The sequence below is a fragment of the Triticum aestivum genome, chromosome 7B, assembly GCF_018294505.1.
Source record: "Triticum aestivum cultivar Chinese Spring chromosome 7B, IWGSC CS RefSeq v2.1, whole genome shotgun sequence".
Classification (NCBI taxonomy): Eukaryota; Viridiplantae; Streptophyta; class Magnoliopsida; order Poales; family Poaceae; genus Triticum; species Triticum aestivum.
This window is the reverse complement of record NC_057813.1, coordinates 3,983,014-4,054,762: the sequence shown is the minus strand read 5'-3', so window position 1 is coordinate 4,054,762 and position 71,749 is coordinate 3,983,014. Positions and strand designations below refer to the sequence as shown.

Below are 71,749 nucleotides of genomic sequence, written 5' to 3'. Positions count from 1 at the left end.
CCAACATATGTAAGGTTTCAACAAGACTCATCATCAGTATATATAAGGAGGATCTTTGTAAACAAACAAACACTAAGAGCAGAATGTTCTTGCAACAAACATTATTGTGTGACATCGAAAGGCATCACTCTGCTTAAAGGGAAGGATGACTTAAGTGGCAGATGTATATGATTGCACCACTTGATCTGCACTTCTCTATATTATATGATGTACTGAAGAACTTGAGCAAAAAAAGATAAATAGGAACATATTTCTCACCTTGGAGGTGTTGCTGCTGCTGCACTGTCTGAACTTCACTTCCTTTACCTCCTCGGAAACCTGAAATATGCAGATGTTAGAAAGGTTAATGAACCAACAGATGCCCTAATGGAAGTAATAACAACATGACAGCAAACAACCAACAAACATGATGGGCTTAAGATTAATGAACCAACATCGACAAACCAGATGGACAGAGATGTAGTGAGAGGAAAATTCTTTTCTGAATTTTTTATTTGTCTTTGAATCTGTTCCCAAAGTCAGCCAGAACAAACACAACATTATTATATATGATGCGCTTGCTCCTTGCTGCCTTGTACACTTAGGAGCTCACTGAAAAGCAATGACATATTCATGATCTAGTTTAGCAGCAGGTTGCAATATTCCCCCTAATTGCAAGATGCATCATTTCTAATTAATTAGGAGAACCTACCTAGCGAGTCTCTGATTCGTTTATACCGTCAATAAAAAAATTCTACAAGAAAAAAAGGTAGGCCAAATATTCATGTCACTTCCATTAGGGCATCATCTTCCTACAACTACTCATCTTCAGCAGCACATGATACTACTACTGTATCTAATACAACAACATGACACTTGTTACTGTATCTAATGTTCCTACAACTACTGTATCTACAATAGTAGCACATGATACTGCTACTGTATCTACAACTACAACTACTACAACAACATAAAACTACTATGCATCATCTTCCTACTATAATTGCTACTCATCTTTAGAACCAAACACCAGCAAAAACAGAACCAAACTACTATCCATCCATCTAGCAAGCAACTAGCACAACTCATCCATCCATCCATCAAGCATCATATACCTAACTAACATCAACATACATACATCTATCTAACATCCATTGATCCGTGTAACAAGAGAGGAACAGGGAACAGTGACATGGACAAGAAGCATAGAGGCAAGGAAGAGAGGCTCACCCCAGGCCGCGGTCGAAGGAGAGCAGCCGCTGGCCACGCGCAGGAAGAGACGGCGGGAGGTGGTGGCGAGGGTCACGGCACCGTCCTTGGCTCGCCGGCTGCTGCGGAGGTGACCGGTGGTGGAGGACGGCAGGGGCAGGCAGGGTGGGCGTGTCGGGGCCGCGCTCGTCGGCTGCTGCAGGGGCCTGTACTGGAGGCGGGGCAGCGGAGGGTTCGGCCGGTTGGGCGCGCCGCGGCGGCGGGCCGGCAGCGGTGGCGGCGGCTAGGAACCCTAGCTGTCGCGCTCGGGAGGGAGGTTGACACAGGCGGGGCCGCGGGGGGAGGAGGACGTCGAGGGAGGTGGTCGACGGCGGAGGGTGGTCGGGTGCACGGCCGGGGACAGCGAGCACGGGGGAAGTGGTGGTCGGCAGGTGAGATGACGCAGGGGAGGGATTAGAGTGTGGATTGGGGATTGGGGATTTTAGTGTGGGGGAGGCTTAGCAATGGCACACCACCCAGGGGTGCGCCATAAGTACATCCATAGCAATGGCGCACCACCGAGGGGTGCGCCATAAGTAATTTAATCTAGCCCGACTTGTCAGGTTATATACCTCCTAACCCTATCTACAATAGAACCCGCCCACTAGCCCGATTGGTCAGTATGCAGCACACACACCAGGAGGTCTTGGGTTTGATTCCCAGGCTCCCCAATATTTTTTTATGCATTTTAAATCCTGTTTGATATTTATTTGTGTTTAAATATGTTCAATTTTGTTTAAATCACAACAGTAATATATTTTATAAAAACAGTAATAATTTTTAAAAAAATATAATATTTTTTTATGCATTTTAAATCCTGTTTGATATTTATTTGTGTTTAAATATGTTCAATTTTGTTTAAATCACAACAGTAATATATTTTATAAAAACAGTAATAATTTTTAAAAAAATATGTTCAAATTTGTTACTTGAAAATATCATCGGCGGCGGCGGTGGAGCGGGGGGAGGGTGCGGGGGGTGCCCGTTGGCGGCGGTGGAGCGGGGAGGGTGCGGGGGGCCGGGTGCTCGTCGGCGGCGGTGGAGCGGGGGAGGGTTGCGGTGGGTCGTCGGCGGCGGTGGAGCGGGGGGAGGGTGCGGGGGGTGCCTGTTGGCGGCGGTGGAGCGGGGGAGGGTGCGGGCCGGGGGCCGGGTGCTCGTCAGCGGCGGTGGAGCGGGGGAGGGTTGCGGTGGGTCATCGGCGGCGGTGGAGCGGGGGGAGGGTGCGGGGGGTGCCCGTTGGCGGCGGTGGAGCGGGGGGGGGGGGTGCAGGGGGCCGGGTTCTCGTTGGCGGCGGTGGAGCGAGGGAGGGTTGCGGTGGGTCGTCTGCGGCGGTGGAGCTAGCGGGGGAGGGTGCGGATGGGATCGAGATCGAGATCAAAAAGTGTCCATGAAATTTAAAAATATTCATGATATCAAAAAGTGCCCATTAGTAGTTTAAACTAGTAATGGCGCACTTTGACACGGTGCGCCATTAGCAGTTTTGCAAAAAAGTAATATATATATATATATATACTAATGGCGCACTGTTTATAAGGTGCGCCATTACTTGTTAGAACTAGTAATGGCGCACTTTGAAATCATGCGCCATTAGTATGTATGGAAAAATGAAAAAAAATCAATACTAGTGGCGCACCGTGTGTCTGGTGCGCCATTAGTGTCTTCCACACTAGTGGCGCACCTCCAACCGGTACGCCACTAGTATATAGTAGTGGCGCACTGCTTACCTGGTGCGCCATTAGTATCAATCCTATCTATAGCCCTTTTCCTAGTAGTGATAGTACAAGGTTGCTCCTTGAGCTGTATGGAGGAAGAAGGAAGGCTGGCCAGGGCTTAGCCTGCTCCTTCTTCCCTGGTGCGTTCTACTGATCGGTGGCTAGTTTCCTATGTGCTTACTGCTTCTCTCTTCTGCTTACTTGCCCGTGTATGCAAGGGCTCCTGGGGGGTTTTATAGGCCAACCCCCAGGGGTACAATGGTAATGTTACGAGTTCGTGGGTCCGGGTCATCAGCGTCTGAGGACCCGGGCTGGGAGCCGCTGGGGGCCTTTGGTTCGCCGGGTTCCCCTAGGTGCGGGCCTCGCGTGCCTAGGGGGACTATGCACCGTCTTGTCGATAGTCAGGGCGTGCCCGAGTCGGGTCGGGTGCAGTGGCGCCCGTCAGGTCGCCGCTTGCTGTCGTCAGCGGTGACGACGGGGGCACTGTTGCCACGCCGGGCCTGGTCAGCGGGTAGGTGAGGGGCACTGTTGCCACGCTCCGGCTGACCAGAGGCATGGGCGGGGCACTGTTGCCTTGGTCATCAGTGGATGAAGACTCGTCCCATCGTACGGCCTGGATGGGACGAGAGCTGACCCGTGGCTGGGTTGCGGGGCATGCTACGTGTGGAGCTGGCTTGTTGGGGAAGCCTTGGTTGTGTCGGGTTCGGCTGTCTTGTACCGGTTGTCGAGGCTGAGTAGAGGTGCCTGGCCGGGTTGGAGAGTTCGGCCGGGTAGCGGGGCCTGGCCGGGTCGAGCGACCCGGCCAAGCGCGTGCCGGCTTGAGGGGTGACGCCGGCCCCGTTGTTTTTGAAAAGGATCCTGGTTTCGTTGCCTGCTCGGAGTTCATCCCCCCGATAATTAGTCAAGTTGTCTTTAGTTTCATTTGCACGATGTTTGAGCAAGTATAATAAAAACCGCTTCCTCGACTCATACCCATCCTGCAAAAGCAAATATATGTAGTTAGCACAAATATTTCACATGGAAGATTTAAAAACATGTATAAATGCATAATACTCACTGCACAAACCGGCTTCGCAAGGTTTTTACCGTTCCACTAGAGCATAAAATGAAAGACAAAATAGCCAGGCAAATCCCTGCAATTTACTAAATTGTTATTGTATTAAATATGATGATAACAAAAATAAAAGTTTGTATTATGACCTTATTACCCGTCTGTGCTCGTTGGAATATCATTAGAAAATAAACGTTGCCATTTTGATATATCAGAATGGCATCCTGGTTGCTTTATTTCAAGTGCTTCTTTGCATTCCCTTCTAAGGCCTCCTTTGGTTTGGAGGAATTTTGTAGGAATTTCATAGGATAGGATGTCTATAGGAAAAATTTCTTTAAAGGCCTTTGGTTTATAGAAATAGAATCCTATTCTTATGGAGGAATTCTTTCTATCCTCCACATTTTATAGGAAAATAAACATTAGCCTAAACTCAATGAAAAATTCCTATGATGTGAATTAAAAGGCATTTTTTTATCCCTATCCATAGGATTTAAGGTGTATGTCATCTTGTTTCCTATGACTTTTTTATTCCTACGATTTTTCTACTCTATGAATCAAAGAAGGCCTAAAACTATAGGATTGCTGCCACCGGGAGATCTACAGGAACGAACGTTTTTCTTGCAGTGTTAACGCATGGGCGGAGCTACATCAGGGACATATGCCCACTCCTAGGCGTCCACTGCGGCCGTCCTCTTGGCGCACGCGCGCCCGATCGCCGCCGCCACCGCCACAATCAGCACTGCCGGCACGTTCGCACAGGCCTCCAAGCGCTGGAGCGTATCGCCGGGCTCGTGCACGCCCTGAGCCGTCACCTCCCGTCCCACCACAGCGCGGCCGCCATCGCGACGCGCAGCGGCATGCGCGGCGCTGCCACGGCGACCTCGGCCCGGAGCACATGCCCGGCAGCCGCGGCACACCGCCGCGCCACCTCCTCCTCGAGGCCCATCCGCCGGGCCCAGCCCTCGAGCGCCGCCTCGCAGCGCACGCGAACGACGCCCCTGGACTGCGAGACGCGCGTGCGGCGGTGGCGGGACGCGAGGGTGCTGGCGCCGTGCACCTCGGCGTCGCACGGCGCGCAGAGGAACGCCGCGTCGGCCCGGCAGTGCACGTCCGCCCCCGCGCCGCACAGCTCGCAGCGCTCGCCCGCGGCGCACATCCCCGCTGCTGGACGCACGGCCGCCGGCGGGGGAGACGTACGACGGACGACGGACGAGGCAGCCAACTGGAGTGGCGTACGTGCGTGCTCGGCTTCACTCCCTTCGTCCTGGCCGGCGCCGGCGCGTACTTAAAGGCGAGCGAGGGAGGGAACCCGGCCGGCCGTGAGAGCGAGACCTTTCTCGCTCCTCGCGTGCAAGTTTCGTGCGCTGCCAGATCCGGCCGGGCGTGCGCGCACGGATGCAAAAGGAGGCGACGTCCGGCTCGTCTTTGGGTTGGCGAGGACGTGGTGTACTAGGTAACCAGCCACGGCCATGTTGGAACAAGCGCGTGACACCTGCACGGCTGCACTTGCACGAGAGGCCAAGAGAGTGGAGTAAAGTGGCCGCGGTTCATCAATGTGAGCCGCGACTGTTTAGCTACATTTCAGTCAGCTGAATTTCAAATTCGGATCAGTCGATTTTGAATGAAGGAATAAGAAGGAAAGGCCTCGCCGGAGAGAAGGAAGGGGCTAGCCATCATCACCCCATTATCCATCTTAGGGGCGTTGGTGGGGCTTCACAGGAGAACAAAACCGGCCATTGCCGGGGCTAGAGGGATGGCCGGCGGCGGCGGCAGCACGGCGGTGGGAGGAGGTTGAGGAGAGGGCGGGGCGGCGAGGCAGCACAAGAGCGCCACCGGCCGTGGGCAGTGGTGGCCGACGGTTCGGCCTGGGTTGTATCAGGCGGGTGTGGAGGAAGAAAAGAAACAGTAGATGTGGTTTCAGGTTAAAGACGAAGCATGGTCTGTTGGATCTTGATCCAACTCTTGAGATAGGAAAAGATGAATCGATTGTCCGTTTTTCTATTTTCAGTCGACTAACGACTAGCCACTTGCGAGCCGCGAGTTGGATGGCCCGGTGGTCGCCATTGGGATGCGCCGACCGACGGAGTCATCCTTGCCCATGAAACCTTGTCCCGCTCCAACTAGTACTCCCTCTAAACTAATATAAGAGCGTTTAGATCACTATTTTAGTATTCTAAACGCTCTTATATTAGTTTACGGAGGGAGTACTACTGGAGTACATGACTGGCTCCCACTATCTGAGCTCGGTCGATCGCTCGTGGTTTCATCGGGTAGTTATTCTTCAGAAGAACTAACAGCCAGTCCCTGAAATTCTAATTTGGGCGAGTCAGTTTTGTTAGCTGCGATCAACAAGTGGTTTATTCTTTGATTAAGAAAAAGTGATTGCAAAGAAAAAAGTTCACTTTGAGTTGAAGGTCCAAATAGAGGAAGAAACAAGGGGAGCGGGTATAAAATTACTTTAACAATTTAAAAACCGTGAATTTGAGAAAAGTGAAAGTTGTGTAAAAAATTGTTACCGTATTTAAGAAAATTGCTAGCGTATTTAATTTTTTTTTGATAGCATTCAAAACAATGTTTGTGGTGTTTAAAAAATGTTCACATGTTTAAAAATAAATTTACCTGACACTTTCAGAAAATGTTTATACAATGTAAAACAAATGTTTATGTAATTCAAAAACATCTTTCATACCATTTGAAAAAATGTTCACAGATTTCAGAAAAATTGTTGGTGACATTAAATAAAAGCTATATACAATATAGAAAATGTTCGCATGGTTTCTTTTTAAAAAAATGTCATATAAAGAAATTTGACATATATTTTAAAAATATTTTAAATATATTCAAAGAATATTAGAAACTCATATTTGAAAAATAAATTGTTAATCATGTATTTTAAAAATGTTAAACATGTATAACAATGTTTTAGATGTATACAAAAATACAATGTGTATGAAAAAAGTACATATGAAAAAATATATTAAAAAAGTGACAGAAATAAAGAAAGAAATAAAATTAAAGAATATTGAAGAAATAAAAAGAGTAAACAAAGTACCCAAAAAATAAAGAAAAAGGAAAAATAAAACCCAAAGAAAACCGATGCAAATAGTGAAACCCGATAAGAAACACACAAGAGTGGAAAAAACTCAAGTTAGAGGCGCTACAACACTGGCATTGGCCCATTCCCTCTCGCATAAACAAGCCCACCTAATTAGAGTCCACGTTGTTCTGGTCTAATACTCTCTTTTTTTTGCGGGAAAGGGAGTTTCATTTATCAGGTAATATGATTACAATCAGCAGCAACAATGCTCGCAATCTCGTCAGGAGGCGTGCGCAACCAGCACGCAGTCCGCTGTTGCGTTCATCCCATTTGAGCAAGAGTATGACTAGCTATCTTTACATTACGCCTGATCTTGATTATATGAATCCTCCTTTCTTGAGCTAGTAGCGATCTGATCTCCATTACTCTATGAGTATGTGCTGATCGATCTTGCCCCGATGCTGAGATTGATTGTAGAGCTTCGACACAATCGGTCTCCACCACAATGTCCAGTTTAGTCCAATTGAGGGCCAAAATAATACCTTCATGAATTGCTGCCAACTCGGCTTCCAGTGCGTCCATGCAGTTCCCAAAACCTCTGATTGCAGCAAGCATCACAACCCCAGTGTGATCACCGAGAAGCATCCCTGCACCAGCGGTACCATCCATGAGCAAAAAGGACCCATCGACGTTGAGTTTTCCGCGGCCGGGCACTGGCGGTGTCCAACGTTCCACATGTGTATGGGCTTCTGCTTCCATATGGGCTCACCAAAATAATCCACCACCTGTTTACCTTTGGTCGGGTCTGCATCAGGGTATGTTCCAACGACAATAGCGATGACACATAGCTGGCGAGGAAGCGACGAGAGGCCTCGATTGGAACCGCTGGTTTATGGTGGGTTACTTCATTGCGAACATGCCAAGCCCGCCATAGGATCATCATAATGAAGAGTCGTTGGGATCAGTCCGTTTCTCAAGGAGACAGAAGATCCACTCCGGCTCAGTATCCTGAAGGTCGGCATCATTGGGGAGGTCCCAAACTTCTCTCATAGCATTCCAGAGGCCGGCTGCATGGGAGCAGCGGATGAAGGCATGATGAGCATCCTCCGTGTCATGACCGCATATGGTGCAAGCCTGAACAGATTGCATGTGTTTCAATTTTTTTGTAGCCTCTGTAGCTAGAGATTCATGTGCAGCTTTCCACGCAAATATACATACTTTTGGAGGCGCTTCCAAATCAAGTCCCAGACAGGGTGCCGGCCATCCGGATGAGCGCTGGACGCTCCAGGATCATTTTCAGGCATTTTCTCATGTAAACCAAGAAAGTATGCACTTTTCACGGAGAAACAGCCGCGGTTATCAGGAAACCGTGCCACAAAGTCAGACTCCAGCTGTTGTGAGGGTTTGATTTTCATGATCACATCAATGTCAACTTGATAAAAATATTGTTGTAGTAGCCCTCTGTTCCATGTTCCATCAGTTTTCAACAGTTCAGCAATCCATTTGAGACAGCAACGTCTTCTAGGGGTATGGGCCGACATGAAGTACCATGGGGAGTCCATGGGTCTCTACATATCCGGACCTTTGCACCGTTACCTATACGCCACATAATTCCTTTTTTCAACAGTTCGAGGCCGTACTCAATAGCTTTCCAAGTGGAGGATGCATTACCCGTAAAAACTATGTCTACCAGTGGCCCATTTGGGTAGTACTTAGCCCTGAGCATTTGGGCACAAAGACTATCAATTTTTCTAATAATCTCCATGCCTGCTTAGCCAATAGAGACTGATTAAAAATTTGCAAGTCTCGGAAGCCCATGCCTCCGCATGTCTTTGGTCTGATCATGCAATACCAGGAAATCCAGTGTGTGCGCCGCTGATTCTTACTAGCAGTCCACCAAAACTCTCTTATCATTTTCATAAGATCTTCATAGCCCTGCCGGTAGTTTAAAAACACCCATCAAAAAGGTTGGCAAGGATTGCGCGACCGCTTTGATGAGAATTTCTTTGCCGCCACTGCAGTACTCTCCCCACTGAACCATTCTTTTTAATAGTTTTTCTTGAATGCTCTGAAACTTCCCTCTAGTCATACGGCCCTCTGGGGTAGGGAGACCCAAGTATTTAGGCTCAAACTCAACTTGTGTGACTTGTAGCACATGCTTGATTTCCTCTTGTACCACATTTGGGCAAGCCTTCCCAAACATCAAAGAGCACTTATCAATATTGACCAACTGTCCGGTACCTTGCGCATACGTGTTGATGACATGCTGCACCCGCGGAGCTTGCTCAGTTTCTGCTTTAAAAAAGAGCATTGTATCGTCCACGAATAACAAATGTGAGATACCAGGGGCTCTACGACATATCCTCAGAGGCTCAATCTGCTTGTCATTGATCTCTTTCTGAACTAATGCTGAGAGGCCGTCTGCAACTAACAAAAACAGGAAAGGCGACAAGGGATCGCCTTGGCGGAGGCCACAGGACGGGGTAAACGAATCCAACAAGGTTCCGTTGAATTTGACAGAGTAGCTGACCGTGGTCACACATGACATGATCCAGTCGATCCACCGGTGAGAGAAACCTAAGCCTTTCATCGCCTTCTCAAGGAAACCCCAGTCCACTCGATCATAAGCTTTTGACAAGTCAATTTTGTATGCACATAAGTTCTTCCCTGGGTTTGTGTTCTGTTCAATGAAGTGAAAGCACTCAAAGGCCACGAGGGCATTGTCTGTAATTAGCCTTCCAGGGCCGAACGCACTTTGGTTCACCGAAATGATATCACCAAGAATGAGCCTTAGTCTGTTTGCTAAGCATTTTGCAATCACCTTGTAAAGTACAGTGCACAAACTGATAGGCCAGAACTCGCGCAAGTTCAATGGTCGATCCACTTTAGGATGAGAACAATTGCGGTATGATTAATATTGGCTGGCATATTACCTGTAGCAAAGAATAGCTTGACTGCTGCAATAACTTCTGTTTTTATAGTCCCCCAATTCCTTTGATAAAAACTGGCCTGGAAGCCGTCTGTACCTGGAGCCTTCAATGGCCCAATCTCAAAGAGAGCATCTGATATTTCTTTGTCAGAGAACTCCTTACATAGGGCTTCATTCATATCTTCAGAGACCTTTTTTTTCAAACAAATTGACGATGTCACTTGGGTTCAGATTGGGGTCCCGCGAGAAGAGATTCTGAAAGAATTGTGTGGCCATCCCTTCGAGCTCAGCCTGTGAGGATGCCCAGCTGCCATCATCCTTCTGAAGTTTCACGATTTTGTTCTTTTTTGCACGCCACATTGCTTTCCAATGGAAACTATTTGTATTACAGTCCCCCTCTTTTAGCCAGTTAACTCTAGAGCGATGCAACCAAAGCATTTCCTCTTTATATAAGAGTTCATTCAGCTTGTCTGAAAGCTTCCTCACCTCCTTACTGTCAGCTCCATGCATCAGCAAACTATTCAATTCAGAATGGACTGATTCAAGCTCGCGAAGTATGTTACCAAACTTGCGACTACTCCTAGGCAATCTTGGATAGCGCCCAGGTCACTCTTATCACCAGCTGAAGCCCAGGCCTGTTCAATAATTTCTGGCAAATCAGAAGCCCTTTCCCAAAAGAGTTCATACTGCCGGTATCGTCTCTTATTCTGTGGCAATTTCTCAGCTTGAAGATGGACCAGCAGTGCACAATGGTCAGAACATGAGGAAATAATGTGTTCGACCGAGGCATCAGGGAAAGTATCTCGCCAACCTGCATCAGCCACGACACGATCGAGCCTCACTTTGACATTCTTTCTACCTCCCCTTTTATTATCATAAGTGAAGGGAACTCCTTTAAAGCCCAGATCAACAAGTTTGCAATCATCAAGGGCATCACGGAAGGCCACCATTTGCCCTTCAGCTCGAGTGGTAAAGGAAAAGTGCTCAAATTGCCATAGCGCTTCGTTGAAGTTGCCCATGACGGTCCATGGCAAATCTGACTTGGATTTCAACTGCCTCAATGTGTCCCACATGAGATTTCTATTTTCTGCCTTTGGCTCTCCATACGCACAAGTTAATCTCCATGTCACAGCGTCTGGAGACGATCCCACATATGCATCAATGTACCGTTCATTGAGATCTTTTATTTCCACATACAAGTGCTCATCCTAGAAGAGGGCCAGCCCTCCACTGAACCGTGCACTGCTTATTCCTGCAAAGCCTCTCAGGCCTAGCCGATTTCTCAAACGTCTTCTCTTTATCTTATTAGTTTGACAAAGGAATATAAAGCTAGGATGATGCACTTGATTGAGGGACACCAAGTCGCGGACTGTCTTGGAGCCCCCAATTCCTCGGCAATTCCACGCCAAGCAGACTATATCTCCTGTCGTTGTTGTTCTTTGTAATAACGGCGACAGAATACAGAATAGCAGTAGGATTCCTGATACAACCACCATGGTCGAACTGTGTACCTGTATGACCAAGAGTACTACTGCGATCCCCTCCCGATTCTGCTACTTTTGCATGGCCACTCCCTATCGATTTGGAGTTCCTCCTTCCGCTCGCAATGGGTTCCTGCGAGGAGCTGCTCAATATCACAGATCTGGCGGACGGGGCCGCAACATGCCCGCTCCGGAGGTGGGTTCCCCGTGCGAGGCTATCGCCGTTCACGCCGGCGAAGGGCGTGCGTGGTAGCGGCGGCTGGGCTTCGCCCTTTTTCCGCCAGACCCTAGCGGCCATTTTTTGGGTCTAATACTCTCTTAAACCGCATTGGAGCCCAAGCCAGAATAATATAATCAACGTTGGCCAATTGCATTAGTTGGATATACACATCAATAAAGCTTCGCATGATCGTCACAAAAAAATTAGATGGATATACTCCACATTGTTTGCATAATTATAATAAATCTAATACTTGTGGTGGTGTCACTTTAAAGAATAGATGAACAAAAGTAGAAATACAGAAAAAAAATATAATGTTTCCCAAGGAAAAATGAATTTGTGGCACTGGTATTACCCTTAAAGAAGAGATAAAATAAAAATAAGAAACAATGACAAAATTGGCACACAATTTATACTAAAATTGTGATTTTTTATGATATGCAAGAATAAGCATATAGTATTGAATTTTCAAAAAATAAGAAATTTTCTAAGGAGTGAATTAGTGGCGTTGGTATTACCTTTAAACAAGAATTAAATGAAATAAAAACTAAATGAAAAAAAGAAGTTGTGTAAGGGAGAAGAATTAGTGGCATTGGTATAACCTTTAAGCAAGAATTAAATGAAATAAAAACTAAATGAAAAAAGGAAGTTGTGTAAGGGAGAAGAATTAGTGGCATTGGTATAATCCTTCACGAAGAAAAACTAGAATAAAGACTAAAATGAAATCAGAAAATGGAGCTTCCTAAAGAAGAATGAATGAGTGGCATTGTATTACCCTTGAGGAAAAATAATTTTAAAAAAACTTGCGCCAAAATTACATATTTTGTGATTTGTAAAGAATAAGCATATAATAGTGCGATTTCCGCACTCTAGTATATTTTATACGCATATAGTATAGTAGTTGCGTGTATACTTACACACACAAATACAAATTGATATTTTCTAAGAAAGAATGAAGCAGTAACACTGGTATTACCCATAAAGAAGAACACAAAATGAAAATAAAACTTAAAACAAAAACTTGCACCTAATTTGCCTAGAAAATTGCGCTTTTTAAAATGTGCAAGAATAAACCTATAATAGTGAAATTTCGCACTCTAGTATAATTTTACAAACATATTGTATAATACCTGTGTGTATACTTACACACACAAATAAAAAATGACGCTTTTCCAAGCAAGAATGAATTAGTGCAATTGGTATTGCCCTTAACGGAAATTTTTTTAATTAAAACTAAAAAATAAAAATGATATTTTCTGAGAAAGAATGAATTAGTGACATCGGTATTACCCTTCACGAAGAAACAGAATGAAATAAAAAACTAAAAAATAAAGTTTTCTATGGAGTAATGAATTAGTGGCATTAATAATACCGTTCAAGAAGTAAGAAAATGAAGAAGAAAAAACACACAAATTTGCACTAAAATTGCACTTTTTGTAACACGATCTTACACACATATTGTATTATACTTACGTGCATACATTTACACTCACCCAACATCCCAAAAATACCCATAAGAACCAAACTACTAAATAAAAAATAAAAATAAAAACAAACACACATAAAATCAGGGAAAAAAGGAAACAGGGAACAAATTACAAGCCAAATAAGAAAAATGATTGGCCTCAAAACTGGGGCAAGTTGAAACCCAATCGATCGAGGCATAAACGTACTATACATATACTTATCCCCGATCCCTGTTATTACTTTTGGTATTCTTCCATTAAGAGGCTAGGTCTCTTTTCCTAGCAGCCTACATTGTTTGGTATGTTAATGATGTGAGAATGATGGCCATGTATTCAAAAGCTAAAGTTATACCTACTCAATTAACAACAAAATCCCAATTTTTATCTTGCACCAAAATTTTGAGTGGAATTTTGGTAGCTGAATTATATCACATCAATCATTTATATTCCTGGAAATTCGACAATTATCTTTAGTTCATTTTTAAAATCCTGCTTTGTAATCTCAATTCTGCTTAGCCAATACATTGATCCTGACTTTGTTGCTTCATTATTGATGTTCTTCATCACTCCACGTATGTAGTTTTAGTTTTGCACTTGGTATGGGTATGGTTAGCCCTTTTTAAAAGTAAACCACATTTAGTATATGCAATGTTCCGAACATGTTCATGTGAATCATGCACCCCAGATCATCTTCTTTCAATTCTTGTACACTGGGATTATCCTTCTCTAAGGTAGCAGAAAGGCACGGTGCATATGTTTTTCAAAGGACTGCAGCTAAACTGTAGTGTAGGCTAGGTTATGTTTGAACATGGCGCTACGATGATGTAGTTTATGGTTTAAACTAAACTTTACCCGTTGCTCCTAGTGGAAAAATGTTTATCCAAGAATTTAACAGTTCCCTAAAAATTACAAATTTCACTATTGTTTTAGGCTTTAATAGCTTTGCTATCAGTAATATTGTGTGAAACTTTTAGTCATCTTAATGTGTTAAAAAAACCTAATGTGTTGTTCTATGCTATGTAAGAATGGTGTTCCATTATGTGAATAAGAAATGTTGGAGCATATTACTCCAAAGCCCCATGTCTATAGTACAATTTATTTGAGGTACCTTTTTTTGTTGCCTTAATAGAAGGAGTAAGCTATAATTGTTATAAAACACGGACAAGTATATATACTGACATTGATGTTTCCGGATGATGTATGCCACTGCTCACTGGCCTGGTACTTGTTACCTGCATTTAATATTGTACAGCTGACCTAGTACTTATTACATGCATTTGATATTGTACTTATCTCTTTAATTACATGAACTCATGTCTTAACAAACAACCCTTAAAACATGTAAAAATTCAGGTCATAGTTATGATGTAACATCAGTAGGGGTGCGTAGGTGTTGTTTGGGAGGGAGAAACCTAAAGGTTGGAAATATTCTCTTGCTAACTGAAAGTTGTCATAGTCAATATGGTCACATGTGGTCTTACTTAGGTCTCAAAATATTAGCGAGTATGTCCAACAAGCTTTCGCAAGAAAGACAGTAAATGAAATCTACTATTTGGTTTCTAGAAACTCCGAGCATTAATTTTGACATTCACATGTCAAGATCATTGCAATTAGTATTCTTATGTTATTATGTTGAGTGTTTGCATTACCACAAAAAGAATGTTGAGTGTTTGCACAACAAAAAATGGTGTATCATCATGCATGATGGTTTCAGGTTTGCTTACAAGAAGGTCTATATGTTGATGTTCTCCACATGTTCTAGCTCAGAGTGTGCGGATGTGCATGTTGCGCTTTATGGAAAGTATTGCAACCAGGGAAATGGTGTTGTGTACATGTTGATTTTATTTGAAATTAGTTCACCTTTATGAGGTATTGTACATATTAAAAGGAAAGATGTTGTATAGCCTGTCAAATAACTCCCTCAATTGATTTGTCAGTTCCATGATTGTTTAGTTATATAATGTTGGAAGATTATTGGATGTTGATAGATGCTATGTTGCCTACAAAAAGGAAAGAAGTCCAGATAACTGGGAGGTTGCACAAACCAGTCACTCCACCACCTAAAGTCCAAAACAAATTGCTTAACTCCTAACCTTTCCAATACCATTTAAACGACCTCCCAATCCTACCAGGATGTAATCAAGTTTGAGGGGACCGTTTAAATGGTATTTGAAAGGTCAGTGCATCAAGTAACTGGTTTTGGACTAAAAGGTGGAGTGATCGGTTTGTGCAACCTCAAGGGGTTACTTGGAGTTCTTTCTGCAAAAGATACCAAGTTTACAACCCGTCATGCAGTGCTTACAATGCTCCTTATTTAATAGATCCGCTATTTCTCATATCTATGTCGGCAATGATTGCTGTTATCGTGACAGGCGTCTGATTTTATTTCAGAAATCAGTCAGGCGTATTAAAAAAACTTCCAAAAGAAAAACTAATATATGTTTTCCCTGAAAAGGTGTCGATGGCAATGGTTCCCGGCACAACTGGCCACCTGTGTCATGCCAATCATCCTAGCCCACTAGCCCACGTGCTCGGCACATGACGGGTCGGCATGACACGTGACTAAGGGGGCCATGCTTAGGCCTTCAGGTGAGATCCGTGTGCCAGCATGACACGAGCCATTTTTCTTTCTTTAACGATACTTATAGCAAAAAATAGACCCAAAAAAAATAGACCAACTGGCCAGAAAAGTATGCACACCATTAGAGCTAAATGTGCGGCGAGCTGACCCACATAAACATACCTAGTGGGCCCTGTCATGCCTAATATGTTGAAGTGTGGTTGGGGCGTGCCGTGCTGGCCCACTTGGCCAGGTTTGGTCCCTAGTCGAGTGCACATGTCCTCGAGCATCGTCAATTGGCACCTTAGCGGCCTGCAACTCCCATTTAGCGCGTAGGTCCTGCGCTAGCAACCCAGGGCGCACCCCCGAGCGCCCGATGTAGTCTTTGAGCCGGCCCATTCGGGGTTTATTCACCACCGGTTTTGGGAAGGCGAACCTATCAAAACCGATTTTTGCCTTTTCCTCTGGTTTTTCCTTTCCTTTTCTTTTACGTTTCTTTTTTCTTTTCTTACTTTTCATATTTTATATTTCTTACTTCCTTTTATTTTATATTTTTGCGAAAACATTTCATTTTTTTGAAGACTTTTTAAAATTGTAAACATATTCTGATGTTGTGGGCATTTGTTGAATCTTGATATGTTCTACCAATTCATGACGATTTTTGAATCCGTGAACATATATTAATCTCGTGAACATTTTTTTAAATTTCCAAACATTTTCTGATATTTGGGAAAAAAATATAAATTCAGAACATTTTTTTGAAATGCATGAACACCTTTTGAATTCATGAATATTGTTTTTAAACAGCGAAAATTGTTTGAATTGAAGAAGTTTATTTGAAAAATTCAGAATCATATTTTGAAATTTGCAAACATTTTGTGTTTTTGTGAACATGTTTAAAAATTCATGAACATTATTTATATTCTAGGAATTTTATTTAAATTCATGCACATTTATCCTCAAATGATTTGAAAAACTGTGCACATTTTTTTAATATGCCAACATTTATTAAAAAACATGCACATTTTTCTAATCCGCGGGCATTTTAAGATTTCCAGAACATTTTTAAAATCCTGGGAATTATTTTTGAATTCACTATCATTTTATGAGTTCTTGAACATTTGTTTTTCAAAATTCTGGACTACTTACAAATTTGAATTTTTTGAAATCCGGAATTATTAAGAGAAAAAACAATAAAGATAAAAGCAAAAAACACCAAATAAGAAAAACAGGGGGTGCCCCCTCCCCCACGCGCATGGCTCACCAAATAAGCAAAATTCCTTTCTCTTTTTTCGTTTCTTCTTTTTTCTTTTTCCTTTTTTTTCCTTTCCTTTTCTCTTCTCTTTTCCTTTTTCTTTCGTCTTTTTCCATCATTACTTTTTCACTATAGTTGCGAATTATCTTTTCAAATTCGCAAACACTTTTTTTTCACCGAATTCGAAAAATGTTCATCATTTAAAAAAAATGTTCAACAATCCAAAAAGTGTTCACTGAATTCAATTTTTTTGTTCATCGGATTTAAGAAATGTTCGCCCAAATTCAAAAAAATTCACTGACCTAAACAAATGTACATTAAATTCAAATTTTGTTCATCATTTTCAAAAAATGTTCATCAAATTCAACTTTTTTGTTTATTGGATTTAAAAAATGTTAACCAAAAGTCAAAAATTGTTCACAGAACTAAAAAAATCATTAAATCAAATTTTGTTTAACATTTTCAAAAAATGTTCATCAAATTCAACATTCTTGTTCATCGGATTTAAAAAATGTTCACAAAAATTCAAAAAATGTTCACCGGCTAAAAATAGTTCATGAAAAATCAAAATTTGTTCATCATTTTCAAAAAAAAATGTTCGTCAAGCTAAAATCATGTTCATCAGATTTAAAAAATGTTCAGCAAATTAAATATATTTCACCGAACTAAAAAAATATTCGTTAAATTAAATTATTTTCGTCATTTTCGAAAAATGTTCATCGACTTCAACTTTTTGTTCGTCGGATTAAAAAAATGTTCATAAAAATTCCAAAATTGTTCACCGACCTAAAAAAATGTTCATTAAATTTAAATTTTGTTCATCATTTCCAAAAAATGTTCGTCAAAACTCAAAATTTTGTTCATTGATTTCAAAATGTATTCATCTATTTTTCAGGGAAAATGTTCTTGAATACGAATTTTTTTCATCGAGTTAAAGAATTTTTCATCGAATTCAAAACTTGTTCATGAAATATAAAAATTATTCATCATTACTAATAGATGTTCATTAAAATTTAGAAAATGTTCATTTTTTTGAATCAGAAACATTTTTGAATCCAGGAACTGTTTTAAAGACAATTCACTATATTTTGAATTTTGGATTCAAACCCGAATTATAGTAATATAGAATAAAAGAAAGACAGAAAATAAATGTGCATATATTCTAAAACAGTATATTTCAAAATCCACTCTACATAAGCCATCGAAAAAAATATAAATGTGCATTGGCAGAAGATTTATCACGTATACGACAGATGTATACAAAAAAGTGAAATGTTTATGAAACAATTTGATCATGTATTTTAAAAAACTTGGTCAAGAATTTGAAAAAAATGTTGAACAAGTGTTTGAAAAATGTTAACCCAACACTTGGATAATGTTAAATGTGTATAGAAAAAGTGTTGACCATATACTAAAGAAATAATAATAAAAAAAATATTAGATATATAAAAACTGTTGATTATGCATTCAATAAAAAAATATAAAATTTTTAATCAAGCATTTGAAAAATGCTAATAAAGTAAATGAAAAATGTTAATCAAGCATTGGAAAAAGTGAAATGTGTTAAAAATGTTAATATTGCTTTTAAAAGTTGTTAATCAAGCAGTTGGAAAATGTTAAATGTGGATGGACATTTTTTGACCATGTATTAGAAAATAGTAACTCCGCCTATGTTGTCTCAACATAGCCGGTCCCAAGCCCGGGTAAAGGAGGAGGGTTGTGATAGGCTTGGCGAGCCAACGTAAAAACTCAGCCACTCTTATGGAGATGAAACCCAAAAGATTTTCGTTGGGGCGTAACCCTCTCAGCGACGCGCCACATCGGAACCCGGGTGTGGTGGAAAATGGGCAAGGGCCGGGCCGTCACCCCCCAAGTGGCGCGCTGTATCTTGATCCGGATACGGTGGCAAGTGAGCGAGGATCGGGTCGTCGCATCCTTAGTGGCGCGCTACATCGGCGCTCGGATGTAGTGGAAAATGAGCAAGGGTCTTCGCATTTGACTCGACGAGTGCGAAGGGTAAGGAAGCTAGCCGAGCCTAGGAGGATTCGCTTAGGTAGCTGGAACGTAGGGTCTCTGACAGGAAAGCTTCGGGAGCTAGTTGATGCAGCAGTGAGGAGAGGTGTTGATATCCTTTGCGTCCAAGAAACCAAATGGAGAGGACAGAAGGCGAAGAAAGTGGAGGATACCGGCTTCAAGCTGTGGTACACGGGGACGGCTGCAAACAGAAATGGCGTAGGCATCTTGATCAACAAGAGCCTCAAGTATGGAGTGGTAGACGTCAGGAGACATGGGGACCGGATTATCCTGGTCAAGCTGGTAGCTGAGGACTTGGTTCTCAATGTTATCAGCGCATATGCCCCGCAAGCAGGCCACAATGAGAACACCAAGAGGGAGTTCTGGGAAGGCTTGGAAGACATGGTTAGGAGTGTACCGATTGGTGAGAAGCTCTTCATAGGAGGAGACCTCAATGGCCACATGGGTACATCTAACACAGGTTTTGAAGGGGCGCATGGGGGCTTTGGCTATGGCATCAGGAATCAAGAAGGAGAAGATGTCTTAAGCTTTGCTCTAGCCTACAACATGATTGTAGCTAACACCCTCTTTAGAAAGAGAGAATCACATCTGGTGACTTTTAGTAGTGGCCAACACTCTAGCCAGATTGATTTCATCCTCTCGAGAAGAGAAGATAGGTGTGCGTGCCTAGACTGTAAGGTGATACCTGGGAAGAGTGTTGTACCCCAGCATAAGCTGGTGGTTGCTGACTTCCGCTTTCGGATTCGTGTCCAGCGGGATAAGCGTGCCAAGGTCGCTAGAACGAAGTGGTGGAAGCTCAAGGGGGAGGTAGCTCAGGTGTTCAAGGAGAGGGTATTTAAGGAGGGCCCTTGGGAGGAAGGAGGGGATGCGGACAATGTGTGGATGAAGATGGCGACTTGCATTCGTAAGGTGGCCTCGGAGGAGTTTGGAGTGTCCAGGGGAAGGAGAAGCGAAGATAAGGATACCTGGTGGTGGAATGATGATGTCCAGAAGGCGATTAAAGAGAAGAAAGATTGTTTCAGACGCCTATACCTGGATAGGAGTGCAGACAACATAGAGAAGTACAAGATGGCGAAGAAGGCCGCAAAGCGAGCTGTTGGTGAAGCAAGGGGTCGGGCATATGAGGACCTCTACCAACGGTTAGGCACGAAGGAAGGTGAAAGGGACATCTATAAGATGGCTAAGATCCGGGAGAGGAAGACGAGGGATATTGGCCAAGTCAAATGCATCAAGGACGGAGCAGGCCAACTCTTGGTGAAGGACGAAGAGATTAAGCATAGATGGCGGGAGTACTTCGACAAGCTGTTCAATGGGGAGAATGAGAGTTCTACCATTGAACTGAATGACTCCTTTGATGAGACCAGCATGCATTTTGTGCGGCGCATCCAGGAGTCTGAGGTGAAGGAGGCTTTAAAAAGGATGAAAGGAGGCAAGGCGATGGGCCCTGATTGTATCCCCATTGAGGTGTGGAAAGGTCTCGGGGACATAGCGATAGTATGGCTAACCAAGCTTTTCAACCTCATTTTTTGGGCAAACAAGATGCCAGAAGAATGGAGACAAAGTATATTAGTACCAATCTTCAAGAACAAGAGGGATGTTCAGAGTTGTACTAATTACCGTGGAATTAAGCTGATGAGCCATACAATGAAGCTATGGGAGAGAGTCATTGAGCACCGCTTAAGAAGAATGACAAGCGTGACCAAAAATCAGTTTGGTTTCATGCCTGGGAGGTCGATCATGGAAGCCATTTTCTTGGTACGACAACTTATGGAGAGATATAGGGAGCATAAGAAGGACTTGCATATGGTGTTCATTGACTTGGAGAAGGCCTATGATAAGATACCGCGGAATGTCATGTGGTGGGCCTTGGAGAAACACAAAGTCCCAGCAAAGTACATTACCCTCATCAAGGACATGTACAATAATGTTGTGACAAGTGTTCGAATAAGTGATGTCGACGCCGATGACTTCCCGATTAAGATAGGACTGCATCAGGGGTCAGCTTTGAGCCCTTATCTTTTTGCTTTGGTGATGGATGAGGTCACAAGGGGTATACAAGGAGATATCCCATGATGTATGCTCTTTGCGGATGATGTGGTGCTAGTTGACGATAGTCGGACGGGGGTAAATAGGAAGTTAGAGTTATGGAGACGAACCTTGGAATCGAAAGGGTTTAGGCTTAGTAGAACTAAAACCGAGTACATGATGTGCGGTTTCAGTACTACTAGCTGTGAGGAGGAGGAGGTTAGCCTTGATGGCCAGGTGGTACCTCGGAAGGACACCTTTCGTTATTTGGGGTCAATGTTGCAGGAGGATGGGGGTATTGATGAAGATGTGAACCATGAAGATGTGAACCATCGAATCAAAGCCGGATGGATGAAGTGGCGCCAAGCTTCTGGCATTCTCTGTGACAAGTGAGTGCCACAAAAGCTAAAAGGCAAGTTCTACAGGACGGCGGTTCGACCCGCAATGTTGTATGGCGCGGAGTGTTGGCCGACTAAAAGGCGACATGTTCAACAGTTAGGTGTGGCGGAGATGCGTATGTTGAGATGGATGTGTGGCCACACGAGGAAGGATCGAATCCGGAATGATGATATACGAGATAGAGTTGGGGTAGCACCAATTGAGGAGAAGCTTGTCCAACATCGTTTGAGATGGTTTGGGCATATTCAGCGCAGGCCTCCAGAAGCTCCAGTGCATAGCGGACGGCTAAAGCATGCGGAGAATGTCAAGAGAGGGCGGGGTCGACCGATTTTGACATGGGAGGAGTCCATTAAGAGAGACCTGAAGGATTGGAGTATCGACAAAGAGCTAGCTATGGACAGGGGTGCGTGGAAGCTTGCTATCCATGTGCCAGAGCCATGAGTTGGTTGCGAGATCTTATGGGTTTCACCTCTAGCCTACCCCAACTTGTTTGGGACTAAAGGCTTTGTTGTTGTTGTTGTATTAGAAAATAGTATTCTATTATTTGAAAAACTTTTTGAAGCGTTTGAAAGAGTTTAAAAGTGTGTATCGGGAAAATGTTGACCATGTATTCAAGAAATGTTGACCATGTGTTAATCAAGAATATGAAATATGTTAAGAATATGTATTTAAAAAATGTTGACCATTTATGAAAAAATGTTAAACTTGCATTGGAAAAAGATATCAAAGAAAAAAAAAGAAATTAAGAAAGGAAAAAATGTATAAAAATTATGAAAGGAATAAAAAGAAACCAAAAGGAGAACGAAAGAAGAAAAAATACGATGTATAATGAAAAATAGAAAACCGAGGAAAAATCCTAAGAAAAGCGAAAAGAACAGAAGACAATAAAGAAAAGCGAAAAGAACAGAAGAAAAAAAAAGAAAAAGAAAATTCCCAGTGAAAACCGACAAAGAAAATAAAGAAAATAAAAGAAAGAAATTAAGAAAAAGAAAGAAAGAAACTAAGAAAACCAGGAAGAAACAAAGAAACCATAAAAAACAAAGAAAAAATGAAGAAAACACAAGTTTATGGAAATCGAGAGGGAAACTAAGAAAATTGGTGAAAAACTGAAGTTGTAACAAAGAAAAAACCCAAAGAAAACCGGCGAACAATAATAAGAACCGAGGAAAAAACAAAAGAAAATGTGAAATAGAAAAAAACAAAAAAAGTACCGCAGTAGGCCGGCCCATACGCTCACACGATTCAGCGAGAGCTCCTTCCTTCTTGCTTAGAGCAACTCTAGCAAACCCCCGCATCCCGTTGGCCCGCAAAATACGTTTGCACTTCGCGGAAAACGTCTTTGCTGGCCGGCACGGACGGCCGCAGAGGCAGACCCTCAAACGGACCCGTATAAAATGATATTCGCGAAATATTTTTTTTACGATAAGCTTTGTGGGGTCTGCTCTTGCGCCGCTGCATTCAGCATTCCGCCGGTCCGCAAAATATCAATACCACACCATAATTATCAATACCAACACAATACAACAATCATCCATATTACAAATAATTATTCAAATCACCGAATACAAATACAAATAATGCAATACAAAACTTGTCCCGAATAGAAATACAAATGAATGGAAAAATGAGTTTGTTACTGTCAAGCCCTTTGCCAATGGTGCTCAATAAAATCCTCCTAAAGCTGAAAGTGGGTGTTTGCATTTTCAATCTCCTCGTATGTTTGAAGAAAAGCTCTAGTGCGGTTAGGGTCTCTAGCTGGTTTGACACGGTTACTCACATTGTCGTAGAAGAATTCCAAGTTCATGCATCTCTTATCTTTGAGAATCATATTGTGAAGGATAACACAACATGTCATGATGTTCTTCAAGGTCCGCTTGTCCCAAAAATGAGTAGGACCACGAACAATGGCAAACCTAGATTGCAAAACCCTGAATGCTCTTTCAATGTCTTTTCGGGTTGCCTCTTGCATCCTTATGAAGTCACATTGTTTTTTAGTTTTGGGTTCTTTGATGCTCTTGACAAATGTTCATTAAGGACGGTATATACCATTTGTGAGATAGTACCCTTTTGTGTATTCATGCCCATTGATAGTGTAGTTACAAGGAGGAGCATCATCACTAGCAAACCTAGCAAACAAATGAGACCGTTGCAACACGGATGATCACTTTGGCAAATCTACGCACTGACTCAATTGTTATATCTTCACCAATGCGAAGATACTCATTGGCATAGTCAGCCAGAACGCCATATGCAATCACCCGCATAGCTGCCGAGATTTTTTGATATGCACTAAATCCCTTCAAGCCCGTAACATTTCTTCGTTGAGTAAAATACCGACAATTTGCCTCGCAAGCTTGAACAATTTTCACAAAGAGGGATCGACACATTCGATACCTTCTCCAGAAAAGGTGCGGTGGATATGTTGGATTCTCCGCGAAATAGTCTTACATCAACATCTCGTTCCCGAGATGGCGATTTTGAGGAATGCAAAGACGCCCGACGGTCGATCCTCGCCGCCTCTTTCGATTCTCGTCTTTGTGCTCCTTGACGGCAAGAGCCATCACCAATGTCTGCTGCCAAAAGTGTGAAAGCATCGTCTCAACATCCGAGTCTTCCGATCGGAGAGCAAAAACTTATCGCACGGGCTTAATTCCTTCTACATGAACGAGAAGCGCACGCCGCATCAACCAACTATGCGGAGCGCTCGACACGAAGCACAAACAAACACTAACCAGCGGCGACGAGGGGCGGCTCGAGGACGATCGATCCCGGGCGGCGACGAGGGCCGGCTCGAGGGCGCTCGATCCCTGGCGGCGACAACGATGAGGGGCGGCTCTTCTTGCTGGATCGGGAGGGGGGGGGGTGAGGGGCGGTGCAGCCTAGCTGTGGCGGAGGGTGAGGGACGCCCCGACGGCGCGATTTCGCCCGCAGATTTGGCCGGAATCGGCGGCGGTGGACGGGCAGAACCTATGGCGGGCGACGGCGGAAGGAGGTGGGGAAAGGGGCGCGGACTGAAATGTCCCTCCCGCCAACCGCTTCACTTCGGTATGGGGCACTGTAGGGGCGAGGCGAAAACCCGCAAATATATGGTTTGGGGCCAAGATTTTGCCGTGCCCCTCAAAAAATTTTGCGGGCTGGCCGCGTTGGCGTGGTCTGTTCGGCGGGATTTTCCGCGCCGACCCACATTTTAGCCCATATTTTGGCGGTTATTTTGCGGGTCGGAGTCTTTTGCAGGGTCTGCTAAGTTGCTCTTATGGCAGGATATAGCTGTCGCGCGTTTCCGCGTCCTGGGGCGCCCCGGTCGCCAAATAGAACCTCCCTCAGCGGCCACAGGTAGCCAGCAGCAGATAAGATTTTGATAGCACAAAGCCGAGTGCTGAGCCCTCAGCGGCCACAGGATACAAAGCCGAAACGAATATAGCAGCAGAACAGGATAAGACTCAAAAACCTTGACGACTGCGCAGCTCGCAGGCTGCGGCAATGGCGGCGACACTGCAGTTCATCAGCCTGCTCGGCACCTCCTCCGCCCATCATCCAGCTCCTTCCTGCAGCAGCAGCAACGAGAAGCAGCACCGCTCTGTCCACCTGCCGCAGCAGCAGCAGGGGAGGAGGAAGAGCGGGAGGAGCCTCCGCGCCGTCCGTGCCGTCGAGACGGGCGCCGAGCCTGCCACCGCCGACTCTGAGACGACGGTGGAGCCGCCGTCCGTCGACTTTGCGTTCGTCAGCGTGAGTCCTTCTCTTCTGCCTTGATCGGTCGGTTATTTGCTCTGCTTTTTGGTTTCCATTCGTCGGCCGGCGATGATGCTGCATGCAATTGCAGCCTCGGCTGCTGCCGGACGGGACGCCGGACGTGCACTACCGGACGGCGTGCGGCGGGCAGAAGCTCAGGGACATCATGCTCCAAGGTTACATCGACCTCTACGGGCCTTACGTGAGTGTCGGCCCTGCCCGCCGGCGATCCCTCATTCGTTGATCTCGGTGCTGTATCACCGACCAGCGCTGATGCTGCTGCTACTGCAGGATAAGTTGCTGCTCAACTGCTCGGGGGGTGGCGAGTGCGGGACTTGCATCGTGGAGGTAACCGAATTTTAAGAGTTATAATGTGCAAATCTCAAGTGCTGGATAAGCACATCTGTAGGATATCTCTAGGAACAATCCTTGCTATTAACTGCAACCGCAACTAGGAAAACTCTCAAAATATCCATTCCCCTTCACATTCTCTTTTTTCAGGTAGTGGAAGGCGGCGAAATGCTTTCTCCGAAAAACGAAGTAGAAAAGGAAAAGCTCAAAAGGGTGTGTGCACAGCTCTCTATCCCCCAAATATCAAATGTGTTTATATGAAAAAGAGAGACAGTAGTAGTAACTAGTAACTTAGTGCCAAACTCTGAACGTTGGTTGATCTTCAGAAACCCAAGTCATGGAGGCTGGCGTGCCAGGCCACGGTTGGCAACCCAGATTCAACAGGACAGGTAGGTCTCATTGTTTCAAATATATAGACTTGCATTCTGTTTTCTGGACATTCCAAACACGCGTTTTGTTTCTTTATTTTGATTGATTATTTGTTCTTCGCAGATGGTCATACAGCAGCTACCAGAGTGGAAGGTACACAAGTGGGAGAAGTGACTGGATTATAACATTATGATGATTATGCAGTAGGCCTCATGAGTCATGACCCTGGAATAATTAGACAGGGGCAACACTTGGTCAAGAGAAGAAGAACTAGAGGCTGTCTGCTTGAAACCTCAACGAGGACTATATGTAAAGGGCACAGAGACATGTTAAGGCGTCCCGTAGAACTAGAAGCAAAGGCGCACTTCCTTGCGCTCGTAAACAAATAGTACAAAATAATCCAAAGTGATCCAATGCTCAAATATAACAATCGGTTCATTTTTCTGATCCTAGGCGATCACCTATTGTATAATACTGTGCATCACCTCGGCGCCCTCTCTTACCGAGTCCACAAAAAAATCGTCACCGCTACTACACTCCACAAATATCTCGTCGAGTCATCGTCCACCGGCACAATTTTCTCAACTATTCCCTGATTTTCACAACTATCTCGCGACTAGACACTACACACATACTACCTCATCGAGTCATCGTCCATCGCAGGGGCGGATCCAGGATTGAGCCTCGCCCCGGGCCCCAAGCTTGCTACAGTGTCAGCACAATGCTAAATAGTACCAACGGTGCTACAGTATATGAAGGAACTGCTCCTCATGCCCCGGGCCCAGGCCCCCCGGCCTGGGTCCTGGATCCGCCACTGGTCCATCGTTGGAGGTTGTTCCGGACATTGTCAAACATGATTGTATTCCCTGATTGAGTAATATAAGAATTATTTCGCAAAAGAAAGAGTCAACGTCCATTGGCACAATGTTCACAATTATCTGTTTGACGTGGTGATACGGGCCAAACCGTATGGGTAGCCCGATCTTCACAAACCGAAGGTGCATTCCAGGATAAACATGGAGCAATTGTAAGGAAACACAAGTGCGTAGCCCTCAAAGACAAATTGCACATCTAAATCTTTCATAACACATGTCAATACAAGAGGAACAGTTAGAACAAACAACGAACAAAGAAATAAGACAACAAGGTGTTAGTTCATCCCCAAATTCAACAAGGGAGTGGAGGTCTTGAGAGATAGTCTTCCCCAACTTCTAAGAAGAAGAGGTCTTCAACCACAAAAAGAAGAAGAAGAAGAAGAGGTTCTGAAATCCATGGGGATTCTTATCCAGTTATGAGGTCCTGATCCTACTAAGAGGAGATAAATTGAGCAAAGTTCTCCCGGGACTTAGTTTAAACTTAGCTTGCCCTAAATTTGAGGAGGGGTATGACTTATATCGTCAAGCCACGAAGAGACATTTACATGGGGAACGATAGGCCAATTTGACCACGCGCAGGCAGGTTGACATGGTCCAAAGGGCTTTGTGTAAGTTAGACATGAGGGCGAACGTCAAGTCGAACCGTCCGATGTGTTATACTGCATGCTGATATTGATGTCGGAACATCCAACATCTTCTAGAGAGCATTTGGGTAAGTCGGGCGTTGGGTCGGATCCCAGGTCAGACTGTCCGACTTTGTAGTATTCAACAAAATAACCTCCTTGGTGATGTTCATTGCTTCTTCTTCGAGCCCCTTCTTCTACTTGCTTACGGGAGAATGCACAAGATTTGCAATGAGGTAGTAGCCACGTACCACATGAATGTATAGGAAGCTCCACTAGTAAGGAAGTCCACTTGGAGCCCCCCCCCCCCCCCCGGTAGGGTCAAGATCCTCATCGGCATGAAAAGTAGCGAGGTTTGTGACGTTGAAGGTGTCACTCACCAAGTACCTGTCCAATGGAATGTCAATCTTGTAGGCATTATCATTGATACTTTGGATGACCTTGAAGGGAGGGTCGGTTCATGGAAGTAACTTGGACTTGCGCTCTTTTGGGAAGCGATCATTGCGAAGTTGCACCCGCACGAGGTCACCGGGCTGAAGACCATTGGATTCTTGGTGAGGCTTACCTTGTCAGCGTGGCATATATTTGTCGCTCGATGGTGAGTCTTGTATCTTTGTGCATCGTCTTCATGAATTTGGTGTGTGCACTTACATCTTTGTTGACGCGCTCTTGGAGAGGTAGCGGCACGATGTCCAAAGGCGTCAAAGGGCTGTAAACAACTTCAAATAGGGACTTGAGTGTTATTGGGTGTCGTACACTCATAAGGGAGTTATACTGATTTGAGGGAGTTGATCAACATTGGTGATATCACCATGAGGATGTCAATGGGAATTTGTCGCATCCATCGGTTCAATTCTCTTGTGCCGTCAGTGTTCTCTAGCAAGATTGACCGTCTCCATGTGAGATCCTAATGATGTATTATATTCGGTCACCACTGCTACATACACTTGTGAACGAACAACCAGATCAACTATATGTATGGCCCTGTGCCAACATCCAAAAAATCAAGTACAAATTACTGGAACTGAAGTCATTCTGTAATGTTGTACAACATTAGAGATATCACCTAGAGAGGGTCAACACATTTTTGTCACCTCCATATCAAGTGTCATGGTTTGTCGGCGCTCTCAAATGAATAATAGCAAGCATAAACAGAAAATAAAATAAACTTTGAACTAATGGTCATAGTCAACAATCATTTTTACTTTACACAACGAACCAACCCGTGGTTGGATGGTTAGAGGGACAGTGATATTCCCAGCCCACCAGGGTTCAAGTCCCGGTGCTTGCATTACGACGAGGCGCCTGCGGTGACTTCGTAAATCTCAAGATATATGCCGGCTCAGTCTCTCGGAGATGCTCATAGGGGTTGGGTGTGCGTGTGTGCGTTTACAGGGGTGACGTTCCCGTCGATGACGAGACGCCTACGGTGACTTCGTAGATCTCAAGATATATGCCGGTTTAGTCTCTCGAAGGTGTTCATATATAGGGGTTGGGTGTGCGTGTGTGCGTTTATAGGGTGAGTATATGTGCGTATTTATGAGGCTTAGGTATGTACTGTGTTAAAAAAAACAAAAGCTGGGCCAAAATCATGAAGTGCCTGCTCAACCGTTCATAAATTGTGTCCCTTCTGATTCGTAGAAGGAAGGTGGTGGGAGCCTGGAGGCATTTGATGATGGATCGGTCGATTGGAATGCGTTAGAAAAAAGACCAACGAAGGAAAAATAAATCAGAAAAGGAAGATAGGGTTTGGTTGGGAAAAAAATGTTGGGAGATGAGGTGGTCGTAAAGATAAATAAATTCATAAATAGACAGATGACCATTTGTAGACATCGCCAAAACCCTGCGAGGCAGGCCAGTCCAATTAACGCCTAGTGATTAGTTAGCCACGCAAGGGATAACGAAAGCAGCAACCCAGCCGCCGCCGCCGCCACAACCACTGTCGCCGCCTCAGTCCCCCTCCTCTTTCCCATCCGGCGGCCTCGGCGGCGGCAAGAGGAGTGGGGACCCGTCCGTCTTGTTTTATTTTTTCTTAGGTTTTTGTTTCTTCGGCGGCATCGACGAGGTGGTGGCGACGATGGCGTGTTGGAATAAAGTCTCTCCGGTCTCTTCCTACCTCGATGACGTCCGATCCGGCGCCGGCGAAGGGCCTATGAGAGTTTGTGTCCCCAGATCGGTTGGTTCCCTTCAGATCTTGGCAGTTTGTGTGCCTTTCAAGGAGTACTTTTGGCTGGCGTTTGGTGTGGCGACCACGACATCTTCTTCTGTGTTATTCTGTGGCTTAACTCGGTTTCTCCAACCCTCTGATCTCGTGGTGGTGGATTGCAAGCTTGTTCTGCTTGGGGTGATGCTCCAGCCGATGCTGCTTCAACGACTTTTAGATCTCGTCTCAAGGGGCGAGTGGCTATTGCGGTCTTCAAAGCCTTGTATGGCGAGGGCATTTGCAGATTTTGCTTTTCTTTGCTGTTGGTTCAGTGCAATTTTCAATCACCGGCGGGCAGCGTACAATCAGAGGAAGAAGAAGACTAGTATGTTTTTTATTGTAATTTTATTTTTTACTGGTCGTTCTACGTCCAGTTGTCTATCCTTTATACCGTCCTTTGTTTTTTTCGATGATAATCAGATTTAAGATGTCCTTTTGGTGTCTTTATTCCAAAAAAAAACCCTGCGAGGCAAGATGCAGTTCCTGAAGCCGCGCACCGTCCGCCTCTACCCCAAACTACGGCGATGGATCTTGACGGACGCCGCGAGCTCCGGTCCTGGCCTGCAGCCGCTCGCTCTAGCCCTCAACAAGCGCCTCGCCGACGACGCTGGGAAGAGCAACAAGAACCTCGTCTTCTCGCCGTTGTCCATCTGCGCGGCGCTATCGCTGGTGGCCGCCGGCGCCCGCGAGCGCACCCTGGCGGAGATGCTCGACGTCCTCGGCGCGCGGTCCCGGGACGACCTTGCCGGGTCAGTCCGCGCGCTGGCGGAGCAGGCCCTCGCCGACCAGTCATGGGCCGGCGGACCTCACGTCAGCTTCGCTTGCGCCGTGTGGCACGACAAGACGAGGCCCCTCAAGCCCGGCTACGCCGACGCCGCCGTCAAGTCCTACAAGGCGCAGACGTGCGCCGTCGACTTCCACGAGAAGGTCGGTGTCAATCTCACCTCTCGTTTGGCCGTACGTACATGATCGACCTGTGTAGGGTTTTTAGGGCACACATGCATGCACAGATCGATCGATAAACATCACGAACATCTTTTACAATTAATGTGTGCGTACATGAATATGTGGTTGTGCAGCCCAAGGAAGCTGGGGAGCAGATCAGCGCATGGGTGGCGGCGTCGACGAACAAGCTCATCCCCTCAATCGTTGATCCAGATACACTGTCCAACCAGACCGACCTCGTCGTCGCCAACGCCATCTACTTCAAGGGCAAGTGGGACAAGCCGTTCGACGAGGAAGACACCAAGGAGGACAAGTTCCACCGCCGTGACAGCAGCACCATCGACGTGCCCTTCATGCGAGGCTGGGGCAAGCAGCGTATCGCGTGCCACGAAGGCTTCAAGGTGCTCCAGCTTCGTTACCAGAGAGGCCTGCCGTCGCCCACTCAGCCGCCGGCACACTACTCGATGTGCATCTTCCTCCCCGACGACCGTGATGGGCTGTCGCAGCTGACCGACAGGATGGCGGGCGACCCTGACTTTCTACGCGAGCACTTGCCGACGAGCACCGTCTTGGTTGGCGACTTCCGTCTACCCAAGTTCAAGCTCGCGTTCGATACCGAGTTGGCCGGTGTTTTTCACGACTTGGGACTCAAGGACGCTTTCGACCCGGAGAAGGCCGACTTCACAGACATGGCGGAGGGCGCCGGCAGGCCCTTGGCGCTGGAGGAAATGCTGCACAAGGCTGTCATCGAGGTGAACGAGGAAGGCACCGAGGCGGCCGCTGTAACGGCAGCCCTCATGTTTGGATGTGCGTCTGGCTACCCGCCGCCGTGCGTGGACTTTGTCGCTGATCATCCGTTTGCCTTCTTTGTGATGGAGGAGGCCTCGGGTGCAATCATGTTCGCAGGGCACGTCCTTGACCCATCAAGTGAGTGATGATACTCACGATCGAACATGGCCTTCGCAGGCTCAGGAAGTCAGGATATAGTAATATCTACTAGCAAGTAGTATGAATTCGTAATTAGGTGCGCTACAATTGCCATTTCGTTTCCATATACAAAGTTAAGTTAATTCCCTGGTCTATATAGATAGCTTGGTCCACATGTGGGAAAACAAAAACCGTTATAGCATATTTTGTGTTGCTCACTTGATTTTTTAGAGAACAGGCACCGGCCGATCCCGAGAAGAGCTGGAACCTAGCCCGACTTTGAATTAACGAAACCATCAAACCGGCAGGATTACAGGGGCACCACATTACAGAAAATCGAAAGTAGAGCAAAGCCGAAAGAAAGATACATGGCACAAGGTAGAACAACACAACGGCGGCGCCATAGAGCCAAAGCACTAAGCAGCGATGCCGACGACCAACACTACGTCCACACCAACTAGCCAACTAAGGACACAAAAGGCGGGCACCACTGTGCAAGCATCGAGCGTCGGCTGCATCCACATGCCAAACTTGGGCAACACTTGAGCTGTCTCTGCCGTCACAAAGGGCCACTACCCTTTCAACTAGGCTCGATGGGTGCCGCACCGGCGACCGGTAAAGTGGCTCCCACAAGAACCCAACACAAGGTGACTGAGCTGCCATAGGAGTAGCAGGAGGAGCATACCCACAAACGCAGATGACCAACCAAGCGAACACCATCACTGGCAGTGGCGGAGCGAAGCACCAGACATGAGTTGTCGAACGAAGGCGCAACGCCAGAAAGAAGACCCAAGACGGCATCGGGTGGCATCGGGCGAAGCCGAGCAGGATGCAACAGGAAGGCCAGGGCATCACGCACCGCCATCATGCCACCAACATCCCTACCACCAAGAGCAGTTCCCAGTCATGCCTTCAAGAAGGAGCACGATACCAGGGTGTCGTCGACACCCAGATCAGGGGAACATCAACTTTTGCCATAGCTCGAGGAGGAGGCCGGAGGGAGAGGGTCCACCCCAAAGCCTCCAGGAAGGGGATCGGCGCCAAAGGCATCGACTTTGGGGAGGTCGCCACGCCGGCCAGGGGTTTCCTCAGGAACCTCACCCACTCACCAGATCTGCCAGGCCGGCACCGGGGGACGACGACAACAGCTTCCAGGGGCCGAGGCCAGCACGGATCGGGGCAGATCGGAGTGGGGCGGAGCTTCTTTATGGAGTAACGGCAGACTGCGAGGAGCCACCTCAGCACCTCCGTCCGCAACCTCCACGCCGCCCACACGGTCGTGGGAGGCTGCCCACCAGCGCTCGCCGGCGCAGCCCGCCGCCCAGGCCGCACTGCGCCCACCGGCCGAGGCCGCCGCCACCTTCCTCAGGGCCGCGCACCCACACCGCGGAACACCTCAGGCAGCGACGGAGGGAAGGGAGAGGGAGGTGGGAACACGACGGGGGCGCTAGGGTTGCCCCCGAGTCGCCTCAAAGGAGGCGGCGCGGGGGAGGGAAGGGGAGCATGTATGTTTATCAAGTGTTGCCCACTTGATAAATTGGAAATAACAATATGTGCTTGCAATGCTAATGTTAGTGTTCCCTCAAAATGCTAATGCTACTGCTAAGGGGCGACTCTCGTTTGATGTTCCTTTTGTTTGTAGAACGGTACCATTAAGATGGTTGTTTTTCCTTCGGAAATGTTATAAAAAATACGTTCCCTCCTGGACCGCACAAGACAACATGGGGGCCAATTCGGCCACTTCGGTCCGATGAGCGGTCTGCGTGGGGTTGGGGCACATCTGTACAGATCGATCGATGGATGCTAATATATCTGTGCGCTCAAGTTTTCGTTTCCGTCGACTACTAGGTGTCTATGGCAATCTAAAAATGATATGCCGGTTCGGTCTCTAGAAAGTGCTCATACGGATAGGATATGTGTGTATTCATAGAGATGAGTGTATGCGTGTATATATGAGACCTGTGTAAAAAAACTAATTGTCCTGCAGCATGCATGGATGTCGGCTGCGACGAATGACCTCAACCCCTCAATCGTCGATCCACGCGATCTGTGCAAGCAGACAGACTTTGTGGTCGCAAGTGGGACGAGGAAGATTGCCTCGGCGACAACACATTCTGCATGCGGCCCATCGCCTGCCATGACAGCTTCAAGGTGCTCCAACTTTATTACTGGAGAGACCTGTCGTTGCCCGATCGAGCAGCCTCGGATGCTCTACTCGATGTGCGTCTTTGCCTTATAAGCCAAAAAGAAATATCCTATTTAGAGGCTTTAAGTATTGGCTTTTGTCTCTAAATAAGTGCGTTTTGGTTTATAAGACAAAGTGCAAAATCCAAGTAAAACCCATCCAAACATCCTTTAAAGCTTCGAGGTACCTCTACCGCAGAGCAGGCTAGCAGTGGCAGACACATGATGTGTACTAGTGGCGGGCCTTGATGTGGACGACGCCTGCCGCTTACCTGTGGCCATTGCTAACATGGCATCGGTGACGGGCGGGTCGCCCGCCACTAATAGAGCGAGAAGCAGTAGTGGTGTCTGATCATGCCCGCCACTTCTCACTTTACATGGATTAAAAAAATTATAGGTTCTAAATTACCCATCATGAGTACACGTCGGCACAAATGACATATATCATTATGGATGACACCCTGATTACTAACCGATGACTAGATTTCCTAGTCTTACAAGTCCAAACAAAATTAGAGTTCAATTATGCAAACAACATATATATAAAGAGCAAGTCCAGACCAAACAAGGGTTCAATCATATATCACTAGATTTATAACCTAATGATACTAGCCTTAGTATTGCTAGTATCACAATCATGAACAAGTTCAACATTATTTGCCACCCACCGCTCGCTGATGATACCTGCAACACAACCCGCAGACTACCTAAGCTCCAAACTTGTGGGTGTAAAAAGGAAAACAATTTTAGAAAGGAAAAACTTAAACAATGCACACACACCTAAACCCTATCCTGGTATGGGGCATATAGTTTAAGCTACTAGCTAGAGAGAGAGAGAGGAAAATCATCATCTATGGTTCTAACTTAGGAAATTAAAACTTACCTCAATATGTACTAGGTACCTGTTCAAGTGGATGGCAAGGCGGCTGCTGAAGGTGGAGCAGAGTCTGGTGGTGGTGGGGGCATTCCCGGCGGCATTTATCCCCACGACACATTCCCATCGGCTCTCTAAATCTGAATCAGGGATTGCGCCTCTTGCAACGCCTATCTGAGGACCATATCTGGTCTACTTTGAGTCGGCATCCGAGCGCGCTCTGCATTGGTGGCCTCCGAGAAGATGACGTCTGCTACTTCCTCAATTCTCTATTCACATGCATTTTACACATCTGGACGACCACCTGAAAGCCATGGTTCTCGCGTGCGATGGCCTCCATCCCCTTCAGCTCCTGCATGTACTCCATCCAGCGGAACACCACACCGTCAATCCTTTTTGCTCGCGCTAGCCACATCCTTTGTCGCTGACTCTCCAATTCGTCTGGCGCCATTGTTTGAGGAGGCTTCTGTGGATCCTCTTGTGGGCCTCGGAACGGCGAGGGCGGCGCTGGAGTGGAGGATGATGGTGCGGTACGAGAGGCCTGGCTACGACTAGGAGCCATGGAATCCCTATAAAATATTACCTTAGTACATAAAATGCCAGAAACTATTGATTAATATTGGACACCTTCTTGATACTTCATTAGTACCTAAAAACCAAACAGTGGGTCTTCTAGCCAACATTTGAGAACATGATATTTCACATACATGCTTATCCAAATTTAAAATATGATAACATCTCAGCTCACCAAAGAGAAGAGGATAATGACTTAAAAAGGTTAAAAATCATCGAAAAAATCGGCATCAACGTTTTGCCAGAAATCTGGAGAAACAAAAATTAAACAATGTTTTGCCAAAATGTTGGCTCTCGTTCTTGAATCTGCAAAATTTGAAAATGCAAGAATTGGAGGCCTCCATATTGAATTGAGTTCAATTCTAATTCAGCAAGAAAACTGTAATGAACATGAATACAAATTTGATTGTTTTGATGTTTAGTGAATCAACTCACAGAATCTTACTGAGGTTTTAGTACGTAATCGTATTTTTTGCACACAAACAAACATTTATTAGGAACTTGACAAGTTTTATTCACCATCATGCTACACAAGAAAAATCATGCATTCATCCAATCTATATCACACAACAACAATCACCATATCACATAGTGCAAGGCCCGTCATCTCACTTTACAAGAAAAAATATGCATCATTGAATCCGTGCATGGGCACTACAAAACAATAGTAATTTACCATATTAGTTGACAAAAGAAGCATTCATGGTTCACCATCATGTCACATAACTCAGAATTTGTTCTCACCTTACATTGGCCTCACGGTGATCCAGTCTTCAACCAAATCTGCAACAAGAAACAAGGAGGCTTAGCAAAAATCTGCCAAACATAATGGACTATTAGAGGAGTTGTGGAAGGGGAAGAGAGGAGGCGGTTCTGTGAGGAGGATAAGATGAAGAAGAAAAGGGGGTCTCTTAAAAGAGGAGAAAGTGGTTCGATGGGGAAGGGGTGGAGGAGGAGGTGGTTCGATGGGGAAAGGATGGAGGAGTAAGTGATCCGGTGGCATTGGGGAGCACCTGAGAAGAGAGGGCCCTAAGAATATCTCTCCAACATCAGAGGAGCAAACCCCACTCTTGAGCTATCCATCCACTTGTCAAACTTTGTGATGAACCTGTAAGTTGTTGTTTTGATCACCGCGTTACGTGTGATGTTTGAGCAACCTCAAAGCCCACCATACGGTAAGAAGTGACCACAATACTCTCATGGTCTAAGCAGCAAAATCACATATTAACACTCTGTGTTATTACAATTGAGTACAAACGATATTAATTCAATTCACAACAAACAAGTTTGGGTCAATTCAATATGATCATTCTTCCAACGTCAAAATCTCAAAGTTTTTTTAGGACTATCATTTAACACTTAAACATATCCTAAGATTTGTCAAACGTAATTACCAACAACACTTAAGCTAGCCATAGAGGCAAGACTAGGAACCTTTTATTTAACCATTTATTATTCCACGCGTGCATATGAGTTTTCCACTGAATCACATATTCCAGGATCATAGCAGTTATAGCATAGAATATAAACTCTATAATTATGAATATGAAAATATAATAATACAAATATTATTGCATCTAGAGCATATTTTCAACAATGGATGAATAATATGAGTTCTTTGTTGATGGAGGCGACAGCTAGGGTTGAGGATGATATATATGGAGCCTCCCTAGCCTCCTCTATTGATGGGCTTCATCCAATGGTTCAAGATGAGCCTTATCCTCTCCCAATCTCTTTGCAGGCTCAGGAAGTCAGGATATAGTAATATCTACTAGCAAGTAGTATGAATTCGTAATTAGGTGCGCTACAATTACCATTTCGTTTCCATATACAAAGTTAAGTTAATTCCCTGGTCTATTAGGGTGTATAGTTTCCAAATTTGCTATAAAAATCATCATAGTTTCAAAAAAAAATCTCTTCACTTACCATTTGCACAAAAATCACTAAATACTCCTGTCAACCTGTAACGCATATTCCGCTTCAGATTGGGCTAGCAAAACAAGAACAACAAAAAGCACTAAAATTTGATTCAAGACATGTAAAGTTCATGCGAATCGAATCACACAAATCCAACATTGATTTCTGATGCATCTTAATGGAATTTCAAAGCCTATATAGTACATGGTGTTGACGACGCTCCTCTTTATTTCACTATACACAAACCTGTTATCTCAGAGCTCACAACTCAATAACCATGATCTTTGGCAACAAGACCCAAAAAAGGCGTACAATTACAACATATACTTTTTGACCGACCAGCGAAGAACCCATCCATTTGAATGATTGTCTATGCGATTTGGCCCACCAAGAGACCCACAGCAAGATCCCCTGTTTGACAGATATGTCCAACGCTATATTCTTTCGGGTATTCAAAACTCTCTCCTTCGACGCTTGAAACCAGCAGATGCAGCGAAGTTGTCCTGGGAGCTCTGCAGGGAGGGTGCTTCAGGGACGAACATGGCGCCGTCGTACACAGGGTAATGCAAGTTCCCTTGCCAGCAGAGACCCGAGGCTGTTGGTGGGGAGGGAACCTCGGGCACCACCCATGGATCCTCAGCATCAAATCCAGGTACCTGGCCTAGCAGGTCTTCTGCAAACAGGCCTTCAGCTAGACGGCACTGTGGAGATCCCCCAGCACTCCCCAGCTTAGCATTGTCACCCTGTAGCACAAAGTAGAAAGAGATTAGAACTGATGTGTAGACACGCACCAGTGTGTTGTGAATAGCATTTAATACTATGCATTAAAAGCAAGTTTCCTTGCAAGTGAATTAAGATTAAGCATAAATGTAAATGACATGGAACCTGGAACCAGATTTTACAAGTGTGATTGGCCTCAAGCCATGAACTATTCTGAACCGCACAAGACTCCTGACAACTTCGTGATTGATTGTTAAAAGGTTAGTCACAGTGAGTAACTGTGTCATGACCACACTCTAGTAATTATGATGGCCAGTAACAACTAACAAGCTCACATCTTTAAGGAAAAATGAAGACTACATTACAAAATAAAATAAGAAAAAAAAAGGGCAGATATCGCTTCCACAGTTTTTGATAGCCTGAGAGTAATGTTCAACCAATTCTAGTACAGTAAACATTATGTTCAACAGTTGAAAAGCCTGAAAACTAAATCAATCAGCAGTTAGCTTGAATCTGGAACTTTCACAGTTCACCCATCAGCTATATAAATTGATAGAAGAAATAACTAGCTGAATTCCGCAAAAATGCAGACCTATATCAGGCTCGGTGCTAATTTACCCCAAATAAAGGCTGGAAAGGTTCCATACGCTTGCTTCTGGGCTCTGGGGTGAACTCATTTACAGCAACAGTCTAATCATATCACAATACTAAGGTCCTGAATTTCATCAAGAACCTAAACCATTAATATGTTTTCTAGGAAGCACAACTCTTCTGCCATGAAAGAGAAAAATTCTACTCTTCAATATATAAAGTAAAAGGAGATTCTTCAAAAAAAAATAATTGATACGCATAAGATATTACTGAGAACTAGAAAAGACATGCAACACATCTATATAAGGATTACCTTGGAAGAACCATGCTCAGTGAAGCCAAAGTTTGGGCCATATTCTAAGTTACTGAAGAATTCATCCACAGGCCACTCAGGTAAACTGTCTGACCCGTTGCCACCTGAGAATGGTAAGTTGTAAGCCCGGCCACTATCTCTGTTCATTTGGTTGGATAAAGCTGTGGTGGTCTGATTAGAGAGCAGAAGTTTTGAATTTCCATCTGACAGGTACTTAGGTGGAGGCTCTGCCAATCTGAGTGCACTGTTGTCCATAGTCCAATTGGTCATTCCTGTCTTGGTATTTGGAACAGAAATCTGCCTTGAATAATCTCCACTGATTGCATTTTGGCTGGGAATAGATGCACTGTTTTCACCTGAAAATAGGGCTGTAGGATTTTTCTTTGGCAAGTGTTTCGGCAGTGAATCCACTGACCCACCTGAAGTGTTTACGTGCTTGTCAGCAACAGGTGGAACAGGATCGGCAGGATCGAGGCCAACTTGAACTCCTGTCAGCAGGAACCTTTGATGTGCTGAAACAAAGGAATTCACTGTGTGTATAGCAACATCACAATCTCTACAAAGTAGAGCACGGTCTTCCAGGCAGAAGAAGTATCCAGAAGCCTCCTGCAATGAAAAATAGAGGTTCAGATCAGCAAGCTAAGGATACATATCAGAAATGACTCGCAACAGGAATCACAGTACAAAGAACATTATGTGAGTACAGTGTTCAGTAACTGGGGCACTAGTTGTGCCTTTGAGCTTGGGCCTTGCACTATGACCCAGTCAACTGAGTAGCAAAATACATAATTCAGCGAGACATGATCGACATCCAGGCTACCCGGCCTGGTATGAAAGCCCAAATAAATATATAACAATACAGTTAGCCCTGTATCTATGACAAAGCAATCATTGATCTTTACTTTTTTCATAGGGGGATATCAGTTTAAATGCTTAGGCGCCACAATTTAGGCAAAGATAGAAACAAACTGACACCCCATGTGCTGATGTGCATGAACATGCTCCAAATGTTAACCCAGTTATAGTGATATTCCAAACATTCTAGCCTTACAAAGCAATGATTGATCTGTATTTTCTTTCATAGGGGAACATCAGTCTAAATGCTTGGACGCCACAATTTAGGCAAAGATAGAAAACAAACTGACAATGTATGTGCATGAACATGCTCCAAATGTTAGCCCAGTTATAGTGATATATTCCAAACATTCTAGCCTTACAAAGCAATGATTGATCTGGATTTTCTTTCATAGGGGAATATCAGTTTAAAGCTTAGACGCCACAATTTAGGCAAAGATAGAAAACAAACTGACACTGCATGTGCATGAACATGCTCTAAATGTTAGACAGTTATAGTGATATTCCAAACATTCTAGCCTTACAAAGCAATGCTTGATCTGGATTTACTTTCATAGGGGAACATCAGTATAAATGCTTAAGATAAAAAACAAACTGACACTGCATGTGCATAAACATGCTCTAAATGTTAGACAGTTATAGTGATATTCCAAACATTCTAGCCTTACAAAGCAATGATTGATCGGTATTTTCTTTCATAGAGGAACATCAGATTAAATGCTTAGATGCCAGAATTTAGGCAAAGATAGAAAACGAACTGACACTGCATGTGCATGCACATGCTCAGCAACCAGCCAGCAAGATGAAGCATGCACGCATGACTGCCATACTTGAGGTCATGCCAGGATAGCATGATCAACTGTATGCAAAAAAAATAAATATTTGTGGCATTTACCATATTGGTTTGGAACAGGTGAAGCACACTTTATGAAAGTGGTGAGGTATGAACTGTAGAATAGCAAACATTGCTGCACTCGTTTTCTATACTGGTCTCGAATGAGAGGTATGAATTTAGAACCAAAAATATTGCTGTATTGCGAAGTCATTCTGTTCAAATTTGTAATTTACCAAAAGCAAGTGTGAGCACTGATCTTTTCCCCTTGAACATGGACAAAATTTGTCAGTAACTCAGTAACAAAAATTAAATCATGAGTTCATTAATCAGCATTTCCAAAGGCAACAGCATTCACCTTAGGTTCCTTTCAGAACCAGGGGTGATGCATTTGGATTTGACAAATTACTTACCCTTAGAAATAAAATTAGTGCCTTGAGAAGGAGTTAGCAGTATTCTTATAATATGTCAACATGAGGAATAACAAACCCCCTATTGCAGAACTGCAAACAACTAGCTTGAAGCACGATGTGAATATTATAGCTTCAACTTTGTTATGAATACTATCTGCTTAGCTTATGGGTTAACCAACCAAGTGAAGGTGGACCACTCGAGATAAGGAGAACACTGCACATGGGTTTTACTTAAAAACACTCCTCCCTCCTCGTGGCACCATGTGGGGCTGTGGGTGGCCATATTAAGAAACTCTACTCTGTTATATGAATAACGATGTGGAGAAATACCAAGCATGAAAGAAGGAAGGGTTCATAACTCGGAGTGCCAAGGGACCAGAGAGCAATTTGATAATACCGGTATGGTGGGACAATTTGGTAGGATGAAATGGAGTGGATAATTAATTGGTTTGCAGGGCAATCGCATGACAACCCAGGAAACGGCCGCCCTAAGGATGCTTAGACGCCACAATTTAGGCAAACATAGAAAACAAATTAACAGTGCATGTGCATGCGCATGCGCATGCTCAGCAACCAGCCAGCAAGATGAAGAATGCACGCATGACTGTCACACTGGAGGGCATGCCAAGACAGCATGATCCACTGTAAGCATTTTTTTGGAATTTATCATATTGGTTTGGAACGGGTGAAATATGCACTTTAAAACTGGTGAGGTATGAACTGTAGAACAGCAAACATTGCTACACTAATTTTCCGTACTGGTATGGAATGAGAGGTATGAATTTAGAACCAAAAATATTGCTGCGTTGCTAAGTAACTGTATTCAAATAAGTAATTTACCAAAAGCAAGTGTGGGCACTGATCTTTCCCTCTTGAACATGGAGACAACTTTTGAGTGACCCAGTAACAAAAATTAAATCATGAGTTCATTTTTAGAAGCAACAGCATCCACCTAAGGTTCCTTTCAGAACCAGGGGTGATGCATTTGGATTTGATAAACTACATATCCCTATAATAAAATTAGTGCCCTGAGAAGAAGTTAGCACTATTCTCATAATATGTCAACATTAGGAGGAATAGCAAACCCCCTTTTGCAGAAGTGCAAAGAACTAGCTTCAAGCATGATGTGAATATTATAGCTTCAATTTTTGCAGAAGTGCAGACAACTAGCTCCAATCGGGACAGGCAGGGTCGCAGGGGCGGAGGAGGGAGGGAGGGATGGGTACAGACCTGGCAGATGTCGCACTTGGGCGGCGCGGCGGCGTCGGGGAGGAGCGGCACGCGCTGGTGCTTCCCGGCGAGCCTGTTGGCGGCGTGCACCTCCTCGTCGCAGGCGGCGCAGAGCGCGGCCTCGTCGGCGCAGCAGAGCACCCGCGCCTCCGCCGCCCCGCACGCGTTGCACTGGATCTTCATCGCCCTCTGCTCTGCTCTGTTCTCCCTCTCTCGCCCGCTGCCTCGGGAAAGGGGGGAGGGGAGGGGGCGGGTGGGGGATGGGGAAGGGAGGAGGATACGGTTCGGTGGCGATGTGAGATGCGATTGGATCTCGCCTCGCACCCGCACGCGGGCGGGCCGGGTGATTAGCTGGTGGGTCTCGTTTGTTCAGCCGCGGAAATTTGTCGACGGCGGGCGGGTGGTTTTGGCGGATTAGTTAGTGAGCCGGGTGGATTTGCTTGAGTGGGAAGAGGAGTGGGGAGAGGACGAAACGGTGGTCACCGGTCAAGTAGGGGGAGGCAGCGGAGTCATTTGTAGTCGTCGCTGGGCAAGGACGGAGCCAGGATTTGAAGATAGGGGGGTGAAATATATAACTATCACACACTTATTATATATATCGTCTCATATAAAATCGCGTCGTATATTTTGTAATGGCACAAGCAATAATAATTTATGTATGAGAAAATAACGCTTTTCTTGCAATTGTTGCTGTAAATGTAGCTCTAGGATTACCTACATAATGATACGATTAGCAAGTTGAATTTGGATTTTCTGTGCAAAGTGTTCTAATTGCAAGGAAAAGGTTTGAAAAGTGCAATGCGTTATCTTCTTCCAATCTATCACCAAGTAATCACATGTAACTACATATATGCTACTACGTAAAACATTAGGGATTGCCGTATCAGACCATATCAGTAATATGTTAATATAAAAAAATCTACGTTTATACCTCAAAAAATGGTCCATTGCTGCCATGCATGGAAGATGGCGCGTGCTTATGGCAAGCCGGCAACAGAGATCAACATAGGCCACCATAGCGTCACCATTTGCTCGAGTTTGGATGCAGAGGAGATACAACGATCGCAAATAATGTGCTTCCTGGTGGTGGCTGATAGCAACAAGGGGGCGGCGGCGGCGATTGGCGATATTAGGAATCTGAGACAAGATCGTGTGAGCTAATTGGTAATGCATGTAATTCTACATTACACCTTCTACGGTTTGAAAGACAACCTAATATAATTCTAAAAATAAATACTAACCTTTTTTCGCGTTTGGTTGCTCATCCGTGCGCCCGGCCGGCAAGACTATATTGTTGGATCGACAACGACGCTTTCCTGTCCTCTTCTCTTCTCGGAGAAATTTGATAGAAGATCCAGCAGATGGCCGGCGGCAGGCTCATCACAGGAGCAGTTTTTTTAGCAGATTGGAAACCAAGCGATTAGGTCTAGAGGAGACCTGAACGGCTGAACCAGACGTGCTGCTTCCTAGCGTGGCTCGACCATCGTGGGCTACTTTTCATTTTTCTATTTCTGGGATTTGGGCCTTTAGCCTGCAATCGCATGCGACAAAAAGTATATGGGCTGGCATAGGGGGGGCGAAGCAGGTCACGGACGGTTGCCTAGCGAGAAAAATTAGCAACTAACTGATCGCTATCAAGGTGACAGGCGATCGTTAGGGGGGTCTCGCCCCCCCTCGTCCCCCCTTGAATCCGTCCCTGTTGCTGGGTGGTCTACAAATCTAGATGTATTTTTTTTTATTATTTCTAATGTTCGTTATAGTGACATTATTGAAGATGAATAGGTTAGAAGTTTTCTCGAAAGAAAAACTCCGAGGGTCCTTTTTAAGATTGATTTTGGAAAAGCCATTGCCAAAGCTAAATGGCCTTTCCTTCTCTAAATGGAATGATTGGATCATGAGAACTATTTCTGGCGGGAAAGTTGTCATAGTTAACGGTGAGATTTGCCTCTACTTTAGAACACATCAAGGCGTGAGGCATGGGGATCTGCGGTTGGATGGTTAGGAGGACAGTGGTATCCCCTGCCCGCGAGAGTTTAAGTTCTAGACTTGACACTGATGCTCGCATTTTTCTGAACTTATTTCAGTCTTCTAGCAATGCTTGTTCAATGGGAGGAGATGTTCCCGTCGACTGCGAGGCGACTGTGGTGACTTCGTAAAATCTCAAGATGTTATGCCGGCTGAGCCTCTTGGAGGTGCTCATAGGGGTAAGATGTGCATGCGTGTGTTCCTAGAGATGAGCGTATGCTCGTGTATATGACCAACTTCGATTGTATCGTGTTCAAAGAAAAAGGCTTGAGGCAGGGGATCCCCTGTCCCCTTGGCTTTTTGACCTTGCTATGGACATGTTAGCTATTTTAATTGGGAGAGTTGTGGATCAAGGTCTAGTAACTGGCCTGACTAAAGATCAAAGGGAAGGGGATGTGGCTGTCTTACAGTTTGATGATATCATTCTGCTTTTCCGGTATGATCTGGAGCAGGCTAAAAATATTAAGAGAATTCTATGGATGTTTGAAATTATTTCTGGCTTGAAAATTAATTTTCATAAGATGAGGTGGTGTGTGTAGGAATGGAGGAGGATATAATAAAATTGTTTGAGGACATTTTTACATGTGGGAGAGGTTCCTTTCCCATCAAGTTTTTAGGGATCCCTGTTGATGAAAAATGGTTTAAAAATAGTTATTGGAATCCTTCTGTCGAAAAGATGGAAAAAAGAATTGGGGTGTGGCTAGGTAGATTCCTTAATATTGCTGGGAGAACTACTCTGCTTAATTCCTCTTTTATATAGTCTACCTTTATTCATGTTGTCCTTTTATGGTCTCCCAAAAGGGATCAAGAAGAAGTATGATAGACCTAGGGCTAGTTTCCTATGGAGTGGGGAAAAGGAGAAACAAAATTATCATATGGGGCCTACAGCACTGTTTGTTGACCAAAAGAACTAGGTGGTTTGGGGGGGTTTTAGATTTATAATTAATGAATATTTCTTTGCTTGCAAAATGGCTGTGGAAATTATTTAATGTGGATGGTTTATGTTGTTGGTGTAAGTTTTATGTTGGGAATCCTAAGAAAACTAGGTTCTAAGAATATGTATGATTGGGAAAAGATTGTTTATCTCTGGCTTTTCCTAGACTACGTAACATCTCACAGAATCACCACATTTCAGTCCAAGATGTTTTGTCTTGCAACCTTTCTTCTTTAAGCTTTAGGAGAGCTTTGGTTGGGGAAAAGAAGAACATTGGGAAAATCTGGTGGATTTATGTAAAAATGTGTCAAATGAAGTTAATGATAAACTCTCTTAGTTATTAGCCAGCTCTGGGGAGTACAGTGTGAAATCATTCTGTTTTGTAATGCAGGTGGGAAAAAATCCTAACATATTTCTTTGGAAGGTTAAAATTCCACCTAGGGTTAAAACCTTCCTCTGGCTTGTTCTGAAACAAAGTATCTTGACCATGGATGTGTTGTTACATCATAGAGGGAACTGTGAGGGCCTCTTGTGTGGGAATAACGAGTCAAGTGATCATCTCTTCTTCCAATGTCCGCTAGCTAGATACATTTGGCATATTGTTAGTTTTAGTGTAGGGATCCAGTGTGATTTCTATGATGCAAAAACTTGCTTCCATGTATGGATGAAAAGTATGGACTCTGGGAAAAAGAAAGTTTTCTCTGTTGGTGTTGCTGCAATCATTTGGAGTATTTGGAAAGCGAGTAATCTTGCTTGTTTTTAGAAAAAATGGCCTTTTGAGCCGAGTGATGTTCAGTTTAGATTTTCATTTGGCTTAATGACTAGAGTGTTTTGTAGGTGAAGGAGGATGCAAAACTAGGGTTACAATGGTGCGCAAGATTTCTGGAGCGATTCGCCATTGAGATCTTTCAAGCGAAGTGTGATACGTCCATTTTGCACCATGCTTTTATATCGATATTTATTGCATTATGGGCTGTTATTACACGTTATGTCACAATACTTATGTCTTTTCTCTCTTATTTTATAAGGTTTACATGAAGAGGGAGAATGCCGGCAGCTGGAATTCTGGATCGAAAAAGGAGCAAATATTAGAGAGCTATTCTGCACAACTCCCAAAGTCTTGAAACTCCACGTAAATCAGTTTTGGAATATATTAAAATATTGGGCGAAGAAAGCACCAGAGGGGAGCCACCCACCAGCCACAAGGGTGGAGGGCGCCCCCTTGCCTCGTGGGCCACCTGGCAGGCCCCCGATGCCCATCATCTGCTATATGGTGTCTTTTGCCCTGGAAAAAATCATAAGGAAGCTTTCGGGACGAAGCGCCGCCATCTCGAGGTGGAACCTGGGCAGGACCAATCTAGGGCTCCGACGGAGCTGTTCTGTCGGGGAAACATCCCTCCAGGAGGGGGAAATCGTCGCCATCATCATCACCATCGATCCTCTCATCGAGAGGGGGTCAATCTCCATCAACATCTTCACCAGCACCATCTCCTCTCAAACCCTAGGTCATCTCTTGTATCCGATCTTTGTCCCAAAACCTCATATTGGTACCTGTGGGTTGCTAGTAGTGTTGATTACTCCATGTAGTTGATGCTAGTTGGTTTATTCGGTGGAAGATCATATGTTTAGATCTTTAATTCATATTAATACCCCTCTGATTATGAACATGAATATGATTTGTGAGTAGTTACATTTGTTCCTGAGGACATGTGACAAGTCTTGTTATAAGTAATCATGTGAATTTGGTATTCGTTCGATATTTCAATGAGATGTATGTTGTCTCTCCTCTAGTGGTGTTATGTGAACATCAACTACATGACACTTCACCATGATTTGGGCCTAGGGGAAGGCATTGGGAAGTAATAAGTAGATGATGGGTTGCCAGAGTGACAAAAGCTTAAACCTTAGCTTATGTGTTGCTTCGTAAGGGGCTGATTTGGATCCATATGTTTCATGCTATGGTTAGGTTTACCTTAATTCTTCTTTCGTAGTTGCGGATGCTTGCGAGAGGGGTTAATCATAAGTGGGATGCTTGTCCAAGGAAGGGCAGTACCCAAGCACCGGTCCACCCACATATCAAATTATCAAAGTAACGAACGTGAATCATATGAGCATGATGAAAACTAGCTTGACAGAAATTTCCATGTGTCCTCAGGAGCGCTTTGCTTTCTATAAGAGTTTGTCCAGGATTGTCCTTTGCTACAAAAAGGATTGGGCCACCTTGCTGCACCTTAGTTACTTTTGTTACTTGTTACCCGTTACAAATTATCTTATCACAAAACTATCTGTTACCGATAATTTTGGTGCTTGCAGAGAATACCTTACTGAAAACCGTTTGTCATTTCCTTCTGCTCCTCGTTGGGTTCGACACTCTTACTTATCGAAAGGACTACGATAGATCCCCTATACTTATGAGTCATCAAGACTCTTTTCTGGCGCCGTTGTCGGGGAGTGAAGCGCCTTTGGTAGGTAGAATTTGGTAAGGAAATATTTATATAGTGTGCTGAAATTTACTGTCACTTGTTACTATGGAAAATAATCCTTTGAGGGGCTTGTTCTGGGTATCTTCACCCCGACCAGAAGAGCAAAGAGTTGCTCCTCAACCTACTGAAAATACTTATTTTGAAATTCCTTTGGGTATGATAGAGAAACTGGTAGCTAATCCCTATACACACTAGTAGAAAAAAGGTCGAATGTGAAGCACATTAGTGCCGGTTTGATTTTGAGCCGGCACTAATGTGTCCATTAGTGCCGGTTCCAACGGCTAGCCGGCCGCTCTCATTAGTAACGGTTCGTGGCGAACCTTTAGCACCGGTTCGTGCCACGAACAGGTACTAAAGTGAGTGGTGGCAGGATGTTGTCAGTCTGGGGCCCCTCCAGCACCTTTAGTACCGGTTTGTGTTACGAACCGGTACTAAAGGTCGTCGTACATAAACCCTTCGTCCATCCGAGCTCGCTCTGTTCTTCCCCTTTCCCCTCTCCTCCTCTGTTCTTCCCCTCTTCCTCGAGCTCATCACACATTTTGCCCAAAATTTGTCAAGATTTGAAGGCCCCCATCCATTCAAATGATCACAAAGGTTAGCAACTTTGTCCTTTCATCTCTCATTGCTAGATTAGCTCTTGCAATGCTTTGTATAGTGATTAATTTGTGAGTTTAGTAATTTGGGAGGAATTATATGTGCTAGTATTTGATTTATATGCAATTTGAGGTCGAAAATAACACTTAGTTTGCATATGTAGGTGTGGTTTACTTAGTGCCTTCTAAATCTCCATCGTAACCACCGTCGATCGCCCGCACCGTCTCATCGCCGGCACCACCTTGTGGTGAGGCTCTTGTTCATGAATGTTTTACAATACCAAATTGATGTTTGTGTGATTTGGATGTATAGTTACTCGTATAATTATCTTACCCGTACGTTGTTTGTTATACATAGTGCCATGGTTTTGATATCCATCCCCGTCGGCCCCCGTCCTTGTTATGATTCAGATGTGGTATATTCTCTTTTAAAACTAGTTGTTGCATTTCGTGTTTATGACAAATTATGCCCATCAAGTTGACACAGATATTTTTATCTAGGAGGTATGTGAACCGGAAATTCCAACCGACCCTATTGTCGAGTGGTTAAATTTAGTTGAAGAAGAAAACAATTACTTGAAGGACAAAATAAGAAAAATTGAGGAGGAGAAGATGATATTGGAGTTGCATGTTGCGGATGTCGTCGATGATCACAAGATCAAGATGGAGAAAATGCGCTTGAAGATTAGAAAGATTAGGAAATATGCCATTGATAGTGAGGCTTGGTGTCGGTGTCAAAAACCGGCGGATCTCGGGTAGGGGGTCCCGAACTATGCGTCTAGGCGGATGGTAACAGGAGACAAGGGACACGATGTTTTACCCAGGTTCGGACCCTCTTGATGGAGGTAAAACCCTACGTCCTGCTTGATTAATATTGATGATGTGTGTTACAAGAGTGGATCTACCACGAGATCAAGGAGGCTAAACCTAGAAGCTAGCCTATGGTATGATTGTTGTTCGTCCTATGGACTAAAGCCATCCGGTTTATATAGACACCGGAGAGGGCTAGGGTTACACAGAGTCGGTTACAATGGTACGAGATCTACATATCCGTATCGCCAAGCTTGCCTTCCACGCCAAGGAAAGTCCCATCCGGACACGGGACGAAGTCTTCAATCTTGTATCTTCATAGTCTTGGAGTCCGGCCGATGATGATAGTTCGGCTATCCGGACACCCCCTAGTCCGGAACTCCCTCAGTAGCCCCTAAACCAGGCTTCAATGACGACGAGTCCGGCGCGCATATTGTCTTCGGCATTGCAAGGCGGGTTCCTCCTCCGAATAATTTATAGAAGATTGTGAACACCAGGATAGTGTCCGGCTCTGCAAAAATAAATTCCACGTACCACCATAGAGAGAATAATATTACACGAGATCAATCTGTTGACGTATTCTGTGGCGTGACGTCACACCACTTCCAAGCCTTTACTTGTTTTTATTGTTCCACCTCAGCACGTTTAGCGAAGCGGTTTTCTTTGGCACGTCTTGTCGAAGCAAAGATCGTGTCCCCCTTATTCCGGGATTCCCATCAATACGGACGTGGGTAACCCAACCACGCCCGTTGCCACGCCCCCTCCATCGAAGGCGGGTTCCAAACGGTCACGGGGACAGCTCTTGATATTCTTTCTCTTTATAATGAGACCAATGCCCGTTCTTTTTATTCAATCCTCTATCGAATCCGCCCCTCTCCCCGAGTTCCAACACCCAGGGCTCCAGATTCGGGTACCTTCGATCTTCGACAATGTCCGGTCCTGACCTACGAGGCCGGTGGATGCCCTCCTCCATCACGGAAGAGGACGTGCTTAAGCTGAGAGACGCCAGGTACTTAACCTACGAGATTTCGCATGGGCTGCCCGCCAGAGGGCAAGTTATCCCTACCCCCGAGCCTGGCGAGAGCGTCGTGTTCGTGTCTCACCTCCGTCGGGGTTTAGGCTTCCCGACGGATCCCTTCATGCGGGGGCTCATGTTTTACTATGGGATGGAATTCCACGACTTGGCTCCGGAGTCGATCCTCCATATCTCATCATTCATTGTCGTCTGCGAAGCCTTCCTCCGCACTACCCATCACTTCGGCTTGTGGCTCAAAACCTTCAACGTGGAGCCGAAGATGATCGAGGGGCGTAAGGCAGAGTGCGGAGGGGCGGTTATAAGCAAGAGGGCCGAAGCTCCATGGCCCGAGGGCTCTTTTCAGGAGGAGCTCGACTTGTGGCAACAGGAGTGGTTCTATATCACCGCTCCCCGGGGCAGCAGGCAGAAGCCGCCGTCCGTCTTTCGCTCGGGTCCTCCACAACAGCTGACGTCATGGGTCAGCAAGGGGCGTGACTGGGGGCCGCCCAAAGACGTCCCCCTGTTGCAGGATCGGATTCGAGGCCTCCAAGAAAGGGAGATCAATCTGGTCGCAGTGGTACAAGTCATGTTGATCCGGCGCCTACTGCCCTGCAAACATCGCCCCCTCCGCCTGTGGGAATTTAATCCAGAGGGGCCACGAGCTCTTCAACACTTCATGGGTTTGACACCTGTGGAGATGTATAAACCGTTCTTCGGATCGCAAGAGACGCATCCGGAATTGACCGAGGACGCTGGCCTAAGCTGCAATCGCCCGCATACTCAAGTAAGTATCCCTGTGTCCGGACACACCGTCCATTTATTCATCGTAGGTTCGCCTTTTAACCAGCTATCCCTGGACAGGAGTGGATAGCGCAAGCAAAATTGATACGGTGTCCGGCCCCCCTCCTTGAGACCACGCAGGATCCCGTGTTAATCAAAATGTTGGAGGTTGCACCTTCGAAGGAGGGCGAAGGGGGGCGTAGGGAAACTACCACCTCTGCCAAGGAGGCTTTTAGTAAGGGAGGAATCGAGAGTCCCTCCTTCCAGGGGGAGAAGAGGACCGCTTCCGAAGACCCGGAGGCCAAGGCCTCAAAGCGGGGAAAGAAATCTGTACCAGAAGGTCCTATGCCGGGAAGAGCCCCGGCCGTACTGTCTCCTCGGAGGAGTTAGCCCTCTAACGAGCCGTAAGTAAAAAAGGGGGAATTTTGTAATAGTAGACACCCCTGCTTAATGTCTAAAGGTAACCAAAGTTTTCACCTTGTAGTTCGGATCTCAGCCCATCTCAGCACAGCTCATCGTCGGGAGATCTTCGTCCAGAGATGATGGAGAGCGAAACGCCTCCATCTGCTGCCCCGTCGTGCGGGGCGGGCGACCCTGAGGTGTCGTCACGGAGGGTCTCTCCGAGTCCGGCGGGGCCGGAGAGTTCGGCACCCGTTGGAGTTCGGCCGGTGGAGCTGCAGGATTTGCTAAAGAGGGCGTATATCTCAGAATATCACCGCACATTAATGAGTAATGTGATTGAGTGGATCTCGTCCGCCGAAAGCAGGTTGTATGAGGCCGTCGGAAGTTTACTGCCGGGGTTTGAGGTACGCAAAAAATGACATACCTTTTGACAGTTTTGCACATAAAGTGCGCACTATATAGATAGTAGCCCCTGAGACTTGGTATGCTGTCGAAAGCGACATCGTGCCTAGGATCATAATCTCAGTAATTTAAGTGTCGCCTGTCCTATGCAGGTGGCGGAACGTTCGGTGGCCAGCTGGACTGATGGAGTCGCCGAGCTGAAGAGGCAACTCGACGCTGCGGATGCGGACATCTCGCTAGTCAATAAACAACTTGATGAGTCACAAGGTACGTGGTTGCTCCGTGGTCGCCTAGTAAGGGAGCTGACGCCCATTCCTTACAATTTGTATGCTTGATGCAGATGGTGCTGCTGCTGTGGAAGTCCTTCGAGCAGAACTTTCTCGGGCCAAGGAGCAAGCCAGAAAAAGCGAGGCGGCTGCCTCGAAGGCAATGGAAGAGCTAGAAGCCGAGAAGGCTGCTCACTGCCGAAGCAGGGAGGAGATGGCCGGAATGGCCGCGAAATTAAAAGTTGCTACCGATCGCCAGGAGGTTCTTGAAAGAGAACACCGAGCGGAACGAGAGGACCTGAAGAAGGCCGACGCCGAAGCCAAGGATGCCCGTAGTGCGATGCGGGCTATGAAGGAGGAACTGCGTCAGATCGGAGACATTGTGGCTGGAAAGCCCTTTATGCTGCAGAGGAAGTTCACGGATCCAAAGTATGCTCAGCTGGGCCGTTTGTACGGTGCGGAGGATCCTTATCTGGACTTAGCAGCGAGTGCGACGGACGCAGTCGTGCACTTCCAAAGCCAGAAGGATCATGAAATGGAAGAGCTGTTCTGGTCTCAATTCCATAGTCCGGAGCGTCCACTTCCGTTGAGTGATCGGTTGGTTGAGTGGGCCGAGCTGAATAGATTGTCCGGACTTGCCATGACGGACGTGGTCACTCATCTGTGGCCGAAAAGGCCCAAGCCGAAGAGTTATTTTGGCTTGTTGCAGCAATTCCTTGAGGCGGTGCCGCGTGTTGAGGCGATGAAGAGGTCGGCATGCATAGAAGGTGCACGGATGGCTCTCGCCCGTGGTAAGACATACTGGGCGGAGATGGATGCCACCGCTGTTGCATCCCGGGGTTCGGATAGAAGCCGATTCCCCACCGAGCACTATTTTGAGGAAGTCCTGTAGGGCGCTCGTTTAATAGAGTCGCAGTGCTCGAAAGATGTTATGTTTGAATGACATTTATGATTTCTGAGATCATGTTTATAATGCAATAGCTTTTTATACTTGTGCGTTCAAGTATTGGACTATCTCCTGTGCGGCCGTATATGTATAATCTGAAAGATGGCAGTCTTTGGCTTCAGCCCCCACGCACATGGTGCGGGGGTGTTTGCGAAAAGAAAAGCGCTTTTTCACACTTAATCCAATGTCTTGGTCCTTTTAAGGAGGTGATAGCGTAGCAAACTAGGCAATCGGACTATAATGCTTTATCACTTTCACTTAGCCATAGGAGCTCGAATGTGGGGCTACTATATAGCCCCTGGTGGCACCGCTCTTCGCTGAACTCGGGACGCGTATGTGCCTGACCGGGAAATGACCCTTCATCAAAGCGGAGGAATTCTAAACATTCCCATGGTCGATCGAGTGGTTGACCAGTCTCTCGCTATATCATGACAGTCAGTTTTCGGCTTTCTCTACTGAGGTGCTCGCCCGACCGAACCGGGGCACAATCGTAGTAGTTCTCCTGGTGCCGCGTTAGCCGATGATATAGAATGTAAGGCAGCAAAACACAGGAGCCGGGCAAACCCAACATTTGACCAAAGACATGATTCAGAGCTGATGCATATAAGGCCTAACTCGAGACACCGAACACTCCCTGAGGTGTTCGGTCTTTATAATACCGGGCAGAATAATGCCCTAAGCCCCTAGTGTCCAGGTACAGACGGGAACTTCTGACGCGGCTGATGCCAAAACGCCAGCCACCTCCTCGGCTATGATAGGAAACCGGGGGATGTGTGTCAACAAGAGACAGTAAGAAAGGTTTACGCAGGGTCTTAATCTTAAAAGAATCCTTGCAACGGGTCCCTGCTGCATGTCTGCGCCTGTGTCTCCGTTGTGCTGTATCCTGGACGGGTGTAGCATGTGCTTCATCTGTAAAAGAGAAGGACTTAGTTTCTAAGAAATATTGTGCAAAAAGTTGTATTAAAATGAAGTATAATTATGAGGATGAAGAAAGTTGAGCTTTATAGGCTCTCATCATTTATACGCGCGGTCCTTTATAAAAAAGGGGAAGTGCGGCTGGGAAGCCCCTTGTTAAGTTACGCCGGACTTGTCTAACCATGTCCGAGGTCTAAATGACCTGTTTTTAGGGGCTTTGACCTGCAAGGTCTGATTAGTGTGTGGCTGTCGAAGCAGTCGCACATTCTCTATGGTCGAGGGACACCCGGAGTTATGAGATTATGCCACGTGGACCGGGCATTTCTTAAGCGTAAGAGACGCGTAATGTGGTATTGCATTAAAGCGGGCGAAAGCTTCGTGCCCCAGTAGTGCTTAAGGGCTACTACTAAATTTGGCGATGGAGAGTGAGCTTTTCGCGACGAAGGTTGTCGGATGAACCGAACATAACTTCTAGTGGTACAGAGCCTGTATAATTGGCTTAAAGGCCTGGCGTCACTCTTTTGAAGGGAGTGCTGCTATAGCGAATTTTGGTAGGTTCTATCCCCTGTCTGCGAACGGTCTCCTGGTATGGCAGGTGCCGCGCTGTGTGATATCACATGAAGTGAGTTCACTGTTTTGACTTCAAGTGGGAAAGCCTTTTGTTTTCCGGAGTGCTACTTTTGGGTTTCGTCACTTTCACTTGGCATGTCGAGCCCCTTGTGTTCGGCGTTAAGTCGGCCGGACTGCTTGAAGACCCAACAGTCTCTGTGGGTATGGTTTGCAGGCTTCCCGGAGGTACCATGTATTTGACACAGTCTATCCAGAATCTTGTTTAGGTTGGACATGTCGTCACTGTTGTCCTTTAGGGGCAGTGTTTTGTTGTTCGGCCGAGAGCTTTTGAATCCGGTGTTGATCGCCGTACTATTTGGGCCATTTTCCTTATTCCGGCGCTGATCTTTTCTGCGTCGTGATTTCCCATTTCCATCCCTTATTTTGGATGTACTTGGGTCGCTGGTGCTGCATCGAGCCAGCCAGCTGTCTTCCCCCGCGCAAAAGCGGGCCTTGAGGCTTGTTAGTGCGGCCATTGTTCTTGGTTTTTCCTGGCCGAGGTGTCTAGCAAGCCATTCGTCTCGGACGTTGTGTTTAAAGGCTGCTAAGGCTTCAGCGTCCGGACAGTCGACTATTTGGTTCTTTTTAGTGAGGAACCTGTTCCAGAATTTGCGTGCTGACTCTCCGGGCTGTTGAGTTATGTGACTTAAATCGTCTGCATCCGGAGGCCGGACATAAGTCCCCTGAAAATTTGCTCGAAACGCATCCTCAAGCTCTTCCCAACTTCCAATGGTATTTTCTGGGAGGCTTTTAAGCCAATGCCGAGCCGGCCCTTTGAGCTTGAGGGGTAGGTATTTTATGGCATGGAGATCGTCTCCTCTTGCCATGTGTATGTGTAGGATATAATCCTCAATCCAGACTCCGGGGTCTGTTGTTCTGTCGTATGCCTCTATGTTTACGGGTTTGAATCCCGCTGGAAATCCATGATCCAGTACCTTGTCTGTAAAACATAGTGGGTGTGCGGCACCCCTGTATTTGGGTGTGCCATTGTCTTCGAATGTTCGGCGGGTTATGTTGCTTCCTGGAGTCTTCTTATTTGGCCCATAGATAGATCTGGCTGGGTCATCCTTTTTCCGAGGATCCGTATGCTGATCGTGTGCCGGCTTGTGTGCGACGCCCCTTGTTGCTCTTGGCCTGTCATCTGGTCGTCTATCCGGCCAGGCGGCTTCTTTCTTTTTTGACTGTGGGGGCTCTAAGGCCTCCTCGTCAAATTCGGGCAACAGCTTGCGCTTTGGGTAGCTCTTTGTCTGGTGACTAGCGCCATATTTATCTGCGGTGTTAAGTACTTTGCTCCATCTCATTCTGAGTGCGTCCTCCGCTGTTTTGAGCTTCCGTTTTTGCTCCTTCAATCTCCTTGCAGTGGCGACGAGCCTCTTATGAAGGTTCGTATGATCGTCTTCGCCGGGGATTGGTTGCTTGTCGAGTTCATCATGTCCAGCTGGCTGCTTGGTGACATGTGCGTCGTCCACTGCTTCGCCCTGCTCTAGGGCCGGGTCCGTATGGGTGCCGTTTTTATCGAGGCCGGTCTTCGGGCGGCGCTTGCATCGCCGTTTTGGTTGTTTGTTAGGGGAGTTGTCCTTCGCCACGTCCCGTTTTTCCTCATTGTCGCTTCCCTTTGGTGTATCCACCATGCATACATCGTGAGTTGGGGTGGCTTTCCAGTGCCCAGTAGGCGCTGGTTCTTGGTGGTCTCTGGCATCGTCATCCATACCGTCGATGTCTTCGGAGTCGTAGTCTAGCATGTCGGTTAGATCGTCGACAGTGGCTACCAAGTGGGTGGTGGGTGGGTTTTGAATTTCTTCATCGTCCGCATCCCAACCGTCCTGACCGCAGTCCGGCCAGGGCTCTCCTGATAACGAGAGATATTTTAGCGAACTCAGGATGTCGCCGAAAGGTGAGTGTTGAAAGATGTCCGCTGCGGTGAACTCCATGATCGGCGCCCAATCGGGTTCGATCGGTGGGGGCGCGGGAGGTTCGGAGTCCGGCGAGGAATCCGGCACCTCGGAGTCACGAGCTTTATGAGGGACAAAGTCAGTGTTCGGCTCTATCTCCATAGAGGTTGGAGCCCCCGAGGCGATGTCTAGGCATCCGTCCTCGATCTGCGCAGCCGGCTCCGGATTGGAGATCGGAGCGGTTTCGAGTGCGGCCTCCAGGATACTGTCCGGCTGCAGAGCTAAATCATGCTCGCCGTGACAGTGCGGCACGCTCGGCTGTGGCTCGAATCCATCGAGGATCAAGTCCCCGTGGATGTCAGCCGTGGAGTTCAAACTTCCAAATCTGACTTGACGGCCAGGGGCGTAGCTTTCGATCTGCTCCAGTTGGCCAAGCGAATTGGCCCGCAGTGCGAAGCCGCCGAATACAAAGATCTGTCCGGGGAGGAAGGTCTCACCCTGGACTGCGTCGTTGATGATGATTGAAGAGGCCATCGAGCCTATCGGTGACAGCACAGAGGAACTCTCAATGAAAGCACCAATGTCGGTGTCAAAACCGGCGGATCTCGGGTAGGGGGTCCCGAACTGTGCGTCTAGGCGGATGGTAACAGGAGACAAGGGACACGATGTTTTACCCAGGTTCGGGCCCTCTTGATGGAGGTAAAACCCTACGTCCTGCTTGATTAATATTGATGATGTGTGTTACAAGAGTGGATCTACCACGAGATCAAGGAGGCTAAACCCTAGAAGCTAGCCTATGGTATGATTGTTGTTCGTCCTATGGACTAAAGCCATCTGGTTTATATAGACACGGGAGAGGGCTAGGGTTACATAGAGTCGGTTACAATGGTAGGAGATCTACATATCCGTATCGCCACGCTTGCCTTCCACGCCAAGGAAAGTCCCATCCGGACACGGGACGAAGTCTTCAATCTTGTATCTTCATAGTCTTGGAGTCCGGCCGATGATGATAGTTCGGCTATCCGGACACCCCCTAGTCCGGAACTCCCTCACTTGGTATCATTATGTTGTTGGATCAATTGTTACCTTAGTTGCAATCTTGATCGCATTTGTTATTGCATTTAAATGCTTTAGCTAGAGAGTTATTTGTTTGTTACATTTAAGTGTTGTATGAATTATATATATGTATGAACTTTATGTATGAACTTGTATTAATTTGGTATTTTCGGTGTTGTGTAATGAAGATGAGCCGACAGTGGATGTATGATGACCGATGCTCTCCCGAGTTCATTAATGGCGTGCATACTTTTCTGCTTGCCGTTGAGGCAAACAAGCGGGCGGATGGTCTTATGCCTTGTCCATGTGCTGGCTGTAAGAATTGTCACAATTACTCTACGTCAAGAACCATTCACCTCCACCTATTTGAGTCCGGTTTCATGCCCCACTATAATGTTTGGACCTAGCACGGAGAAAGAGGGGTTATGATGGAAGACAATGAAGAAGAAGAGGATGACGACAGCTATCCTGGCCATGGGTTCCCTGAATACGATGATACAACAATGGGGGAAGAAGCTGAGCCGGCAATGCGGGAAGAAGCTGAAGAAGAGGCATCAGATGAGCCCGCTGATGATCTAGGTCGGGCCATTGCCGATGCAAAGAGAAACTGTTCAAGTGATTTGGAGAAGAAGAAGTTGCAGCGCATGTTAGAGGATCACAAGAAATTGTTGTACCCGAATTGCGAAGCTGACAAAAAAAAGTTGGGCACCACACTGGAATTGCTGCAATGGAAGGCAGAGAATGGTGTATCTAACAAGGGATTTGGAAAGTTGCTGGTAATGATAAAGAATATGCTTCCAAAGGACAACAAATTGCCCGAGAGTACGTATGAAGCAAAGAAGGCTGTCTGCCCTCTAGGGTTAGAGGTGCAGAAGATACATGCATGCCCTAATGGCTGCATCCTCTATCGCAGTGAGTACGAGGATTTGAACGCTTGCCCGGTATGTGGTGCGTTGCGTTATAAGATCAGTCGCGATGACCCTGGTGATGTCGAGGGCGAGCGCCCCAGGAAGAAGATTCCTGCCAAGGTGATGTCGTATGCTCCTATAATATCATAGTTGAAACGTTTATTCCAAAACAAAGAGCATGCGAAGGCGATGCGATGGCACGGAGAAGACCGTAAGAAAGACGAAAAGTTGAGAGTACCCACTGACGGGTCGCAGTGGAGAAAAATCGAGAGAAAGTACAGGGAGGAGTTTGCAGGTGACCCAAGGAACGTATGGTTTGGTCTAAGCGCTGATGGCATTAATCCTTTTGGGGAGCAGAGTAGCAACCATAGCACGTGGCCTGTGACTCTATGTTTGTATAACCTTCCTCCTTGGTTGTGCATGAAGCGGAAGTTCATTATGATGCCAGTGCTCATCCAAGGCCCTAAGCAACCCGGCAACGACATTGATGTGTACCTAAGGCCATTAGTTGAAGAACTATTACAGCTTTGGAATGGAAAAGGTGTATGTGCGTGGGATGAGCACAAACAGGAAGAATCTGACCTAAAGGCGTTGCTGTTCATGACTATCAATGATTGGCCTGCTCTCAGTAACCTTTCAGGACAGACAAAAAAGGGATACCGCGGATGCATGCACTATTTGGATGAAACCGACAATATATATTTGGATAGTTGTAGGAAGAATGTGTACCTGGGACATCATCAATTTCTTTCGAGCAGGCATCCCGTAAGAAAGAAAGGCAAGGATTTCAAAGGTGAGGCAGATCACCGGACGAAGCCTCGCCACCGTACTGGTGCTGATGTACATGATATGGTCAAGGATTTGAAGGTAATCTTTGGAAAGGGTCCTAGCGGACAACCTGTTCCGAAGGATGCTGACGGACGCGCACCCATGTGGAAGAAGAAATCTATATTTTGGGACCTGCCATATTGGAAAGCCCTAGAGTTCCGCTCCGCAATCGACGTGATGCACATGATGAAGAATCTTTGCGTGACCCTGCTTGGCTTCTTGGGTGTGTATGGGAAGACAAAAGATACACCAGAGGCACGGGAGGACCAGCAACGTATGCACGGAAAAGACGGCATACATCAGGGTCAGGCCGCCTACGCTCTTACCAAAGAAGAGAAGGAAATCTTCGTTGAATGCCTCCTTAGTATGAAGGTATCATCGGGCTTCTCATCGAATATAAAGGGAATAATAAATATGGCAGATAAAAAGTTCCAGAACCTAAAGTCTCATGACTGCCACGTGATTATGATGCAACTGCTTCCGGTTGCATTGAGGGGGCTTCTACCGGAAAATGTTCGATTAGCCATTGTGAAGCTATATGCATTCCTCAATGCAATCTCTCAGAAGGTAATCGATCCAGAAATCATACCAAGGTTACAGAACGATTTGGTGCAATGTCTTGTCAGTTTCGAGTTGGTGTTCCCACCATCCTTCTTCAACATCATGACACACGTCCTAGTTCACCTTTGTGAAGAGATTAACGTTTTGGGTCCTGTATTTCTACACAATATGTTCCCCTTTGAGAGGTTCATGGGAGTCTTGAAGAAATATGTTCATAACCGTGCTAGGCTAGAACGAAGCATCTCAAAGGGCCATGAAAATGAGGAGGTCATTGAGTTTTGTATTGACTTTATTCCTGACCTTAAGCCGATTGGTGTTCCTGAATCGCGACATAAGGGCAGACTGGATGGAAAAGGCATGCTAGGAGGGGATCAAATAATATGTATGGACGTGCATTCTCTCACTGAAGCACACTACACAGTTCTACAGAATTCCGCCTTGGTGGCTCCGTATATGGAGGAACACAAGAATTTTCTACACTCCAAACACCCGGAGCAGTCTGACGACTGGATTACACGTGAACAAACGAGGACTTTCGCCGGTTGGTTGCAGAAACGTGCCATGCATGATGGCGATATTGAAGATGACCTGTACTCGCTGTCCCAATTACCATCTTCGAATATAATGACGTTTAAAGGGTACGAGATAAATGGGAATACATTTTACATGATCGCCCAAGATAAGAAGAGCACCAACCAAAACAGTGGTGTCCGCTTTGATGCAACAACCAACACGGGAAAGAAAACATATTATGGTTACATAGAGGACTTATGGGAACTTAACTATGGAGGTGGTTTGAAGGTCCCTTTGTTTTGGTGCAAATGGGTCAATATGACATGAGGCGGGGTAAGGGAAGACCCGCAGTACGGACACTACAAGAAATATGTCAACTTGTGACCACCACTATTGGTCACTGAATGGTCACTGTTTTCAATTTGTGACCTTTTGACCAAAAACATAAGGTCAAAAGCTGGTCGTCGTTAACTGACTATAGCGACCTTTCTTCTGGAATGGTCGTAGACGTTTATGACCAAAAAAAAGGTCGTAGATTTAACGACTAATTATTTTGGTCACTAGCAATCCGACCACACCACGTCAGATCCACCGTGGCAAGCTGACGTGGCAGAATTATGACCAAATAAAAAGGTCGTAAAATAGAATCAGCCCAGTCCATTTCAGTCGTCTACATGGGCCAAGCCCAATAATTTGGCCCGTTTAATTTTCTCTCTCTTTATTTTGCTTATGTGCATGGGCCTGGCCCAATAATTTGGCCTTTTATTTTCTGGGAATGGAGCCTTTTTCTGATGATTTTTTATAGTCCACTATTGTTTTGGGCCACAACCTTTTTAGTCTAGTTCGAATTTGGGCCTTGGCCTTTTATTTTCTGTTATGCAGCCTTTTATAAAAAAAAATTCTTACAGTCATTTCTTTTTTAGGCCCAAGCCTTTTTGGTCTAATTCTTGTTTGGGCCTTGGCCTTTTTAGAGCCCAGGTTCTCATTTTGCATAACTATAAACAGAAAGGCCTAGGTGCAGAAGTGATCCACAAGCCCAGGTGCACAAGTGATCCACATAACTTCACAGAAAATAAACAAAATGATCCAGAAAGCTTCACAAGATCACATAACTTCACAGAAAGGCCCAGGTGCAAAAGTGATCCAGGTTCACAGGATCACATAACTTCACAGCTCTAGTTTAAACAGCAAAATGCAACAAAATGCAACAACTCCCAGGTCAACTCCCAGGTTCACAGGTTCAAAATGCAACAACTACCTTAGCTCAAAGACAAAGAGGTTCACAACACAGCCATCAAACTACCTTAGCTCCAAAGAGAGCCATCAAGTGGGCTAACTTCTTTTCCTATTCTTGAGACTTCTTACGCAGCAGCTCAAGTTCCTTGTCGCGTGCAGCTTCAGATTCTTCCGCCTTCATCTTGATTGCCACCAATTCTTCTTGCACCACTTCAGCTTGAAGCTCGGACCTCTCCAGCTTCTGCTCAAGGTCACGAGCATGAGCAGTCACTTTAGCAGTTGCTTTGCGGGAGTTGTTCCTAGATGACTGGAGCCCAACATTCGCGAGGAATGTGCTTTGCTTGACAGATTTCAATAGCACTTCTTCGACAATTTGAACAGTAGACTTTGGCTCTCACTACACCACAACACTACATCCCTAACAAACAAGTTGGTCGGGAAAACAGCTTCCACCAACAGACAGTCGGTCGGGAATGACTATTGCCGATCGACCCTATCTGCTGGGGAAAGTCCAGACGGGAAAGCCCTTTCCCGAACGACAGGCCGACAACTATTTCAAGCATTGCCGACCGACTTTCTGACGACACTGTCATGTATCTTTCCCGACAGATGGTCTGATGGTAAACCTTTCCCGACCAACGACCTGATGGTGTTTCTCTACCGACCAACAATCTATTAGTAGTGCATGGTTCTTTGCCGACCAACAATCAGATGACATTTCCTTTTGCCAACCAACGGATTGTCAGCATTTTCTTTAGCTAACCAAAACAATAATTACCCTCCCACGTTTGCCTTACTAATGCAATGTCAATAAAGTCACATAAAATATCTCATTACAATACATCCAACACAATATCAATCGAGATACAATAATAGATGCATGTCATTGATTTTGTACAAAATATCCAGTTGACAATACAACACAAAGGCTTACAAAATGATAGCCAAACGGTGCATTATTTTGCACCTTACACAAACTATCTAGTTGACGCAAACTATCTCCATAGTTCCTTCCTGGTCTTGTATGTCTTTCCTACAAAGGGCAAACAATCATTCAGTAAATTCATGCATTCATAGTCAATGGCAGAAACAAACAAAGCATCAGCTCAGTCTGCACAACAAAATACATCAGCTCAATAATTTAGCTAAACTCACTACAGAAGAAAGCGAGCTGCCAATCAATCATTAAACATATACTAGTTGCTATTTAAGGTCGTAAATTTGCACAATTCAGGTCATCTGTAATGCCCACCCTACTTGTACAGGCGTGAATGCAAAACTATTACCTCCTAGGGAAACCATGTATGTTATATGTTAGTAGGATTAGAAACTCGATTGTATTCTCAGTTCAGAGATACGCAACTGATCCTGTTCAGTCCATCAAAGCCCATATTAACAAAATGCGTCCTAAGATGAAGGTTTTGCGTTTCTTACAAGTTGCTATGTAACACAGCTTGAACCTGACCCTAACTCTATTGGATGATCTAAACCTAGTTGTATATATGACAATTATTACTCTATGGGAAACTACATATGTAGTTTTTGCTATATGATTTGAGAGTAGCATCATTCTGTTCATCTCTAAAATTTTCGTATAATTAATACAAGCATGCAAATATAATATTCATATACTATACAGCAATGCTATAAGGCTGAAGCATAAAATCTAAAAGTGGGTAACTGTACTTCTCTTTCGCTTGCTGAAAATTACAAAAGTCGGACATTATCACTAAAAATGATTTTATTAGTTCTTGTCTCCCCCACCAAAAAAATAAAACGGCTATTGTTGAGTGAATGTTTTGTATGGACCTTTGGACATTGTCACTACCATATATTTATCAAAGATAATCCATACATATTAATCATTTTAGCGGTACATTCTAATTTCTAAAATCAATAGATGAATGTAAGCAAACAGTTCTAGCTAAGTGACAGAAATTACCTAAGTGGTGGGATGAGGAAGACGTCCCTGTTCAGATAAAATTCACCTGCTATGTTGTTCCCCACACACAGAATTCATTTTGCCTTTCAGATTGATTGTAACCAGATCTTACTTTTGGGAAATAATAAAGCATGATGTTACGATGTGATTTAACAACGGAACATTATGAAGTATACATGTATTCCTTTTGTATCACAAAAATAATAGGAAAACTGAAGATTGTTTTGGTGAACTACATGTAGTCATGTATGCCAGTCAGAAGTAAATAGCAAGGTCACTTAATATTGCTTGTTCTCTCAAGTTGCACTAGGACATAAAAATGAACAACAAAGCTAAATAGGTTCCATTTTACTTTGCCATTAGACTTTTTGGCAACAACTTTTGCAACTAAAAAATCAGGTTAACATATTTATTAATCCCAGGCTTTTTGTAGAACTACATATTTATTAATGAACTTGGTAGCTGTTAATGTATGCAGGAGTCAATTAAGATTAACTGAAATTTCAGCAAGAATATCAATACAGGTGATTCACACTGAAAAACACGAGCACAAATTGTAACTGTGCAAAGCTAACACCCGGTGTGGACTCTGTTTAATACCTGTAGTAGATTCTTCTTCAGTTAATCCACTTTCTAGGAAGATATTTGGAGTGCGTGCCATTCTTTTCCTCATTAAAAGTGCACCATCCCATACCAGAGTACAGAGACATCAAGTAATGTTTCCAGAGCCTGTAAGCACCACCCAGCAGTTAATGTGTTACTCCTGCATGGTCAGGATGGATAGCTCACTTGTTACAGAAACATGTTTAACAACTAAACATTTTATGCTCCAATGCAAGATTCTAGCCTCAGCCAAAAATAGTATTTGTTGGGCTCACTTCTATAGATGAGTGGAGAAAAGGAAGACACCGATCAAAGGAGTCAGGTGTTGAGGGCTGACCTGCATGAACTACCTAGTCGTCTACTGCCACAAGTAAGAAGCTCTGTTTCCACATACCTCCCACCCCATTTCTGTCATCTCTTCTATTTTATGAAATCCAAGAACAATAAAAGTTCCCCATGCTCGATGGAGAAGTAATGAAGCAACATCAGCACGCTGCCTATGGGAAAAAGAACAACTCACTATAGCTATGAATGGGAGTGAGATATATGACTAAGAAACTGAAAAGGAGAAACTCGGCAAAGAGAAAATGAAAGAGAATAGCTAGATTGAAGAAACTAAATAATTTAAGAAAAATAAACCAAAGTGCTAGACAAATTAAAAGACTTAATAAAACTGAATATCGATAAAGTAAAATTATAGCCCATATAAACTAGAAAATTGAAAACTTAGGGAAAATTAGCAGAGATGATGAGCAATCACCTTTACTTACCATTAGTCGTAGCATTATAAAATGACACTTAATATGAATCTTAGTCCTCAAACACATTATGGGCAGCATGGACCAAACTATGAATCTTCAATCAATGAAGCAAGCAATCAACCATCACCATAGACCATCTACTGATTGACAAATATAGTACTCAATCATCTGCTAATGTACAAAACATTAGAGGATGGTACACAAGACTTATGAGGTACTACATCAAGAAACAATATACTAAAAGAAAAATAAACACCGGACACTCCACACACCTTATGCACTATAGTGGCATAGCAAATATTCTGCTACTTCTCTTTGTCTGCTCAACGTTACCATCATCTGTCCTTTGTTCTACCTGTAGAAAAAATGAGAGATAAAAGTCAGGTCACATGTACAAAGAGAACAGCGAGTCTTGTGCTACATTCTATTTCAATCCATTGTTTGGCCCTTAGTTATAAAAGTAAGTTTGAGCCACCAGTTATATTACCCCACCTCATGGATGATATCTTGCCGCTGTTTAGTCAGGTCAAATGCATCATTTCAATAGCAGCAGTGATTATTATACCATAAATGTTTCCTCACAATATTTCAACTTGGCATTGAAGGAAATTTGACTTGGTGAAGATTTCAGTAAGAAAAAGTTAAGCAAGTATTTGGGCAGTTGGATGGCAGTATGCTTACGCGCCATTCTCATGAACTCAGCCAATAAATGTGATCAGCTGGAGCAACACAGACACTAGAAACACATTCATGGATGTTGCAAAGAAGCTTCCTTTTCAAGAGAACCTAGTAATTTTCACAATTTTTGACAAAGAAGACGTAGGATGCCAACATAACTCAGTATTGTAATAAAAAATAAATCTAGCAAATCTATTTCCATCTAACATAACTCGGTACTGTAATAAAAATTGAATCTACATAAACAGTATCTACTAACAGAGTACTGACGGGGCAAATAACAGAGTCTTCCACCCAAAAACCACGGCGAACTCCTTCACTCCAAGTTCATCTCTTAAAAAACTTTGTACAAAAAAATTGATGCGGCAAGGAAGGAGTTGTACCTCAGCCGCATCGATGCCCTTGCCCAGCCAAAGACAGAGAGGGATGTCCTTGCCCAGCCGCACGCGGCCCAGATCCAAATCTTAGCCGCCACCGCCACTGCGTGTGTCTTCATGAGCTGGACGATGGAGATGGGGGGTTGGGCTAGGGAGGTTGGAGAGAGGCGGCTAACCAAAGAGAGAGCCTGAGGGTGTGGAGCCGACGGTGGAGAGGCATGTCGGAATTGGGCAGCGTTGTGGAGACGGGGCAGCGTGTGGGGCGGTGCTACAGAGGAAGGGCGGCGTGGGATGGTGGTGCAGAGGCAGGGAGGCATGGGGCGATAGTGGGATAGACCGGCGGTAGCCCCCGACGACATGGGGCGGCGGTGGGAGGCATGGGGATTGGCCGGCGTGGGGCGGCGGCGTGCGTAGGGAACAACAGGAAAGCTAGGGATTTTGTGGGTGGGGAACGAAGGGCGGCAACATCCTTGTGATTTTGAGGGTGGAAAATTCGCGGGTTGGGCCGGTTTGGCGCTACTTTTTTTAGCTATTCGCGGGCGATGCCCATTTAGCATCCGAAAGTTGGTGGGGGTGATTTACCGACCGACATTCCATAGGCCATAACAGAATCCCCGACCGATCGTTAGATGGTATATGCTACAGTATTCCCGACCGACTGCAGATTGGTGTATGCAGGTTTCTCGGCCCATGGTTTGTTAGAAATTTTCCTGCCAGACTGTGGGTCGGCAATAGTGACTTTTTTCCAACAGACGTGGGTAGGAAATTCTGGTGCGTGGTGTAGTGTCTTCCCCTTCTGGTACCGGCGCGTCCTTCATTTTTTCCATCTCAAGCTAGCATATTGAGGAAAATGATAGGCATTGGTGGAGAAACCAAACCAGCACACAAATGGATTATTTGAAGTAACCAAACCAGCACACAAAATCTATACAAGAAGATGATGACTAGTGACCTGGAGACATGCAATTGGAACAATATGATCGCTTCATTAAGCCTACAATGATGGTTCTATATAAGATGGCTTCCCGACTAACATTCAGATCAAATTTCATCGTGTCATAAAAATGCAACAAATAGCTACAACAAGTTCTGATATCTTTGTTGAACTATCAAACAACATCAAAGCATGGAACACAAAGTGTGTGAATCAAACAGCATGGAACTATCTTCATTAAGCTGTTCTGATATCTTCATTAAGCCTAACATGGAACTATAAGCATGGAACTATCAAACAACATCAAAGCATGGAACTGGCTCCGAATCAAACAACATCAAATCATCAAAGCATCAAACAGCATCAAAGCTGGCTGTGAATCAAACAGGGCATGGACAAAGCATGGAGTGACTTACTATAGCAGTCTTGACTGGCCCCGAAAACCCGTGCTTCTTGCTGTTGTGGGTGGCCTTAAAATAGTCAATCGCAGACAGCTCCTCACCCTTATGCTCTTCTTTCTGAAATGTTTTTCAACAAAAATCAAAATGTTATTCAGCAAGAATCAGAAATGTTATTCAACGAGGATCAAAGGGTAAGGTCTCTAGAGAAGTTCTCACAGTGGCAAAAATGTGTGTTGTGTAGTGCCTGGAACTAGCTCTCTGATTGTACATGACTTTTTCTCGATTCATCTTGTTCGACACACAGGTTTCCTACAAAAAAGCATACTGTCAGCATGATCTAGCACTAGCATATCATGTGTAGAACATACAACATCAAACAAAGCAGAGACAAACGTTGTGTCTTGGGGTAGACCACATCTCCACCAGAGCTTGCCATTCAGCATCCGTCAGATCAGACACCGGAGACTTAATGCTGACTTTATTTGCGGCTACGGTATCAAAATACTTCTTCTTGATCTGATGGCGTCTGTTCTTTGAATTTTTCTGCAGAATATCTTTGCACGCGGTCTTAATGGTCTCCGAGTCTGTGTTCATCTCAAAATTTGCGTACCAAGACAACAAACAAGGTAGGAACAATATTAGTGATCATGCATAGGTGTAACAGAAAATAGATAGCACATTAACTATGAAGCAAGTAGCTTACATCAACTTTCCTAGTGTAGTTCTCCAATAGACTAGCATTTTTTGTATAGCTTGAAGTGAGGAAGAACCGGTAGATGGCTTCTTGCAATGAGTCCACACTCAGAAGCAAGCTTTGCTGACTACAGAGGCTTCTCTGGACGCTTCATCCCTTCGGCAATTTGGATAGGCACCTTGCTGCCAAGCGACTTGGTGATCCTCTCTAGCCCTTTGCCCTTTCTCAGTCTAGTCTTGGTAGTCATTGCATCTGAAAATGAAATTGAACTCATAAATTAGAATATAAATCGATAAATGCAGGAATCGACAAAAGCATACATGATCATTCCATTTGGAAAATGTAGGAGTAAAAGATAGCATTGCAAAGGTCAACTTGCCTGATTGAAGCACAAGCTGTTGTTCTTCTTCATTGATGATAGCATTCCTGTCAATAGAAGGTGCAACAGGGCTAAGGTTTGTGTGGACAGTGCCTGCTTCATCAATGCAGATGGTTCCTCCTTCATCTAGGCAGACAGTGCCACTTCCATCCATGCTGAGAGTGGTTCCTTCATCCATGGGCGGCAACTCATCACCCATTTGCACCGAGGTCTTAGAGTCCATGCGCAGCAGACTTTCCTGATGGTCCATCGCAGTCACCATCTTTGCTTTCTGCCTTGTGACTCTATCAAGGGGCAGGTTCATCAGGTTCCAGGAGCCTCTTTTTTTGTCCTGGAGTTGGGGCCATCACCCTTCCCGGAGGCATTGCAGTAGATGTTTCTGAGCTCTTCTTCTTCTTGATGACTGTCTTCTTAACACCAGACCTCTTCGTCCTAGATTCCTTCAGTGCCTCATATAAACAGCACAGAAAAAAGCATTAGATCACAAGAGAAATATGTGAGCACAAGGAATAACCTAGCATAAAAGAACCCCAGCCCTCCAAGCAAGACAGAGTTTGCACCTTAACAGTCTTGTTCACTACAACATCATCCACTTCCTCTCCATCAATAACTTCATCGTCCTTAGGATTGTACTCTGGGTCATCATTGATAACTCCACTACCTTCTTGAACCTCATCACTTCTACCTTCTTGTACACCATTTGTTTTCCTAATCATCGATGCTATTGCACCGATGCCAAGGGACTGGAACATCCGATTGTTCCTCATGATATTTCTAGCCCTAACCTTCTCATACTCGGTGAGAGGCTCTTCTTTGCATGATAAAGGAAACGTAACTATTAGGTGAATGTTTGGAATGCATGGACAGACAGCCAAACATATCTTATGAAATTTTATTATCATTTAATCCTAGTTATTCAGGTAAGGAAGACTAACAGCACACAGGCACAATTAAGCCAGCTTTTTCAGATTGCAGCAATACATTTCACTTAGCATATTAAGACATAGATTTCATGAAACTGACAGTATAACCACAAGGAGCAAGTTGCATACCAACGGTTGGCCTCATGTTTGACCTTGTCATCCTTTCCATGGATGATCTTGAGGTGGTGCTTGCAAAATAGAATAAACAACAATCAGATACAACAGGGAGAAAGTAAAATGATGCACTAGTATCAATAAAGGAAAGCATTTGGACCATCATGCACATACATGTAATACATGTGAAACAAACTTGATGGATCAACAATATAGTGATCTAGTTCTATTAATTAAGCAAACATGTAAGTGCACTAAACAAGCATGCATGTACACTAGTAGCAAGTAAGCAAAGTGCATAAGTGCTACTAATACAAGCAAGCAAGCAAGCAAAGTGCTACTGATAGAAACAAGCAAGCAATGAAGGAAATTGAAGAGAAGCAAGCAAGTACTATTGATACAAACCCTAATTAATAAGCAAGCAAGTAGCTTCTTCTCCAAGTTATACTTATACTAGCAAGTACTGCTGATGGAAACCCTAATTAAGCATGTATGCTAGCAAGCAACATGTATGCTAGCAAGCAAGCAACATGAACTAGTGATAGCAAAGTGCTAATGATAGCAAACCCCAGTAGTGCTACTGATAGCAAAGTGCTACAAGCAATCAAGTACATGTTGATACAAACCCTAGTTGCAAGCAAGCAAAGTGCATAAGAGCTCTCTTTCCTTCCCCAGTCCCCACATGATCACATATACATCATGTGGTAAATCTGACAACGTCTCGTGCTAGTATTAGTATAGCACAATGGTCTATAGTATATGATTGGTACTGTGACAACACTATCAGGTAAACCATGAATGGCAGATGGACTTAATCATTTAGTATTAGTATAGCTCACAGGAATGGCAATGTCTTGTGCTAGTATTAGTATAGCTCACAGTAATGGCAGATGGACTTAATCATTTAGTAATGAACACCATGAATTAACTAGACCAACCCAGAGAGCATATATCACACCTACATGAACTACTCTAGTAGTACAGTGAGCAGAAAGCTTTCTATATGTAAACCAAAGCATAGCAAGAGCTCACAGGATAGAAACCAAACATGAATGGGAACCTACAAACCCTAGATAGCATGGGAACAACAACTACAGAGCTTTAGATTTAGTGGTGACCATAATCAAGAACAAATAACAGAGTGCCACAACAAGCAAAACAAATCGAACACCCAAAAAGAATAACATCCTTGTTCTAGCAAATACAAAACAGGGAGAAGGCTTCAAAGGAAGATTTCTCAAAGAACATGTAGCCATTTCTATGAAGATGCAAATGGATATCAATACTTCACACAATGGCACAACAATTACATCACAATAGCTTACTCCAGGTTCTTATTTAACTCAAGAGGTGGCGCTAAACTAACCAAGTAAATTTAAAAGGAATATGCAATATAATCCAAAACTTCAGTACCTGCTAGGGATTCCAAAGAGAAAACTACTACATCATGTTAACTATTAGTATGGCTACAAACAACCTCTTACAGACATGAACTTCAATGTCATCAAGCAAGCAAATCACTATGACTACAGATTAACAAAGCATAACAAGGATTAACAAAGCAAATGGCTCTGAAGTAATACACTATGACAAGTAAAGATTAACAAACCATAACATGGATTGGCAACAGAGGGAGAGGGAGATAGAGATGGACAAAAACCTGCTTTTGTGGTAGCCGTGCTTGAGCTCCTCCTCCTGATGCTCCTCAATGACCTGCATGACAAACAAGGCCATGGATGAGCCGCCACAGGGCATCCACATGACAACACAAAACATCAAGCAACGATATTGACAGGGATGCAAAATCAAAATAGAGCATACAAAAACTAGATTAAAGAACCACCTCCCCACAAAACCCTAACCCCATGAATCCATCCCCATCTCAAAATCACATTACCAACGACATGAACCCTAACCCCATGAACAAGAAGGATATCATCCCATGAATGCTAACCCCATGAATCCATCCCCATCCCCATGAAGAAGAACCCTAACCACCAAGAGATCCTAACCCTAACCATCAAAAGATACTAACCCTAGAAGATGCACCATGAGATCCACCGAACCACCAGAAAATCCTAACCCTAACCATCAGGAGATCCTAACCCTAGAACATCGAGGGGAGTACCTGTCATCGTGTTGTAGATGATGCAGCGGTGGCTCCTGTCGCAGCCGTCGCTCGCGTCTACCCTCTTGTCGCCACCATCGTTGATGTAGTGGAGCGGAGCGGCGATTCGTCGTCGGGGAGCAGAGCGGGGCGGGGCAGAGCAGAGGAGGAGGGGCTAGGGTTGCGGGGTGGGGAGAGGGGAGGGGGGATTCGTCGGGGCTGGGAGGTGGGGAATGAAGGGGCAGAGCAGAGGACGGGCGGCGGGGCGGCACAGAGCATGGGAGGGAGTGGTCGTTGGCGGGGCGACTCGAGGAGGGAGAAGCTAGGGTTCGTCGGGGAGAGGGGAGGGGAATGGGGAAATTTTGGGAGGGGAGGGGTGGCGGTGCGGCACGGAGCGGTGCAGCGTGAAGCAGGGGAGGGGCGGCGGGGTGGCGCGGAGCAAGGGAGGGGCGGCGGGGCGGTGCGGAGCAAGGGAGGGGCGGCGACGCGGAGCTGGGTTCGTCGGCGCGGAGGTGGGTTCGGCAGCAGAGCAGAGGAGGGAGTGTTGCGGGATGGGGAATGGGGAGTGGGATAGGGTTGCGGGCGGGGAGGGGAGATTTTGGGAGGGGAGGGGATCCCGCGTGTTAGTGGGAGAGGGAGTGGTGGGACCCGCCTGGTAGTGGGAGAGGGAGTGGAGGGAGTGGAGGGAAATTTTGGGAGAGGGAAATTTTGGTAGAGGGAAAATTTTGGTGGAGGGAAAATT

General features: G+C 45.2%; 3 protein-coding genes and 1 pseudogene across 3 annotated transcripts; 2 read left to right on the top strand and 2 right to left on the bottom strand.

The window, feature by feature from the left end:
* Nucleotides 1-4,471: 4,471 nt before the first annotated feature.
* On the bottom strand, nt 4,472-5,146 carry LOC123156209 (zinc finger protein CONSTANS-LIKE 15-like; annotated as a pseudogene).
* A 19,570-nt stretch (nt 5,147-24,716) lies between these two features.
* Nucleotides 24,717-26,292, top strand: LOC123161036 (photosynthetic NDH subunit of subcomplex B 3, chloroplastic). Its single transcript, XM_044578893.1, has 6 exons — nt 24,717-25,122; nt 25,217-25,327; nt 25,417-25,473; nt 25,627-25,689; nt 25,803-25,865; nt 25,969-26,292. Exons 1-6 carry the CDS (start codon nt 24,877-24,879, stop codon nt 26,017-26,019), a joined length of 591 nt encoding a protein of 196 aa, XP_044434828.1. The 5' UTR covers nt 24,717-24,876; the 3' UTR covers nt 26,020-26,292.
* A 3,559-nt stretch (nt 26,293-29,851) lies between these two features.
* On the top strand, nt 29,852-31,511 carry LOC123162592 (putative serpin-Z6A). Its single transcript, XM_044580364.1, has 2 exons — nt 29,852-30,473; nt 30,626-31,511. Exons 1-2 carry the CDS (start codon nt 30,021-30,023, stop codon nt 31,424-31,426), a joined length of 1,254 nt encoding a protein of 417 aa, XP_044436299.1. The 5' UTR covers nt 29,852-30,020; the 3' UTR covers nt 31,427-31,511.
* Nucleotides 31,512-37,108: 5,597 nt separating this feature from the next.
* Nucleotides 37,109-42,194, bottom strand: LOC123157078 (B-box zinc finger protein 22). The gene is made up of 3 exons (XM_044575322.1): nt 41,921-42,194; nt 38,591-39,196; nt 37,109-37,709 (listed from the first exon to the last, which is right to left on the bottom strand). Exons 1-3 carry the CDS (start codon nt 42,101-42,103, stop codon nt 37,419-37,421), a joined length of 1,080 nt encoding a protein of 359 aa, XP_044431257.1. The 5' UTR covers nt 42,104-42,194; the 3' UTR covers nt 37,109-37,418.
* Between the last annotated feature and the right edge of the window lie 29,555 nt (nt 42,195-71,749).

Coding starts and splice junctions, on each gene's coding strand:
- LOC123161036 (XM_044578893.1), top strand. CDS start 24,877: ATGGCGGCGACACTGCAGTTCATCAGCCTGCTCGGCACCTCCTCCGCC. Junction 25,328..25,416: donor TCGACCTCTACGGGCCTTAC/GTGAGTGTCGGC, acceptor CTGCTACTGCAG/GATAAGTTGCTGCTCAACTG. Junction 25,690..25,802: donor AAAAGGAAAAGCTCAAAAGG/GTGTGTGCACAG, acceptor GTTGATCTTCAG/AAACCCAAGTCATGGAGGCT.
- LOC123162592 (XM_044580364.1), top strand. CDS start 30,021: ATGCAGTTCCTGAAGCCGCGCACCGTCCGCCTCTACCCCAAACTACGG. Junction 30,474..30,625: donor CCGTCGACTTCCACGAGAAG/GTCGGTGTCAAT, acceptor GTGGTTGTGCAG/CCCAAGGAAGCTGGGGAGCA.
- LOC123157078 (XM_044575322.1), bottom strand. CDS start 42,103: ATGAAGATCCAGTGCAACGCGTGCGGGGCGGCGGAGGCGCGGGTGCTC. Junction 39,197..41,920: donor CCAAGTGCGACATCTGCCAG/GTCTGTACCCAT, acceptor TTTTCATTGCAG/GAGGCTTCTGGATACTTCTT. Junction 37,710..38,590: donor CTGAGCATGGTTCTTCCAAG/GTAATCCTTATA, acceptor TTTGTGCTACAG/GGTGACAATGCTAAGCTGGG.